General features: G+C 40.0%; 1 protein-coding gene across 1 annotated transcript in view; it reads left to right on the forward strand.

Moving 5' to 3' along the window:
- Positions 1–71,113: 71,113 nt before the first annotated feature.
- LOC104223246 (defensin-like protein 1) overlaps positions 71,114–72,089 on the forward strand; it is a 986-nt gene continuing 10 nt past the window's right edge. Inside the window, exons 1-2 of the mRNA XM_009774644.2 lie at positions 71,114–71,236; positions 71,679–72,089. The exon at positions 71,679–72,089 is cut by the window's right edge and continues 10 nt beyond it. Of these exons, the coding sequence (XP_009772946.1) occupies positions 71,164–71,236; positions 71,679–71,857 (252 nt within the window). The 5' untranslated portion in view covers positions 71,114–71,163 and the 3' untranslated portion in view covers positions 71,858–72,089. The remainder of the gene's footprint in view (positions 71,237–71,678) is intronic.

Genomic DNA, 72,089 nt, shown 5'->3' on the forward strand with positions numbered 1-72,089 from the left:
CATTGTGTTATCGGACCTATATGAGATAGGGTGACGTGGGATCATCCCCGGGTATATGCATGGTAAGGTTACACAATGATTTGATGGTTTTCGGAACAACTCTGGGAACATTCGAGGACGAACATGTGTTCAAGTGGGGGAGGATGTAACGACACTACCGGTCATATTGAGATTTTGCATTTTGCTCTCCAGTTCTTGGGCATGACTAGCCCTGTGTGCTGTATTATGACTTATGTAAATAGTCAGTTTTGGTTTTCAGGATAATCGGAATAGATTTGGAAGAACAATTCTATGTTTGATGATTTAAATTTGAAAGGTTTGGCCAAATTTTGACTTTTTAGTATTCAATCTCGGATTTGGATTTTTATGATTTGGTTAGATCCTATAGGTTATTTTGGACTTGGGAGCGGGTCTAGAATGTATTTTGGAGGTCCGTGGTAGATTTAGGCTTGAATTAGCAAAATTGGAAATTTGGCATTTTCCGGTCGGCAGTGGAAATTTTGATATCGGGGCTGGAATAGAATTTCGGAAATTGGAGTAGGTCCATTGTGTCATTTATGATGTGCGTGCAAAATTTTAGGTCATTTGGATGAGGTTTGATAGACTTTTTGATCGAAAGCGGAATTTGATGTTTTTGGAATTCTTAGGCTTGAATCCGATGTCAATTTGATATTTTGATGTTGTTTTGAGCGTTCCGAGGGTTGGAACAAGTTTGAATGATGTTATGGGATATGTTGGCATGTTTGGTTGAGGTCCCGAGGGCCTCGGGTGAGTTTCAGGTGGTTGAACGTATCATTTCATGTTGGAAAAAGTTGCAGAAAAACTGTTGTTGGTGTTGCAGGCTTTTGGCCTTAGCAAACACGGTGGATGTCCCGTGTTCGTGAAGGGTTAGGATGTGAGGCAGTAGAGTTGGCCTTCATGTTCGCGAAGGTGGTCCCGCATTCCCGAAGGGCTGAGGTCATTGGTCATCGTGTTCGCGAGAGCTTTTCCGCATTCTCATAAAGGAAAGGTGAGCAACTGGGTTCCTGGAGAATTGTTCTCGTGTTCGCGAGCTGGTAGTCGCGTTCGCTATAGGTTGAGAAGCTAAGGCTTCGCATTCGCATGCATGGTGTCATGTTAACGATGAAGGAAAAAGTAATAAGTTTGTGCTTTGCGAACGTGAGGCATTGATCGCGTTCGCGAAGAAGGATCGTGAATAGCTGGGGCAGAATGTTTAAAAGGCCATTTCCACGATTTTGGGTCTACGTTTCACCATTGTTGAGCGATTTTGGAGCTTCCTGATGAGGATTGAAGACAGAATCAAGGGGAAACACTTGGAGGTAAGATTTAAGGACTTAATACTCGATCTTAATGTGATTTCTACCTAATTAAACATAGAATTTGTGGAATTTAAAGCCTAAAATTGGAAGTTAGGGCTTGGAAACTGAAGACCTAAATCTAGGGATTTGAGGGGTCATTTGTTGTCGTATATTGGTATTCTTGATATGTATGAACTCGTGAGAGTGTAAAGATTCTAATTTTGTAAATTTTGTCGGAATCCGAGAAATGGGCCCGGAGGACGTTTTTGGCCAATTTCGGAATTTTTGATGTTAATTGGTTATTTTAGAGTGTGGTTTGTTCCCTTAGCATATTTTGATGGTATAAATTTATTTTTGGATAGATTTGGAGCATCCGGAGGCAGATTCGAGGGGCAAAGGCATCGCCGGCTAGATTTTGGACTGGATAGAGGTAAGTATTGATTGTAAATGTTGTCCTGAGGGTATGAAACATCGGATTTCACATTGGTGTGTTGCTTTGAGGTGACGCAAACGCTAGATGACGAGCGTGGGATCATGCACTATTTGGGATTGTGACTTATTCCATCCCATATGATTGTTAAGTCGCATACGTGATTGAAAACTGTTTGATATCATTGTGTTTTGGAAAGTATTATCGTGTTTTGGGTTGAATGCCATATTTGGGCCTCGTGCCAACTATTTTGGACCCTTAGGGGATTTTTACTACTATTCCTCACTGTTTTAACTTCATATTTTTACTTAGTCATGATGTATTCTACTATTTTCATAAATTAGCCATATTTACTCCGGTTTGATATTTTAAATGATATTTTGGGTTGAGCATCATGTTTACTATTTCCCAAGTAGCTTGAGATATTTCTGACTGAGTGAGGCCGAGGGAATGTGTTGTGAGGATATTATGGGATTGGGCTACACGTCGCAGCAGTGTTGTACTGATTCATGATTATAAGGTCGAGGGCCTGATTTGTTATGCCACGAGGTGGTTTGTTATGAGGCTGAGCGCCAGTTTGATTATGCCACGAGATGGCATGTTATAGCGCTTGGACTATAGGAACCACTCCGGAGTCTGCACACCCCAGTGAGTGTGGGTACCAAGTGTGTGTGATGTGATGTAGCCCGAGGGGCAACATGTTGTTGTTTCATGTTGTTGCCCAAGGGGCTGTTCTTGATCCATGTTTTGCCCGAGGGGCTATTATTGATCCATGTTTTGCCCAAGGGGCGATTCTTGTTCATGTTATGCCCGAGGGGCTGTTTACGTTTCTATCATTTTTACTCACTGTTTTTATCACTCGTTTGAAACTATTGGAAGATGTTTTAAAAAGGAAAGGGTTTTTACTATAACTGAGTTTGATTTATGAAATAAATGATTTTTGTACTATTTTGGAAACGTACTATATTTGTTGTAGCGTTATGACGTGGTTTATGTGTTTTCTTACTACTCAGCTTTCATTTACTTTTATTGCTTACTGAGTTGGCATACTCACATTACTCCCTACATCTTATGTGCAGATTCAGGTATTTCTGAACCTAGTAGCTGGTGTGGATTACTCAGTGGTAGAGTCATCAGAGTTAGCAAGGTAGCTGCCCGATGTTCGCAACCCTCCTCTTCTCCTTCTTGTCTTCCTTAGACTGTTTTAGTATATTTTCAAACTCTTTGTTGTATTCAAACCTTAGTAGATGCTCGTGACTTGTGACACCTCGATGTCGGGCTTGTATATTTATTATGCCCTGTTCATTTAGACTTACATTATGAGGCTTTTGGTTAATTAAAGGCTTAAAATGACTTTTATTGAATAATGGCTAATTCGGGAAATATGTCGGGTAGCCTAGTTTCACGATAGGTGCCATCACGACCGGGTTGATTTTAGGGTCGTGACAAGTTGGTATCAGAGCCTAGGTTACATAGGTCTCACGAGTCATGAGCAGGTTTAGTAGAGTCTCACGGATCGATATAGAGACGTCTGTACTTATCCTCGGGAGGATGTAGAACCTTTAGGAAAAACTTCACATTATTGAATTCTTATTGTACGTCCTTGATTCATCTTGAAATGTAACTCTTTGAATTTCTTCCACGCGTTAGTATGGACGCATGAGCGTTCGGTATCAGTTGTGCGTCCACGACTTGTGATTCCCTAATAGAGGGGCAAGATCTGATCTCTTTGTGTTGATGTTGGGCCAGTCTAGAGGACTTGAGGCCGAGCCTTGCCAGTAGCTTGAGCTCTGAGTTGTTGATTGTGAGAGCGTATGTTTCTGGATTTATATGTTCGATAGTATCCCTATTAAGGGAAGTGATGACTCGATAGTTATGTGATGAGTGTGATGTGACTGCGAGGTGTGTTCATATAAATTGAATGAGACAAGAAGGGTCTGCTTGGGGGTAGCAAGAACTATCTGGTGCTTGATTTTCATCGTGATTTGATGTATAGCCCCGAGTTGTGGGGGTGTTTAATGATCTTTTCATGTTGCCTAATTGGGAAGTGAAGTAGATTTCATGTTGTGTTATGAGTTCAGACTCAGGAAGATTAAGTAACTGCGTAATGTTTATTATGGTGGAATGGTATAAAGAGATGTTAGTTTGAGGCAAAGCAGATGGGTTATCTCCTGCGGAATGTTCTAAAGTTTGTGTGATCCTTATGTTGTTTGTTGGAAGATCTCTTTTACCAGTGAAATATATGTGTTGCACTTTGAATTTGGGTCGCTTAAGAGAGTGGGTTTGACTGTTACTAGGGTGAATGCGAGATTTGTAGAAGATTTAAAGTACTAGATGGTCTGTGCTGCATGAGCTTATGAAGGGATTTTTTTGACTCTCATTATGGTATTATGGTAGTGATAGAGTATGGGCATTGTGAGTTATTGTATGTTTTGATCTATGGCTTTGAGCCAAGTGGGGGAGTCTGCTATTGATCAATTGATTGCATGGTTACGTGTTTTGTTAGTTCCAATTTGAGGAATACTAGTGAATCAGTTATGGCTTACAGAGGTTGAGATCGAAGATAACTTGAGTAGAGAAAATTTTGGGTGAGGGTTGTGTTAGGCTTTATGGGTATATGAGAAACATTGGATGATTTAGTTGTTGTTTGTAAGGAATGTAACGTGATGAAATAGGAAAAATCGCTCGTCGGCTTAGAAAAATAGGTTACTTCCTTAGGTGTTGGAGTGTTAATGGGGCACAGGCCATTCGATCCGTTTGGCCAGTCTAATTAAGATCTGAGCAGAGTTGATAACTCTCGAGAATGGTTCAATGAATTCAAGATTTATACGTGGAAATTGGGAATCTTTAGGATGTGCGTTGGCCAGAAAGTGAGATTTATATGGGAGGATGTCAGGACTTGTGGCATTTCTATATCATTACGGATTATACATATCACTATCAGGAAGGCGAAGGTAATGGCTTTAGATTTATAGAGGGTCTTTTCAGAGCGGGCATCTCAGTTGTGGTACCTTTGGGAGTGCTTCAGAAGAATATAACGGTTTATCAGCCTTTGGGCGGTGTGGTTTTATACTAAAGTTCATGGGGCAAGTTTTAGTAAAGGATAGTGGTGTACTATTTGAAGGTAATTTGGAAGGAACTCCGAGAATTAGGACAGCTTGGTAGTAGGCTGGATCGGCATGGTAATGGATATGATCAGTTCGTGGGCAATTATGATGCGGTGGGTTTTTACAGGTGTTTCGTGGCAATGCTCTTAGGTTTTGATGGTTTGTGTAGCTTGGTTGAGTTAGAAGGAGTCAATCCTGACAGTTTGGTTTTGTGCAAATAGAATTTGGAGAGTTCTTGATGGTTTCTACCACGGTTGGAGATGTATATTTTCTACGAGCGTGAGGAGCATGGGATGTATAGTAATTTTCTTCTAGATGGGATTAATGGAAATTTCGTGGCTAGTTGAGTACGTAGTTGCTTATTGCTAAGAATGGATATGAAGTTCTCATGTTTATCTTAGGATGGTATGGTATATGCGGTATGTTGTGTAGGATTGATATTTGCATGTGTAAGGTCATGGTCGAGTTTTGAAAGGAAGGTCACAAATTCTTAGTGTGATGATCCGGCCCGTCGTATTAAGAATTAATGCCCCGATCCCCTATTAACTTCTTCCCCCGAGTTCGTTTCTGCTATTTTGATTTGCCGGGATTTTAAGTTTTAAGTTTCGGAGAGTTTTGGGACACTTAGTCCCTAAATGAGAGCTTAAGTATTGGAAATTTGACCGTAGTTGGAACATTGTAAAGACGGCCTTCGAATGGAAATCTGATGATTTCGTTAGCTCCGCTGGGTGATTTCGGAGTTAGGAGCGTGTTCGGATTGTGTTGAGGTCCGTAGCTAATTTAGGCTTGGAATGCAGAAAAGTTTGAATTTTGGAAGTTTTCGATTTGATAGTGAGATTTTCATCCGAGGGTCGGAATTCCTGCAGTAGTTCCGTTATGGCATTTGGAATGTGCGTGTAAAATGTCAGGTCATATTTGGTAGACTTTTTGATCGAAAATGTGTTTTTAGAGTTTTTCGAATTTTTAAGCTTGAATCCGATGAAAAGTAGGTGTTTTGATGTTGTTTTGAGCGTTCCAAAGGTTGGAACAAGTTTGAATGATGTTTTAGGATTGGTTGGCCGATTTGGTTAATGTCCCGGGGGCCTCGGGTGTGTTTCGGATGCTCAACGGGTCATTTTGGAACTTGTAAAATTGCAGAAAAATCTGGTATCTGGTTTCCTTCATCGCATTCGCGACCTTTCTTCTGCGTTCGCATAGTGTATTGTTGGAGGGGGGTCTAATTTGTTTTTCGAGATCGCATGACTTGGCTAGTGATCGCGGAATCTTGTCCCTTCCTCCTTCGCGTTCGCATAGTAGAAATATGAGCCGGTGGCTCAGTGGTCTTTTCCCTTCGCGTTCGCATGGCCTTGTCCGCGAACGCATAAGCCCCGCCCTTTTACCTTTTTCGCGATCGCGTGACCCATCTCGCGTTCGTGTAGCCCAGTTCAGGAGCCATCAAATTTTACTCTTCGCGATCGCGATGTACAAAATATCTGGGCAGATTTCTTAAAATCTAAATTCGAGGGTTTAAGCCTATTTTCACATTTTCGAATTTGAGAGCTCAAGAGGGGCGATTTTTGAAGATGTTTGCACTTGGATAACTTGGGTAAGTGATATCTACCTAACCTAGACCAATTTCCATGTTTCCTAACTTAAATCTAGCCTTTAAATTTCGAATATTGGCGGAAAATGTGGGAAACATTGGATAAACTTCAAAGGCCGAATTATTGAGTTTTGATTGGGGTTTTGGCATCCGATTTGAGAGATTCTTATATGGTTAGACTTGTGAGTGAATGAGTGTCCGGAATATATAATTTTTACCCGATTTTGAGACGTGGGCCCGAGGGGCATTTTGGTCATTTTACACAATTTCGCGTATTAGCTTAGAATTTAATTGTAGAATCAGTTACTTGAAGTGTTATTTACATTATGCAAATGAATTGAATAGATTTGGGCCATTTGGAGTCGAGTACTCGTGGCAAAGACGTGGTGTCAGGTTGATTTTGAGTTGGTTCGACGTAAGTGGCTTGTCTAACCTTGTGTGGGGGACCTTCCCCTTAGGATTTGGCATAATTGGTGATTGAATTGCCTTGTACGTGAGGTGACGATTGTGTACTTGTGAAAATTGTTGGAAATCCAGTTTTCTCTAAGTGCTTATTAGTATGTTTCCTTTCCTGTTTCTATTACTTGTACTATTAAGTCTGTTGTTAGCTTAGGAAAGCATGTCTAAGTGGCTTAATTGCTTCATTTGATTTAATTTGCCTTACTTGAATTTTGTGCAGCATGTTAGGCTAGATTCACTTATTACCTTAATATGAATTTTGCTATTTCTGCTTATCTTCTTGCTACTGCTATGTGTTTATTTTGGGACTACGGATGTGGGATTCCGGTAGCTCCCCCTTGTCTGTTTACTTTGGGACTACGGGTTAGATTCCTAGTAGATCCCCCTGCACCTTTACTTTGGGACTACGGGTTAGATTCCCGGTTGATCCCCTGCACAGTTATATGGAACTACCGGAATACACCCAGTAGATTCCCCAGTAATAGTATTTACATTTGTGACCACGAAACGGGATTCCGGTAGATCCCTTTGCACTATGAGTTGGACTACGGGACGGGATCCTGGGAGATCCTTCGGACATATATATGATGGACTATAGGACGGTATCCCGAGAGATCCACTGGATATGTAAAGATGGGACTACAGGACGGTATCCTTGGAGATCCCCGATTGTTACTATTAGTGCTGAGCTGTATTTCCATTCCATGTTCACCTTGTTTCTGTATAGTTTTTGTTGTCCTGTACATCCTGTGTTATTTTACTACCGTACTTATTGATACTGTTATGTTCTCTACTGTTGATCTTTATATTTTATTTAACCTCAGTACGGTCCTGACCTTCCTCGTCACTACCCAACCAAGGTTAGGCTTGGCACTTACTGTATACCGCTGTGGTGTACTCATACCCCTTCTACGCATGTTTTTCATATGCAGATCCAGGTACTGCTACTCAGGCCTACTATCATTGAGGGAGGCAACTACTTAGAGACTTCGAGGTACATCTGCCGCGTCCGCAGACCGAGAAGTCCATTTCTATTCATGCTTTTAGTATTTAGCCCTTCTGTACTTCTATTCTTATTAGACAAAAATTCCAGAGTCAGAGCTATATAGTATTTCTTTTTCCAAGCTTGTGATTCGTGGGTTTCCGGGTCTTGGATTTAGATATTGGTTTTTGAGATCTATATAAATATGGTGTATGTCGAGCTGCACATTTAACATTGTTATTGCCTTATTTCTGTTTATAAATTATTTTACTTCCGTAAGTTTAGGCTTACCTAGTCGTAGAGACTAGGTGCCGTCACGATGGTTCATGGAGGGAGAACCGGGGTTGTGACACTTAGGTAGCATGGATAGTTTCAGATGACTAGATAAATGAGATTACTGATTGGTGTGGCTTGAGGAGGGTACACATTTTAGAAAGGGCGATGTGTTTGAGTTGATTATACTTCATTAGTATTGCGACACTCATCTAATTAATCGACTGCTGATACTCAAATTTTGTGATGTGGTGCGGAAGAATCAGAGAAGCATTTCTCGTGGGATGATCATGTATTAGAGATGTGTTAGATATCCAGTCGGTGGAGTTTGGACCAGATATGGAGATTCGCGTGCTGTATGGATATGGAGGCTGGGAGTTCTCATAAACAGGTTAGGTCGTGGTTTTGGACCGCGTATATCGGTCTTGTGTGGTAACTATTGGAGGTTTGGAGACCCGAGTGGATCCTAGATTTTGGTGTGATATTGGGTAGGGACTAGTTATCTCCGTGTCGTGTTATTCCGGGCTGTTGCACTAGGAAGGCGATGTTGGCTATGTCAGGAATGCCACGGATTGAGTGACGAGGCTAGAAGGATTATGTTCCTAGTAGGGTGGTGTCATTTTTGAAGACCCAGCGGATGGCTAGGAAGGGTTGTCTTTCTTATTTGGCCTTCGTGATGGATGTCAGTGCAAAGACTCCTACCATTGATTCAGTTCCGGTGGTAAGGGATTTTTTTCGGATATGTTTCCTGCTGTCGGGCATGTCGCCGGACAAGGGTGTTGATTTCAGTATTGATTTGGTGTCGGGAATCGTATCATAGGGCACTAGCAATGTTAAAAGAGTTGAAGGAGCGGCTTTAGGAACTCCTTGATAAGGGGTTCATTCGTAGTCCAATATGGATGTGTGTTCTACATTGAGTCGGCTTGGTTGACTCCGAGTTGTATTGTTAAGGGATGTGCTGATTTGATTGTTATTAAGCTCATTAGTGATCTGAGGAGATTTGTGAGTTACATTTCCGTGTTGCGAGGCGTAAGGATTTATTGGTTATAGGCACATGTGGTGCGGTTGTTATTGAGGTGTCTCAGTAGAATTCAAGCACGAAGGGTATTGGGTATTGCTTGGCGGATGACGTATCGGTTGTGTCCCTTCGGGTTTGTGTAATGTTATGTCAATTGCTTCACCGTGGTTATGATATTTTGCTTTGGTTCTAGACATCAAATTGCGCGTGGTTGTCGATTTTGAGCATAATGTCTTAAGGTGCTTTATGTAGTCTAATGTTTGGATAGGGTCGCGCATTGCAGTGGAGTTATGTGGAGGTATGATCCTTCGGGTTAGATTCGTGTGATCTATTTCTATGATATGTGATGGGTTCTCAGCATTGTGTATGGTGGTACTGGTGAGCTTGCAGTACATCTCTCTCATTTGAGTCATTTTTCATGATTTGAGTACGTTCGGATTGTTGCTTATTGGTGCGCGAATTGCACAAGTTGTGGCTGATGTGTCATGTCACCAGAGTAGTTGTGTTGGATTAGATGAGATCGTTGGGATCTAGAATGAATACAAACGGATTCGATTTCAGCGTGTTGGAAGGATAATATCGATATTCAGCTCAAGAATTTGCTATGGTCCATGCCAAAGGAGAAGTGGCTTCACGAATGGTTGATCTGAGGAATGGTTATGACTTTCTACGTGTTTCATTTATCATTGGCAGTATACGAAAGTGATGGAATGAGTCTTTATTTGATAAGAGGTTTATTATCAATATTCGGTTGTTCTAAGCAACTACTGTTATTAGAAGTTATCGCTGCGAGAGTTTGAGCTATATGGTATATCATGTAATTGCATCTGAGGCTACAGGTATGGTTTGTTACAGCTTGTTCAGGCTTATTCAGAGTATAGATGCAAGATTCTGAACTTGTAGATGATTTCAGAAGTGAAAATGTGGTTCTAAGGTTTATGGACTAGGTTGGATTGCGAAATTTCAGTTACATTGTATTATCAGACCTATATGAGATAGGGTGACATGGGATCATCCCCGGGTATATGCATGGTAAGGTTACACAACGATTTGATGGTTTTCGGAACAACTCTAGGCACGTTCGAGGACGAACATATGTTCAAGTGGGGGAGGATGTCATGACCCGACCGGTCATATTGAGCTTTTGCATTTCGCTCGCCAGTTCTCGAGCATGACTAGCCCCGTGTACTGTATTATGACTTATGTAAATCGTCAGTTTTGGTTTTCAGGATAATCAGAATAGATTTTGAAGAACAATTCTCAGTTTGAAGATTTAAATTTGAAAGGTTTGGCCATGTTTTGACTTTTTAGTATTCAATCTCGTATTTGGATTTTTATGATTTCGTTAGCTCTGTTAGGTGATTTTGTACTTGGGAGCGGGTCTAGAATGTATTTTGGAGGTCCGTGGTAGATTTATGTTTGAATTGGCGAAATTGGAAATTTGGCATTTTCTAGTTGGCAGTGGAAATTTTGATATCGTGGTCGGAATGGAATTTCGGATGTTGGAGTAGGTCCATTGTGTAATTTTTGATGAGTGTGCAAAATTTCAGGTCATTCGGACGAGGTTTGATAGACTTTTTGATCGAAAGCGGAATTTGTTTGTTTTTGGAATTCTTAGGCTTGAATCCGATGTCAATTTGATGTTTTGATGTTGTTTTGAGCGTTCTGAGGGTTGGAACAAGTTTTAATGATGTTATGGGATATGTTGACATGTTTGGTTGAGGTCCCTAGGGCCTCGGGTGAGTTTCAGGTGGTTGAATGGATTATTTTATGTTGGAAAAATTTGCAGAAAAACTGTTGTTGGTGTTGCAGGCTTTTGGCCTTAACGTTCGCGATGGATGTCCCACGTTCGCGAAGGGGTAGGATGTGAGGCAGTAGAGTTGTCCTTCACGTTCGCGAAGGTGGTCCAGCATTCGCGAAGGGCTAAAGTTAGTGGTCATCGCGTTCGCGAGAGCTTTGCCGCATTCGCATAGAGGAAAGGTGAGAAGCTGGGGTCTTGGAGAATTGTTCTTCGCGTTCGCGAGCTGGTAGTCGCATTCGCGATGGGTTGAGAAGCTAAGGCTTCACATTCGCGTGCATGGTATCGTGTTCGCAATGAAGGAAAAAGTAGTCAACATAAGTTTGTGCTTCGCGAACGCGAGGCATTGACCGCGTTCGCGAAGAAGGATCGTGAATAGATGCGCAAAATGTTTAAAAGACCATTTCCGCGATTTTGGGTCTAAGTTTCACCATTGTTGAGCGATTTTGGAGCTTTTTGATGAGGATTGAAGAGGGAATCAAGGGGAAACACTTGGAGGTAAGATTTATGGACTTAATACTCGATCCTAATGTGATTTCTACCAAATTAAACATAGAATTTGTGGAATTTAAAGCCTAAAATTGGAAGTTAGGGCTTGAAAATTGGAGACCTAAATCTAGGGATTTGATGGGTCATTTGTGGTCGTATTTTGGTATTCTTGATATGTATGAACTCGTGAGAGTTAAGGATTCTAATTTTGTAAATTTTTGTCAGAATCCGAGACATTGGCCCGGGGGTTGGGTTTGGCCAATTTCGGAATTTTTGATGTTAATTGGTTATTTTCAAGTGGGCTTTGTTCCCTTAGCATATTTTGATGGTAGAAATCTATTTTTGGATAGATTTGGATCATTCGAAGGCAGATTCGAGGGGCAAAGGCATCGCGGGCTAGATTTTGGACCGGATAGAGGTAAGTAATGATTGTAAATGTTGTCCTGGGGGTATGAAACACCGGATTTCACATTGTTGTGCTGCTTTGAGGTGACGCACATGCTAGATGACGAGCGTGGGATCGTGAACCGTTGGGAATTGTGACTTAGTCCGTCCCGTATGACTGTTAAGTCGCGTATGTGATTGAAAAATATTTGATATCATTGTATTTTGGAAAGTATTATCGTGTTTTGGGATGAATGCCATATTTGGGTTTCATGCCAAGTTTTGGACCCTTAGGAGATTTTTACTACTATTCTTCATTGTTTTGACTTTATATTTATGCTCAGTCATGTTGTATTCTACTGTTTTTATAACTCAGCCATATTTACTCTGTTTTGATATTTTAAATGATATTTTGGGTTGAGCATCATGTTTTCTTGTTGCCCGAGTGGCTTGATAGATTTTTAACTGAGTGAGGCCGAGGGCCTATGTTGTGAGGATATTATGGGATCGGGTTGCACGTCGTAGCAGTGTTGTGCTGATTCATGATTATTAGGCCGAGGGCCTGATTTGCTACGCCACGAGGTGGCTTGTTATGAGACTGAGGGCCAGTTTGATTATGTCATGAGATGGCTTGTTATAGCGCTTGGGCTGTAGGATCCCCTCCGTAGTCTGCACACCCCCAGTAAGCGCGGGTACCTAGTCTAAGTGATGTGATGTAGCCCGAGGTGATGTTGTTGTTTCATGTTGTTGCCTGAGGGGCAGTTCTTGATCATGTTTTGCCTGAGGGGCTGTTCTTGATCCATGTTTTGCCGGAGGGGTGGTTCTTGATTCATGTTATGCTCGGAGGGCTGATTACGAGTGATTGTGAGGTAGCCCGAGGGGCTGATTCTGTTGATATTTTGCCCGAGGGGCTGATTCTGTTGATATTTTGCCCGAGGGGCGGTGTATGGTACATGTTTTGCCCGAGGGGCTGTTTATGTTTCTATCATTTTTACTAACTGTTTTTATCACTCGTTTGAAACTATTGGAAGATGTTTTAAAAAGGAAAGGGTTTTTACTGAAACTGAGTTTGATTTACGAAAAAAATAATTTCTGTACTGTTTTGGAAACTTACTGTATTTACTGTAGCATTATGTCGTGGTTTACGTGTTTTATTACTACTCAGCTTTCATTTACTTTTATTACTTATTGAGTTGACGTACTTACATTACTCTTTGCACCTTGTGTGCAAATTCAGGTATTTCTGAACCCGGTAGCGGGTGTTGATTGCTCAGTGGTATAGCCATCGGAGTTAGCAAGGTAGCTGCCCTACGTTCGCAGCCCTGCTCTTCTCCCTATTGTCTTCCTTAGACTATTTTTAGAATATTTTCAGACTCTTTGTTGTATCCATACCTTAGTAGATGCCCATGACTTGTGATACCCCGATGCCGGAATTGTGTATTTATTCTACACTGTTCATTTAGACATACATTATGAGACATTTGGTTAATTAAAGGCTTAAAATAACTTTTATTGAATAATGGTTAATTCGGAAAATGTGTCTGCTGGCCTAGTTTCACGATAGGCGTCATCACGACCCGGTCTATTTTAGGGTCGAGACAACGAACGATAGTGAAATTTGGGTCGTGAGATGCCTCCCTTTTGTACTTTATTTATTTAACTGAACTGTACCTATGAAGACTGTCACTACTTTAAGCCCAATAATTAGACTTGTTACTTACCAAGTTTGTTGTACTCACGCTACACCCTATATTTCGTGTGCATCTCCAGGTGCTTCCGGATATAGTGGTTGCTGATTCTCAGAGGTTTCAGTCAATCAAAGGTTATCGAGGTAGCTACACTAGCGTCCGCGAACCTTGACTCTCCTCTCCTATCCTTCAGTTTACTTATTCAGTGTCTGTTCTTCTTAGATAGTGTAGACTTTGTATTTGTATAGATGCTCATGTACTTAGTGGCACACGGATTTTGGGAAATTTCTGTATTGAGTTATGACGCTTTTCATTCAGTTTTTATGAGATTTTTATTTATTTAAATATGTTTTAGTATATTTTGAATTTGAATGGGGCGGTAATTATGAGATGTCGGCTTGCCTAGTATTATGCTAGGCGCCATCACGACAGGTTGAATTTTGAGTCGTGACAAATGATTACCGTAAATATTCCATAACAATTTTAACAGGTTAATCATAATTCAACCTCTCTTGTCGAAAGTTACAATTTATAAGTGATATATGACAATGCAAACTGATCAGTTCAGTTGTGCAATGAGGAAATATACTCCTTCTCCATAATCCCTTCTATTTTAATCCAAATGTCCATCTTATAATAAAAAGAAATAAAAGGAGGATTGATTTAGTCAAAATTTAGCCAAATATTTAACTTGTATAAAATACCCTTTGCTTCATTCCTTAGACTACTCGTTTCTTCTTTGAATAGGTAACCAAGTTTCATTGGACAAATTGACTAACCATTAAATAAATTTCCAGGCCTTGCTATAAATACATGTCTTCGCATAATAGTTTTCATACACAAAAACCTTCATAGAAAATAGAAAGATTGTATTATATCAAAAGTATAGGAATATGGCAAAGACACTAGTGAGCTACACAACCTTCCTTGCTCTCCTCTTGTGCTTCCTCCTCATTTCATCCAATGGTTGGTACTTCTTTCATTGTCATTTCATTTGTGAATATTGTATGCGTATATTTTAATTCCAAAAGATTAGTGTTTTTACAACAAAATAACGGTATATATACCCGAATTCCAAGCTAGTTCTAGGTGGCCTCTCTACAAAGATTTGGACCCAAAACTACAATCTAATATTACATAAAATTGCAAAAGTTCATTATAATTTATTAGTTTTACGCTAGTTGTTAACTTGCTATAATGCTTTCGTAGTGCAGGCAGCTAGCACCTAGGTATGCCTTTGCACAATCATATACGAACTCGTTAATATGAAATGATTATCATTACTGTTATAACTTATAACAAAAAAAAAACATATATTTCAACATTTTTAGAAGAAATTCATATATTTCAATTCAAATAAATAATTTTCACCAAAAAAAACAAACTTATGATAAGTTTTTGTTCCTTACAGAGATGCAAGCGGCCGAGGGCAAACTTTGCCGAAGGAAGAGCAAGACATTTTCTGGCTATTGTTTTATTAGTGAACACTGCGACGAAGAATGCAAAGAAAAAGAGGGGGCAAAGAGGGGTATGTGCATTAAGAAGAGCATCTTTAGACGTTATTGCTACTGCTATCACAAGTGCAAATAAACATCAACTGCTCTAACAATTCTCGTTTTTTGTGTATGCAGTATGATAAATAAACAAATAAATAATGGTGTGGTGTCTTGTGTGTAAAAAAATAAAAATACTACCAATTCACTAGAATTGTCGTAATTGTCAGAAAATAGTACTAAAGTATATTTGTATTATCATATTGTGCGATTTTTTTCTTGGTATCCGTACTATAATTTTTGGTGTCAAGTGAAATAATCCAAGTAATTTCAAGAAATTATTTGTGGTTATACTGATTGAGTTTCTTTGGCTAGTTGGTTATTATGTTTAGTGTTGGCAAAATGGTAAAAATAATATAATTATCCACCCATATTGTTTATTTAAAAATGGATTGGATGATAAACTTTTTAAAAACGGAACAAATATGAATAAAAACGATATTATCCACATAGAAAGTAGATAGCTGATGAATAATCAATAGGTTTACCTTTTACATTTGTAAAGCCTCAAATGAGGGGTTCTTCAAGTTTGAGAGACTAGAAATTCTCCCAAAAGTGATCATATTCAAAAAGTCATGGATAATATGAATATTCATATTATCTATTGATTAACTCATTTTTATCCGTATTAAATATGGGTCAGGTCAGATTATTCATCCATTTTTGTATTAGCTGTTTTGACCCGCCCATCTCCGATCTGACCCGCCCATCTCCGATCTGATCCGCCCATTTGCTACCTCTAATTATGATTAATATTATCATGTCGAAGAATTTTCATTTCATTTACTATTGAGAAAAAAAAGACTCGGTTAAGGTCTCATTTGTTTTTTTAAATATTAACATGTTTGAATCTGAATACACATGTAAATATCAAGATGTGTATTAAGATTAAGACATCTAAATACACATCTAAATATTAAGATGTGTATTAAGATTAAGACATCTGAATCTGAATACACATCTGAATATATTAAGATGTGTATTAAGATCTGAATACTAAAAATTAAGATGTTTGATTTTTAACATCTAAATGTATAAAATTTATCTTCATTTGAAAAATAATAAATATAAAATTCAAATAAAATACTAACTAATCTAATATTCTATCAATAAAATATATAGTTTTTTAAATGTAGTAGTTATTGGTGGTGATGGCTAACGGTTGAATGCCGACTAGAGGCTGTGGTTGGTGGTAGTTTTGGTTGATGATGGTGGTTCATGCTAGTAGCTAGTAGTGATTGGTAGTGGTGGCGATTATGATTGATGATGCTGGCGGTGGGTGGTGATAGTTAATAATGACGTCTGGTGGTTTATGATTGAGGAAGGTGGTGGTAGGTTATAATGATGGGCGATGCCGACTGTGGTTTTTTATGGTGATGGGATGGTTAGTTGTGGTAGTTGAGGTGGTAAGTATTGATTGTGGGTGAGAATGGTGGTGGTCGGAGTGGTGGTGATGGTGGATGGTGATGGTCGATAATAGTGGCGGCTATGAATGAGGATGATGGTGGCGTGGCGGTAGCGGTGGTTGAGTATGGTGGTGGTGGTGGCATGGTGGTAGTTGATAATAGTTGGCGATGGCGGCAGTTAATAATGAATATGTAATAGCATCTTAATGAAATTAAGTCTCTGTTATAGATCTTAATTATACAAACCTATTCAGACCCATTAAGTGGTTGTAAAGTATAAAAAAAATACACTTAATGATTAAGATCTGAATAATTAAGATTCAGACTTTAAAAATAAATGCACTTAATGTCTGAAATCTGAATAATTAAGATTCATATCTCCATTAAGTACAAACAAATGAGGCCTAAGTACTACATTAATCTAATTACTTATAGGATCAAACAATTTATATACATTCATCTTCCAAAATATCAGCTAATCATAAACATACTCCGTTTGAGAAATTTGACTATTCGCATTATTATAATTTTAACTATAACATTTACAATGTTTCCCACTAATGTTTCTTGTGATTGAAAGAGTGTTCTGGTTTCAATCGATTAGTTACTGTATAGCCCCATAAAATACTATGCATGGTAAGGACTAATACGGCTTAAAAAATTAAAAAGGCAGAAGGAGAAAGGTACGAAATGTTAGGATTTTATCGTGATTTTCTTACCATACGTGGATTTTACCTTTTCTTGAATGAAGAGCAAAGTATCATAATTGACTCTATTTTTCCTATAAGGAAAATATAGTTCTCTTTCATAGTTAAAAAATCCTTTTTTTTTGGAGGAAAAGATAGTGACCTCTATAAATTGAGGATCTCTCCTCCACATAAAAGTACAATAGCATCCACAATATTGTAACGATTCAGCAGGTCGTTTTGAGAATATTAGCCCCGATCCCCTTTTATTGCTTCCTCGGTTCCATTTTGTGGTTACTTAACTTGCTGGGTGCTTGGTGTGGGGTTCGGAAGAGTTTCAGAGTGAAATGGGACACATAGCCCTTAAGTTTGAAGTTTAAGTTGTAGAAGCTGACAGTAATTTGACTTGTGTGAAGACGACTCCGGAATGGAGTTTCATCAGTTCCAATAGCTCTGTATAGTGATTTTGGTAAAGTCCGACGGGGTCTCAGGGGCCCTAGGTGTGATTCAGATTGGATCCGAAACAAAAATTGGACTTGGTGCATTGATGAAGCACTGATACTTCTGGTGCAATCGCACTTGCGCATTTTGGGTCGCAGTTGTGGCGCCACAAGAGCGGCCCTCAAGCCGCAGAAGCGAGTTTGGGCAAGACCATCTGGAACCGCATGTGCAATCCATGTGCCGCAGAAGCGGACACGCCGATGCGGAGAAGGTATCACAGAAGCGGATATGGCCAGGGAGGCTTGGAATCGCATAACTGGACACCGTCGCAGAAGTGCCTATTGGGCCGCAGATGCAGTTTAACTGGGCAAAAAAGGCCTAAGTTGGGTTTGATTTCATTATCCATTTTTGGACCTAGAGAGCTCGGATTGAGGCTAGATTTTGGGGGATTTTAGAGAAAATATTTGGGTAAGGATTCTTGATTCGTTTTTTGATTATATTCCACTAATCTATCATTAATTCCTTCATTTAATTAAGGATTTGGGTTAAGAAATTTGGGAAAAAAGGCGTAAAGTTTTTAGACCGAATTTGAGGTTTTGATCGAGGTTTTGGTATCGGAATTGAGTAATTTTGGTATGGGTAGACTCGTAGTTGAACAGGTGTCTGAATTTTATGAATTTTATTCAATTCCGAGATGTGGACACGGGTCGATCTTTTGGCTAGATTTGGGCCATTCAGAGTTGGAAAATCGAGGGAAAGGCATTCTTATTGATTGATTGAGCGAGGTTTGAGGTAAGTGACTTGTCTAATCTTATGTGGGGGGAGGGGAATCCCTTTAGGATTTGGTATTGTTGTAACAATTTGTGATATGTGAGTGCCATATACGTGAGGTGTCGAGTGCGTATACGGGCTAAATGTTGAAATCCGGTCTTTGCTAAGTAGTTTTCTTTTTATGCTTTAATTGAGTTATTCTAGCACGTGTAGTCATCATATTTAGCCTAATTTCATATATCTATGTGGTCTCATCTCTTAATTGCAAATTTGTACAACATGCTTCGTTGAATTACTTGCTTCCACGATTTTTTTCGTATTTATTCTTAAATTATAGGATTCCTTGCTTGTAATATCATTGTTTCATTTACTATGTGTTGACATTCGTGATTCTTGTTGAGATGACTATTTAGTTGTGGCACGAGGTTCCTTCCGTGCGGAGTGTTATTGGCACGAGATTTCTTCTGTGCGGAGTGTTATCGACACGAGGTTTCTTTCATGCGGAGTGTTGTTAGAACGAGGTTTCTTCCGTGAAAAGTGTGATTGGCACAAGGTTTCATCCATGTGAAGTGTTATTGGCATGATATTTCTTCCGTGTAGAGTGTTATTGGCACGAGGTTTCTTCCCTGCGAAGGGTTATTCTGGCACGAGATTTCTATCGTGCGGATTGTTATTGGCACGAGGTTTCTTCTGTGTGGAGTATTATTGGCATGAGGTTTCTTTCGTGCGGAGGTTTATTGGCATGAAGTTTCTTCTATGCAAAGTGTTATTGGAACGAGGTTTCTTTCGTGCAAAGCATTATTATGGCACGAGGTTTCTGCCGTGTGGACTATGATATCACCATTCTATGTCATCCTGGGAATGCCAATGTGGTGGCTAGCGCCTTGAGTTGTAGGGCGGGGAGTTTGGGCAGTTTATCATATCTACCAGTAGCAGAGAGGCCTTAGCATTGGATGTTCAGGCTTTGGCCAACCATTTTGTTAGATTTGATGTTTCTAAGATGAGCCGAGTTTTGGCTTGTGTTGTTTCTCAGTCTTCTCTTTATGGTCGTATTAGAGAGCGTCAGTATAACGACCCCCATTTGCTTGTCCTTAAGGACATGATTCAGCATGGTGATGCCCAGGAAGTCACTATTGGGGATGACAGTGCATTGAGGATGCAACACAGGCTATGTGTGCCTAATGTAGATGGTTTGCATGAGTTGATTCTGCAGGAGGCTCACAGTTTGCGGTAGTCTATTCATCCAGGTGCCACGAAGATGTATTAGGACTTGAGGCAACATTATTGGTGGAGGAGAATGAAGAAGGACATAGTGGAGTATGTAGCTCAGTGCCTAAATTGTCAGTATGTGAAATATGAGCATCAACGGCCAAGTAGATTACTTTAGAAGCTAGAAATTCCGGAGTGGGAATGGAAGCCGATCACTATGGATTTTGTGGTTGGGCTCTCACAGACTTAGAGAAAGTTCGATATAGTTTGGGTGATTGTGGATAGGTTGACAAAGTCAGCTCATTTCATTCTAGTGGTGACTGCTTATTCTTCTTAGTAGCTGGCTCGAGTTTATATCTGCGAGATTGTCAAGCTTCATGGCTTGCCGGTATCCATCATCTCTGACCGAGGTACGCAGTTTATATCGCAGTTCTGGAGGGTCGTACAACATGAGTTAGGTACTTGAGTGGAGTTGAGCATAGCATTTCACCCTCAGACGGACAGATAGTCTGAGCGCACTATTGAGATATTGGAGGATATGCTCCGTGCATATGTGATAGCCTTTAGGGGTCATTAGGATCAGTTCTTACCACTTGTGAAATTTCCCTACAACAACAGTTATCAGTCGAGCATTCAGATGGCCCCGTATGAGTCTTTGTATTGTAGACAATGTTGGTCTCCAGTAGGTTGGTTCGAGCCGGGTGAGGCTAGTCTATTGGGTACAGACTTGGTTCAGGATGCTTTGGAAAAGATTAAGTTGATTCAGGATCGACTTCGTATAGCCCAATCCAGACAGAAGAGTTATGCGGATCGGAAGGTTCATGATGTTGCATTCATGGTTGGGGAGCGGATCTTGCTTCAGGTATCACCCATTAAGGGTGTTGTGTGGTTCAGAAAGAAGAGGAAGTTAAGCCCTAGGAATATCAAGTCTTTTGAGATCCTCGAGAGGGTTGGAAAGGTGACTTATAGACTTGCACTACCACCTAGTCTAGCTGCAATTCATCCAGTATTCCAAGTTTCCATGCTCTGAAAGTATCACGGCGATCTGTCTCATGTGTTAGATTTCAACTGAGTCCAGTTCGACAAGGATTTGTCTTATGTTGAGAAATCGGTGGCCATAATGGGCAGGTAGGTTCAAAAGTTGAGGTCGAAGAAAATTGCTTCAGTTTCAGTGGAGGGGTCATCTAATCAAGGAGGCGACTTGGGAGACCGAGCATGGTATGCGCAGCCGTTACCCTCATCTTTTCACCACTTCAGGTATGTCTTTATACTCGTTCGAGGATGAATGTTTGTTTTAAGGGGGGGGGGGGATGTAACGACCCAGCCAGTCATTTATTGCTTTTTCAGTTCCTTTTTGTTGTTACTTGACTTCTCGGGGTGCTTGGTGTCAGGTTCGGGAGAGTTTCGGAGTGAACTGGGACACATAGTCCCTAAGTTTGAAGTTTAAGTTGTAAGAGTTAACCATAGTTTGACTTGTGTTATAATGACTCCGAAATGGAGTTTCACTAGTTCCAATAGCTCCATATGGTGATTTTGGTCTTAGGATTGTGTTTGGATATTGATTTGGAGGTACGTAGGTCATTTCTGTGTTAATTGACAAAAGTTGGAAATTGTTGGAATATTGGGAAAGTTTGACTGGGGTGGACTTTCTAATATCGGGGTCGGATTCTGATTCCGAAAGTTGGAGTAGGTCCGTAATGTCAAATGTGACTTATGTGCGAAATTTGGGGTCAATCGGATGTGATTTGATAGGTTTCGACATCGAATGTAGAACTTCGATGTTCAAAAGTTCATTAGGCTTGAATCGATATGCAATTTGTGTTTTTAGCGATGTTTGATGTTATTTGAAGGCTCGAATAAGTCCGTATGATGTTTGGGACTTGTTGGTATATTCAGACGGGGTCCCCGGGGCCCCGGGTGCGATTCGGATGGGATCCGGAACAAAAATTGGACTTGGTGCATAGCTGAAGCACTGCTACTTCTAGTGCAATCACACTGCGCATTTTGGGTCGCAGGTGCAGCACAGCAAGAGTGGACCTCGAGCCGCAGAGCCAATTTGGACAGGACCAACTAGGACTGCAGTTGCGGTCCATGTGCCACAGAAGAGGACACGCCGATGCGGAGAATGCATCGCAGAAGAGGGTATGGCCAGGGAGTCCTGGAACCACAAAAGCCGACATCGTCCACAGAAGCACACCTTTGGTCCGCAGAAGTGGAATGTTGGGACTAAAATGCTTTACGTACCGATTTTTCCGCAAAAGCGCCTATTGGGCCGCAGATGCGGTTTAACTGGGCAAAAAAGGCCTAAGTTTGTGGGTTTGATTTCACTATCCATATTTGGACTTAGAGAGCTCGGATTGAGAAGAGATTTTAGGGGATTTTCAGAGAAAACATTTGGGTAAGGATTCTTCACTCATTTTTGATTATATTCCACTGATCTATCATTAATTTCTTTATTTAATTAATGATTTGGGTTGAGAAATTGGGGGGAAAAGGTGTAAAGTTCTTAGACCGAATTTTGAGATTTTGATCGATGTTTTGGCCTTGGAATTGAGTAATTTTGTTATGGGTGGACTCTTGATTGAACGGATGTTCGGATTTTGTGACTTTTACTCGATTTCGAACAGATTTTGGGGAGATTTTTTAGTTTTTCGTTAAGGTCATGATTTCATTATTTAGATTAGTTCCTTATAGTTATATTTATAGTATGTAATTGCTTTTGGCGAGATTTGGGCTGTTCGGAGTCGGAATGTCAAAGGAAGGCATTCTTATTGATTGATTGAGCAAAATTTGAGGTAAGTGACTTATCTAACCTTGTGTGGGGAAAATCCCCTTAGGATTTATAATGTAACAATTTGTGATATGTAAGTGCCGTATATGCGAGGTGACGAGTGCGTGCATAGGCTAAATGTTGAAATTCCGGTTTTTGCTAAGTAGTTTCCTCTTTATTTTTTAATTGAGTTATTCTAGCACATGTAGTCATCATGTTTAGCCTAATTTCTCATGTCTACATGGTCTCATCTCTTAATTGCAAATTTGTACAACATGCTTAGTTGAATACCTGCTTCCTTGATTTTTTCCGTGTTCGTTCTTTAACTGTAGGATTCCTTGCTTGTAATATCATTGTTTTGTTTATTACGTATTGAATTTCGTGATTCAAAAGCTTAACTTGACTGCAATTTCACAAAGAATCCACTGAAGGCATCAAAAGCGAGTTTTGGAATTGTTTGGCACAGAAAAAAGATGCATAATAGCTGGGCAAAAATACCTAATGTCAAAGATTTGTTCATTTGGTCATATTTTCAGTTGGGGAGCTCGGACTTGGACAATATTTGGAGGCGAGTTTTACCATATGGATTGGAGTAAGTGTTCTATATTTGATTTTTGTTATATTTCATGAATAAATCTTCATTTTTTGTATTTGATTGATGATTTCAAAATGAAATTTGGGGGTTTTGTCTAAAATTATATAAAGTGAGTTTTTGAGTTTTGAACATCAATTCAGAGTCGGATTTGAGTGAAACTAGTATGGTTGGACTCGTAAGTGAATGGGTTATCAGATTTTATGAGTTTTGTCGGGTTTTGAGGTGCGGGCTCGGTTTTGATTTTTTGGTCGATTTTTTAATTTTGATTAAAGATTCAACCTTTATAGATTGGGTTTTTTTTTTTGCATTATTTGATGTATTTGAGTTGCTTTTGGCTAGTTTCGAGCCATTCGGAGGTTGGTACATAAGGGATGGCATTTTTGGAGCATTATTTGGTTTGCTGGGTATTGGATTTGGCTTGTTTGAAGTAAGTAACACTTCTAAACTTGGTGTAACCCCCAATTACGTGTTATGTATTTGGTGTTGAGGTGACACACATGCTAGGTAACGGGCATGTGGGTGTGCACCGTGTGAATTGTGACTTCGTTATTCCTGTGGTACGCGTAGTTACCTGATCTTATCTGTAACCATGAAATCTCTACGTAATAGAGCTATTGAGCTGTGATCCATGTTAGAAACCATGTCTAGGCTTCATGCTTATTAGTTGGGGCCCACTGGGGTCATATTGCTGTTGAATTATTTGTTTAAATTGCAATTTTATACTCAGTCATGTTCATTCAATTCATATCATATCTCAGCCTCTATTGCTATTTATTGACATATCATATCATCATTTTGGGCTAATTTCATGGTATTGTGAGCCTGAGAGACTGGAGATTGATCATTGAGTGAGGCCAAGGGACTGAGTGTGAGTGATATTATGGAATCAAGATGCACGCCCCAATGTAATATTGACTTATGTCTGGATCTGGCCTGGGCTGAAGGAGCCCCTTCGGAGTCTGCACACACCCCTAGTGAGAACGATTGATTTATATTGAGGGATGGATCTTCCCTGGGCATGGATCTTGCCCGAGGCATTTATATCTGGTGATGGATCTTACCCGAAGCATTTATATTTGAAGATAGTGAGATTGAGTATTCTGAGAGTGTGAGTACATGAGTTCATTTCTGAGATATGTTGCATTGACATGCACACATGACATACAGGCATAGAGATTCATTTTTCTCATATTGTACTGTATCACATCGTTCATGACTTCTCACAGATATTGACATATAGGCATAGAGATGTATTTTCCTCATGCCATTTGAAAATAAAACATTTACCTGTGAAAAGCTTTTTGGAAAAAATTACAGCTTTCAAACTTACTCATATTTTCGCAATTTCGGCAAAGATTTGGGTTTTCACTGATATACTTGAAAAGCAGATCTATTTTCTAGAACTGTGAATGAGCTGAGCATTTTATCTCTGAGTTACTTCTTTTATTACGTCCATTATGTTGTGATGAACTATTGTTGGTTATTGGTGCTTGGCTCTGACCTATGTTCTAGCTTGTCACTACTTTCAACCAAAGGTTAGATTTGTTACTTATTGAGTATATGGGATCAGTTGTACTCATACTAGACTTCTGCGCCTTGCATACAGATGTTGCCTGTTATTTTTTACTATGATCGAGGGGAGCTATATTTGAAGATGTACATGCATTTTGGTTATAACTATCTCTTGTTCATGGTAGCCTTAGATCTATTAAAATCTGTTTATGTCAGATGATGTGTTTATTTCTTATTGGCTTTGTAAGTTCTAATCTTAGAAGCTCATGATTTGTACTACTAGTCTTTGGAAAATGTATAAAGTTCAGATATTTTTCTTTTATTATTTGTCTCATTAAATTTCATTGGAATTGGATAGTTGTTAATAGGCTTACCTAGCGGGTTGGATTAGGTGCCATCAGGATTAGTTGGATTTTGGGTCGTGACATCTTGCCCCTATTCTGTTGTTTCATTTGACTCTTTAGTTGTTATTTTATTATACACATATTTATTTGTACAGGTTTATTATAGGTTTCTTGTCTTAGCTTCATCACAAGTTAGTTGAGATTAGGCTCGACCCGTACTGAGTAAATTGAGTCGGTTGTACTCATACAATACTTTTGCACTTCTTGTGGAGATCCCAGTGTTGGTCCTAGCAGTGCATAGAGGAGATTGCTCGGATCAAATCTATCTAGGAGACTTGAGGTAGAGCTACACGATGTTTGCAGTCCTTGAAGTCCCATTCTATATTGTTTTACTGTTTATCTTATTTCGAACAATTGCATCTTATTTCATACTATATATTTAGTGTTATAGCCGCTCATGTACATGTGACTCAAGATTTTTGGGATTAGTTTAGACCGTGTTATTTACAAATTCACTATATGTATTTTAGAGTATCTCAGTCGTTAATTATTAATATTCTACCTTTAAACTGTTAAAATTAGTTAATTCTTTAGCTAATGTTGGCTTGCGTAGCAAGTGATTTTAGGCGCCGTCGCGGTCCTGTGTTTGGGATTTCTGATCATGAAAAGTTGGTATCAGATTCCTAGGTTGCCTAGGTCTCACGGGCCATGAGCAAGCCTAGTAAAGTCTTGAGGATTGATGTGGAGATGTTTGTACTGATCTTCTAGAGGCTATAAGGTTTTAGGAAATTTCACTTTCTTTCTTTCTCTAACGTGCGATTTTATTCTATCTTTGAGTTTATATTGTTCTTCTTATTCTCTCACAGATGGTGAGGACACGTACATCATCCATAGCTGATCAAAAGCCGAAGTCCCGGGCTGCAGTCACTATTAGGGGTGCAGGCCGAGGTAGAGCTCATCCTAGAACGCGTGCAACAACACCTATTCTAGAGCCTTAGATCGAGCAGGAGGAGGAGATCCTTGTTCTGGTCGTTCCAGTTGGACCAGCTCAGGTCCCAAAGGGGTTCATTACAACCCTAGTACTTCAGAATGTCATAGTCTGCCTTGTTGGCCTTAAGGAGAGTGTGGCCCATGCCGGCATGTTCCCTATGGTACTAGCAGTCTCTCATGTTGGGGGAAGAGCCGAGACTACAGCTACTTACACTCTAGAGCAGATGGTACAAGGATATCAGACTCCAGCAGTTCCACTAGTTGGAGCAGTTCAGCTTGTTATTGCTACATAGTCCATCGAAGGACCATGATGTCGTCCGAGGTGCTAAAGAGGTTGGACAAGTTCAGCAAGTAGTTTCCTATTCGTTTTGGTGGTACTCCTTATAAGGCACCCCAGGATTTCATGGACTTTTGCCATGAGGTATTATGCAACATGGGTATAATGGAGTCCAATTGTCACGATACGAAATCCCAACTTCAGTATTGTAATGGCGCCTAACATGCACTTGCTAGGCAAGCCAACGTGAAATAAATAATTAACCAATTTTGACAATTAAAACAAAATAATGATATTCATCGAGTAATAAATTTCATACCTAACATAGTGCTAATATAAATAACGTGATAACAACTACTCCTAGAAATCCGGAGTCACGAGTACACGAGCAACTAGAAGTCTACAAGCATAGTTTGAAGTAAATATGTGATGACCTTCACTCATTTTGAAAGAAAATTCTGTATTTTAAGGCCTTAAAACCCTCTTTTTATCTCACCTCGATTTGTATGCGTAGTCCGGGCGCGTTTCGGAAAAGCTTTTATGTGAAAACTAAGTAAAATAAAGAAATTGGCTTTTAAGATTAAATAAAGTTGACATTGGTCAACATTCTTGGTAAACGGACCCAGACCTGTGATCTGACGGTCTTGTAGGGTCCGTAGTAATGTTTGTAACTTGGGCATATTCCCGGAATATAATTTCGAGATCCCAAGCCCGAGAAATGAATTTTTGAAAGAAATTGTTTAGCTGAAATTATAAGAGCTTTTGGAAATGAAAAGAGGTTTAAAATGGATGGTACTGGGCCCAAATTTTGGTTCCGGAGCCCAGTACAGGTCTTATATAATAATTAAGTTGAATCTGCAAAGTTTGGTAATAATCGAAGTTCGTATAGTATAAATCGGAGCTTTATTTGAGAAATTAGAAATTTTGATGTTCTTGAGTTATTTCATGAATTTGAGGTTTAATTCATAGTTATTGATGTTATTTTGATGATTAGAATGCACGAGCAAGTTCGTATGATATTTTTAGACTTGCATGCATGTTTGGTTTGGAGCCCCGAGGACTCGGGTGTGTTTTGGATAAGCCATAGAGTGAAATAGAACATAGGAAAACTGCTGTTGTGTTGCAGGTCTGCAGGCTTCGCAATTGAGAAGCCTGACTCCCAAATGTGAGCTCGCTTTTGTGAAGAAACATCGCAATTGAGATTATGGTCTGGGACAGGGAATCTTCGCATTTGCGAGGCTAATGTCGCAAATGCGGCCTTAGCAGGCACCGCAATTGCGAACAGTTGTTCGCATTTGCGCAGAAAACAGAGGCAGGCCTTCCTTCGTAATTGCGAAGCTTTGGCCACATTTGCGAGTTCGCATTTGCGAACATGTCATCGCAAATACGATATCTACGCCTGTGTAAATCATAACTTAGCCGAAAATTCTTTATTTTTCAAACTATCTCAAATCCTAAGCTCTCTTGGCCGATATTGTAAAGAAACGTTCTTCTCCAAATCAATAGTTAGTCATTTCTAACTCATTTTCTCCAATCTTAAACATCTTTTCACATGATTTCAATTCAAAATCAAAGGTTTTCATGGGGGAATTAGGTGTTTTGGGTAGAACTTAGGATTTTCGAATTTTGGGGATTTGGACCTCGAATTGAGGTCTGATTTCAAAATAAATTATATATTTGAGTTCGTGGGTGAATGAGTAATCGGGTTTTGGTTTGAACCTCGGGTTTTGACCATGTGGGCCCGGGGTTGATTTTTGAGTTTTTGGGAAAATCTTTAGAAAACTTATTTTCATGCATTAAAATTGATTCATTTAGAAATTTATTGATATCGTTAAGTAAATTATGGCTAGATACTAAGGCTGTATTGTGGTCCGGGCCCAGTCCAAAACTGGCCCGGGACCGCGAGTGCACATGGGCTTTGGGATAAATGGGCTGGCCCTTATGGTCCGGTCCCAAGCGGTCCTAGGAGCCCACTGTGGGCCGGTCCTGCATGTAGAGACCGCGAGCCAAGGACCGTTTAGACCGGGATCGGCTGACTGGTGTTGATACCCAATTTTTTCCTATATGTTTTCAATAAGCAAAATACATTCAAAATAGCATATATATATATATATATATATATATATATATATATATATATATATATATATATATATATATATATATATATATAAGCATGTCCAAGGGTTTTATTATTTATTCCATAATTTTAAGGTTTTAAATTGATTTATTTTCTCCATTTTTATCCATAAAATCCTCAATAATTATTTCTAAAATTATTGTTTTGATAATTAATCTATTGGATATCTATACTTATGCCAAAATATGGCTAATATAATTTTTATACATTTTTATAATTACATTTAGTATTTTAAAAGCTAAATTGCACCTAATTGCAATATTAGCCCTTTCAAGATTTAATTATGTTTTATACGCATAAAATGGGATCCTATATTTTTAAATTGCTAATTATGTATTCTAAATCATTTTAGCACTTTAAGTTATTTTTCAGAAAGTATTTACTATTTTTTATAAATTAAAAAACGAAACAACTGGCTATTAAAATAATAGCCCCATTTGTATTTCAATTATTACCAAATACACCCCTGGCCCAATTAAACCCCGACCAAATTAACCTAACCCACTTTTATAACCCGCCCAGCCTGGAACCAATCTTGGTCGTTGATCTCAAGAGATCAACGGTCCAAAACAAACCTTCCTTTTTCATCTAACCTAACCCCCGAAACCCTAAACCATTTTCACCAAACAGTCGCCCTAAAAACCCCTTTCCTTTCCAATTCCCTCTAAGACCTAAACCTAACCCTATCCGTCACCACCCAAAACCAGCCATAATCCCTTCGATCCATGGATTCCCATGGCTGTTTAAGACGTATACTTGCCTCCTTGTTGCTCATTTTTGTGATTTCATGGAAGGATCTCGAAGAGATCTAATCCAGATATTTTTCAAAACTCTCTGAGAGTCTATCCATGGTCTTTCATGCCATTTTCCAGCCATCCATGGCTGTTCGAGTAGGATCCATGACTTTTTCGGCTAAAACCGCTAACGTTCTAAGGTTTTCTCATATTCTTTGGGTTCTCTAAAACCCTAACTCTCAAGATTTTTCACTTTTCTTTAGATCTGTCTCAGATCTAGGTATATCCATGAGTTTTTAACCGATGTTTTCTTCATATTTACTATTTTCCGAAACCCTAGAGTCGCTATTGTTCGATTCTTCTCAGATCTTTCTAGATCTGAGGTGATTCGAGTATTATTAAGCGTTTTCCTTCAAAAACATCCTGTTTAACTAACTATTTTGAATATTTAAACAAGGGTTCATCCCAAGTTGGTTTTCAATGGGTTTTTCTGACTTCTAAGTGTTTGATTAATTATCCTTTTGTCTTCGTGATTGATTTGTTCAAGAATATGGAATCTAAGTTGATTCTATGTGTTTCCTTCAATCTTTGCTTCAATTTTGGGTATTTTTGTGGTACCAGTCGTGTTAGTTTACTCTATCTTTTGACCTAAACATTTTCCTTATTAAATACAGTACTTTTGTGGTTTTGCCTTAATTAATCTCTATTAGGGTTCGAATCTATGTCTCCGGCTAATTTCTTTATCTTTGTGATATTTTACTTGGCTTAATTTTTGTCTATGGAAGTTGAGCATTTCTTTCTGGAAATCAGTGTTATTTTAAAAGAAGTTTTGGCTGATTGATTTACCCTGTTAGAGATCCACATGCATAAATCTTGTGTGTTTCCTTGTTTATAACCATAATTGGTCATACTGTCCTTATTTGATTGCCCATATAATTGTGGATTCTTACTGATTCCTTTGCTGGTATGATTGGGATTCTTTCCTTAATTAGATCCTTGCTATTACCGTTAATCAATTACCCGAATTAAGGGGGTATATTCCGAACCCCTTTAGGTGATTTGATTCTGTAATTTTTGTGATTGTCCCTAATTGACTGGCTTCTTATTCTTTACCTTATTAGTTCTACTCCTAAAGTGCTATATATACACTCTTATTTTACCTCTCAAGACATGAACAATTAGTTCAAAAACACACACACACCTAAAAACTCTCTCTTCTCTCTTTGCTACTTGTGCTAACTACTTCTCTAGCCGGCTGAAAGCCAGGGCTAGACTGTGGAACTCTACTTGCTTTACTTTCTGCATTTTGCTTCTTTAACTGGTATGTTCCTAGTTCAATTCTGAAACTCAACTCTATGTGCTCTTTGTCTGTTAATCCATGTCTCCTTCTGCACCAGCTTAATGGATCATGTATTTAATTGCCCTTCTTGTTTACTGCTTTATTCAACATGCTTAAGATTTGCCCTCTCTTGTTCAAGTGTAATCAGCATGTCTACTTGAGTTCTTGTTTATTTCCCTCAACTAGTATGACATGTTAGTATCATAGACCTCTAATGTACTTGACTAACACTAAGCAGCATGACTAATTATGTGTAATAGACCCCATTTCTCAGCATGACTACTCCCCCCACCTTGTCTCTATGTCTTATTGCCTATTACTATTCTAATTTCAAGCATGACTTCCTTGTTAACACTTTGAAGTAATTATTTGTGTTCTGAAGGCCAATCAGTTCCTACTTGTTCTTTGTACTTGCTCGCTATATGCATCTCTTACCATCCATGTTTATGTGTTTCCGATTTGGGCCCTCTATGTCCCCAACCCCTTATTTCCCTGCTTGTGAATGTTGGAATGATACTATTCTTTGAGTTTGTTCTGTGTGTGCTGGTTTGTTCCAAGTTGTTGTTGCTCCTATCCCCTTATCCTTTCAAAACTGTTTTTCCCTAAGCAACTCTTCTGTTGTTTTGCAAACTTATTTCAAACATGCTTTGTCAAGGTTATTTCCAACTCAACTCTTTTAAATCTATGTCAAGCACCCTCATATGTACTCTTAGACCACTAGGTTCTGCCCTTTTTGTGTGAGCCTTGCCTTGGGACCTTGGAGCTCCCTCTGAACTTGGACACATAAAATTTGACCTTTCCACACTGCACTTACTCTGTCTTGACTATGAAATCCGGGTGTGAGCACTACCCGGGATCCCTTGAGGTCTTTAGGGAACTCTGACACACCCGGATTTGAGAAAGACTATGGAACAACCTTGGCACTTAAAGTGATTTATTGCATAACTCGGGGAGGAAGTCCTAATCATGCTCCCTATAGTGTAACTTCTTATTTTTCATTTCTACTTATGTATTTCATTTCAATGTTGGTCTGTAATAACTTGTTATAAACAAGTATTGGGGTTGGCTAGTGAAAAGGGATGGGGTAAATATGCATGCTATAGTCGTTAAAGGTAAAAAAACATGTTATTAGGTTTATTTTCCTAATTGCGCAATAGAAACCATGTTTCATTCATGTCGTGCATTTAGAAATCCTGCTCTTAGAAAATTCTGCATTCATGTTGCGCATTTAGAAATCCTGCTCTTAGAAAATTCTGCAATCATGCTGTGCATTTAGAAATCCTGCACTTAGGAAATTCTGTATACAAATCATTAGATACCATAATTAGGTTCTCGTTCATACTCACTCAGCTACACTTAGTTAAATTACTAATGCATAAAAAGGAGTATCAACAGTCTCATCCTGCTTTAAACAAGCTGGTAATAATCCCTGCAAGCCTTTGCAATATTTAGAACATCATGTTTTAGGTAAAAACAATCTCCAAACTGTTTTTAATAATTCTGAATAACTGCTGCATATTATTTTACGCTTAGGCAAGCCTTATGCAATCAACTTTAAATAAAACTAGAACCGTCTCTGTGATTAGTGTTTAACTGTCAACCTGTTAAAATCAGTAGGCAAGCCTGATTCAGACTTTTTTTCTGAGTCATGTAATAAATCTGGTTCTGTTGTTATCACTTAGATACTATGTTAGGGTCTGGATTGAGACCTTAATTGTGTATGAGTCATGTTGTGTAAGTGCACTGTATGTGGAGGTATATTTGAGCCTTTTCATTTGTCTTCAATGCTCTCCTTAATTGAAGTCCTACTTGTTATTATATATTGCCCTAGTATTTTGCCTTTAAACTTAAGGGTCCGCCTAGAACCCCCTTTATAGGATAGGAGTCCTAAAATCCTCCGGGACTGATAGGAAGGGACGGGTAACAGCATGCAATAGAGGTCGAGACCAACCTTCGCTTTAATTACCTTCACGGGGCGGGAAAGGGTAGATGTGGATATGATGACCGGTGTGTTAATACCACGTGTAACCCCTCTTTGAGGAGTGTCATACCGGGTATTGCGTTGATGTGATCCATATTATAAGAAAATCTAGGACACCTCCCTTTACATTCCCAAGTATGTTTGGATTGCAATTCTTTTAAAAATCTTGCCCTTTTACTTGTCCTTTTTTAAACACTTGTGTGTCTAAACTTAAATCCACTACTATTTGAGCCATACTTGTTTGTTTGCTACTTGTAAAAATTCACAAAAATTGTTTGGCCGGGACCACACTAGTGGATCCTGAGGGGTGCCTAACACCTTCCCCTAAGGATAATTTCAAGCCCTTACCCTATCTCTGGTTACCAAATATAGTTACAAATGAACCCTATAGGTGCCCTAACGCACCTTAAATCGTTAGGTGGCGACTCTTCAAATTGCAAACCCCCTTTCCCAAAAGTAGTGAGTTGTCCCATGCCAAAATGTCAAAAACCCGATTCCGTGAAGGAAAAAGGGGGCGCGACAGCGGGCCTGGGTCGGTTCAACCGGGCCTAACGGGACCAACGACTATTTTTCAATTTTTTTTTAAAAGAAATTGGCCAACGGTTGGAAGTTTAAAAACTAGTCGTTGGCCTGCCAATTTAGCCGTTTGGCTTTTTAAAAAGTAGCCATTTGCCCCCCAAACTTTGGTTTAACCCCAAACTTTTTATAATTGTATTTTTTTCCTATTCTCAACTATAAATACCCCCTCATTCTTTCACTTTTACTCACAAAATCATCAATCTCTCTCAATCTCTATCTAATTTTCTTCTATAATTGCTTACTTTATTATTGCAACTTGTGAAGTAGATGAATTGAAGTATTCAAGTCTTCAACGATATACAATTTTCAAGAAGTTGTTCGTCAATTCGGTAAATTCGCTCTAACTCTTAAGTTTTAATATTATAGTTTTGTTTGATTTAGTTTGTATAATTATAATTAATATGGCCTTTTCTTTGAAAAAATATTTGGTGGTAAGGGAAAATCTAAAATTGGTGAATCTAGTCGCCAAGCTACTACTCCTCCCCCGACTCCCCGATCCAGACTTGTTATTCGTCCTCCTCCACCTATTATTTTTGATAGTGATAACCCTTGTTTTCAATTTATCGATAGTCAATTTTTCCATGATATTGCACCAGGTCAACAAATAAATGATGAATATATGAATGCTCTGTATGGTAATCAAACTATCGATGAAAATGATGAGGAAAATGATGATTTAGATGAAATGCAATGGCATTTAGATGATACACCTACTAGTCATGCTGTTAACCCAACTGATAATAATCCAATGATGCCCCGCCTGACCTTGTTGTAGTAACCCCTACTTTTAATAGATAACCTTCTAGACGGTGCGAAACATCTCTTGTTTGGCACTTTTTTATTTAACTAAGAGATCAAAATAAGGCTAAGTGTAAAACTTGTGGGACTTTGATGACTCATAAATTTATGGGAGACCGTAGTGGTACAGGTACTGTGACTAGACACACTAAAGATAAAGCTAGATTTCTTCAAATGAAAGTTGTGCAAGAGGGGGAAAGTGTAGGTACTCATGTTAACCCTAGTACCGGGTCAAATCTAGTTCAACCAGGAATTAACACTGTTACCAATGGCATTTTGTATTATGATCCAAATAAAGATCGTGAAGAATTGACAAAAATGGTTATTGTTATGTGCTTACCCTATAGTTTTCCTTCTTACCCTCACTTTATGCATTATATTAGAAGAGTTTTTAATCCTACTTATAAAGGATGGCCTCGCGCAACCGTAAAGAGCGATATTTATAAATATAAACATAAATATGAATAATATTTGCGGTATTTATTTACTCATACAAAATGTCGCGTTGCTATTACTACTGATATTGGTAGAAGTGGTAATGACTATGATTATCTTACTATTACCACTCATTGGATTGATGAGGAATGAAAATGCAAAAGCGCATTATTGCTTATAGAATAATTAATTCACGTCACACAGGTAAGTTTATTACTAACACAGTTGCAGAAATTTGTAGATATATTTGCATTAGAGATAAAATAATGTCAGTTTAATGAATAATACAACTATAAAATTATAAGGCATTCCCTTGAATATTTTCTTTGCAATTTTCTTGTGTTTAAATTTGAATTAGAAGATTTAAGTCACAAATATATAATATAATTTACGAAAAATTACCTTAGATAAAAAAATTCAAAACAAAATAGCCCGGAATACTTAGGCCCGTGGGCCCGACCCATTTAGCCCCGGACCATGTGGGATTAGGCCCACAGTGGGTCGGTTCCACCCTCCAGGACCCTTAAGCCTGGGACCGCTTGAGCCTGGCCCGCCAGAGCCCAGGACCGTTTGACCCAGCCCGTTTAGCCCATTTAGGCCCGGGACCGTACCACAATACAACCTTACTAGATACAAGCAAATTGGTGGCGGAAACAAGAGGTAAAGCGGTAGTTGAGGCTTGAATTGTGTTCGTGGCATCGAGGTAAGTATTTGGTCTAACCTTAGCTTGAGGGATTAGGAGTTGTCTCTTATTTGCTATATGTTAATTATTGAGTACGACATAAAGGTGTGGTGACGAGTCTCTATACGTTGGTGTCAAGCATACTTGTGAGTCTTATATTATGGCTGATGTGACACTGTTTGTATTGTTCATGCTTAATTTTATGATTTCTAATGTTGAACAAAGTTTATGGAAGTATTCTAGGTAATTGAACGTTGTAGAGCATTGGCTCAAGTTGAGAATTGAGTTGTGAAGTAATTGTGGAAAAGAGAAGAGGTTCATGATATAGTCTCCCTTTCCGAGATGTTATTTCTTTTGATATTGCCTCCCTTGTCGGGATATTATTGTTCATGATATTGTTCCCTTGCCGGGATTCTATTGTGATATTATTGATTGCCTTTCCCAAATTGCTTTGTGATTGTTGCTTGGGTGAGGAAGAGTGTAAAATACGAAGGGTGATGCGTTGCGTGATTTTGAGAGTGTTAATGCACGAAGGGTGATGCCGTGCCACATTATTGAGAGTAAAAGCACGAATGGTGATGTCGTGCTGCAGGATGTACAATGTCGTGCCACGATATAAGTGATAATGCATGAAGGATAATTCCGTGCCATGATTATGTGAGGTAAAAGCACGAAGGGTGATACCGTGCCGATTATATAGATTTTTATGGTGAGGACAAGAGTAAAAGCGCGAAGGGTGATGTCGTGCACTTGTCATTGATTCCCTTGTTCTGTTTATGGTTGAATTTTGGTGTTCCATATGTTTCTTTACTTAATGTTCTGTGGTTACCTGAAATTCCCTGCAACATGTTTTCCCCTCCTATCTTTAACTCTAAAATTTTTGCCTTTATTTTTCTGTTGTATATGATTTAACTGCACAGGTTTATTTGATAGTCTTGTCCTAGCCTCGTCACTACTTCACTGTGGTTAGGCTAGGCACTTACTAGCACATGGGGTCGGTTGTACTGATACTACACTCTGCACTCTGTGCAAATCCCGGTGCTGCGGCTTTTGGACCATAGTGAGGTTGTTGCCTTCGGTCCATCAGGCGACCCGAAGTAGTCCTGCGGGCGTCCGCAGGCCTTGACAATTCCTTCTATCTTTCAATTTTGTTTCTTTTATGAATTTTAGAGACATCTTTGTATTTATATTTCATACCACTATTTTTAGTATTCTTAGACAGTCCGTGACATTGTGACACCAAATTATGGGTAGAGTAGTATGGATTCTGCACTAGTATATGATCAAACTATTAGTTTTTGTCTTCCGCACTTCTGTTTATTATAATTATTCTGTTGTTGTTCACCTGTTATATTGACCTGTTAAAAAGGTTAAGTAAAACGGTTAATGAATTTATATTACTCGGCTTTCCTAGCTTTCATGAGTAGGCGCCATCACGACTCTCGAGGGTGGGAAATTCGGGTTGAGACAAATTGGTATCAGAGCTCTAGTTTTCTTAGGTCTCACAATTCATGGACAAGATTAGTAGAGTTTGAGGGATTGATACGGAGACGTTTGTATTTATTCCCCAGAGGCTACAGAGTTAGGAAAAATTTCACATCTATTTTTTCCTGTCATGCGACTTGATTTATCAATGCTAATTGAACTTCCACTCTGTTCTTACGCAGATGGTGAGAACACGTACCACTTCATCAGCTAAACAGTAGCCCGAGCCCCCAGTAGCAGCTCCTACGAGTGGTAGAGGTCGAGGCCGTGATAGGGTCCGAGGTAGAGGCAGGGTTCAGCCTAGAGCTCAAACAGCAGCACCAGCGGCGGAGCGTCAGGTTGAGTTTGACTATGAGGTTCCAGCCCAGATAGTTCTAGCAGGACCAGCTCAGGTCCCAGAGGGGTTCATCTCCAACCCGGTACTTCAGGATGCTCTGAACCGTCTAGTGGGCCTTATGGAGAGTGTCGCCCAGGCAAGCTTGCTTCCTGTGTCACCAGTTGTCTCCCAGGTTGGAGGAGGAGTCTAGACTCCTACTACTCGCACTCCGGAGTAGATGGATCCCCAGTTTCAAACTCCAGCAACTCAGCCAGTTGGGGTAGTTCAGCCTGGTATTGTGGCACAGACCAGAGAGGGGTCAGCTATGTCTGTTGATGCCTTGTGGAGATTGGACAAGTTCACCAAGCTATTCACTACTACTTTTGGTGGTACATCTTCTGAGGATCCCCGGGATTATTTGGACAGCTGTCATGAGGTTCTTCGGAACATAGGGATAGTGGAGACCAATGGGGTTGACTTTGTTGCTTTTTATTTGTCTGGATCTGCCAAGACTTGGTGGAGAGTTTATTGCTTGGCGAGACTAGTTGGGTCACCAGCACTTGGGATCAGTTCTCTCAGCTATTTCTGGAGAAGTTTCTTCCTATCACTCAGAGGGAGAACTATCGGAGGCAGTTTGAGCTTCTCCAGCAGGGTTCTATGACTGTTACTCAGTATGAGACCAGATTCATTGACTTGGCCTGTCATGCTCTTGTTATACTTCTCACTGAGAGAGAGAGAGAGTGAGGAGGTTCATTTAGGGACTCATAGCGAGATTTCTTTTCAAGATGCGGCCAATGTGGCCAGGAGAGTTGAGATGGTTCTATCACATGGGAGTGGTCAGGGGTCTCACAAGAGGCCTCGTCATTCGAGCAGGTTCGGTTTTACCTCATCTGGAGGTAGGGATTCTTTTGGGAGGGGCCATCCTTCCAGGCCATTTTATTCAGCACTTCAGGCTTCTTACAGTGCTCCTGGTGGCCGTGGTTCTCATATACAGTATTTTGATCAATTGCCTTACAGCACCGCCAGCTCCTATAAGTGCACCTCCGCTCCAGAGTTTTCAGAGTGGTTATTCAGGCTGTCAGGGTCAGCAGTCTCAATAGACGAGGGCTTGTTATACTTGTTGCGATACGAGGCATATTGCTAGATTTTGCCCTCGAGCACCGAGAAGCTCTCAGCATCAGGGTTCCCGTGCTATGGTTCAGGCATCGAGTGTTCCATCGCCCGCTCAACCAGCTAGAGGTGGAGGTAAAGGTGTTAGAGGTGGAGGTAGAGGTACTAGAGGTGGAGGTCAGGCCACTAGAGGCCGTCTTAGAGATGTAGTTCAAAGTGGTCGGGCCCAGCCCTGATGTTATGCTCTTCCAGCCAGGCCTGAGGCTGAGGCTTCCGATGCAGTTATCATAGGTAATGTTCTAGTTTGTAGTAGATATTCTTCAGTTCTATTTGATCCAGGATCTATATACTCCTATGTGTCATCTTATTTTGCACTATATCTGGTCATGCCTAATGATTCCTTGAGTGCTCCTGTTTATGTGTCTACACCGGTGGGTGATTCTATTGTGGTAGATCGTGTCCATCATTCATGTATAGTGTTATTGGGGGTCTTGAGACTCGAGTAGATTTATTACTTTTGGACATGGTTGATTTTGATGTCATATTGGGGATGGATTGGTTATCACCTTACCACGCTATCTTGGACTATCATGCCAAGACTGTGACCTTAGCATTGCCGGGTTTACCTCGTTTAGAGTGGAGAGGGACTCCTGGTCATTCTATCCATAGGGTTATCTCATATATTAAGGCTCGGCGTATGGTTGATAAGGGGTGTTTGGCCTATTTGGCATATGTTCATGATTCTATTACTGAGGTTCCTTCTATAGATTCTATGCGTATTGTTTGTGAGTTTCGTGAGGTATTTCCTTCAGACCTGCCGAGTATGCCACCCGATAGGGATATTGACTTCTGCATTGGTTTGGCTCTAGGCACTCAGCCCATTTCTATTCTGACGTATCATATGGCCCCGCCTGAGTTGAAAGAATTGAAAGAGCAGTTGCAAGATGTTCTTAATAAAGGCTTTATTAGACCTAGTGTAACGCCTTGGGGTGTGCCGATGTTGTGTGTCAAGAAGAAGGACGGATCAATAAGGAAGTGTATAGATTATCGACAGTTGAACAAGGTCACAATAAAGAATAAGTATTCATTGCCAATGATTGATAATTTGTTTGATCAGCTTCAGGGTGCCAAAGTGTTTTTGAAGATTGATTTGAGATCTGGCTACCATCAGTTGAGGATTAGGGCATCCGATGTCCCTAAGACAGCTTTCCTCACTTGGTATGGGCACTATGAGTTCTTAGTGATGTCATTCGGATTGACCAATGCCCTAGCAGCTTTCATGGATTTGATGAACCGAGTATTCAAGCCTTACTTGGATTCATTCGTGATTATCTTCATTGATGATATTTTGATCTATTCCCGCAGCCAGGAGGAGCATGAGCAGCATTTGAGAGTTGTTCTTCAGACTTTGAGAGATAGTCAATTGTATGCTAAGTTTTTGAAGTGTGAGTTCTGGTTGAGTTCAGTTGCATTCTTGGGTCACATTGTTTCAGCAGAGGGTATTCAGGTGGATCTGAAGAAGATAGAGGCAGTCAAGAACTGGCCTAGACCTTCGTCAGCTACAGATATCCGGAGTTTCTTGGGTTTGGCAGGCTATTACCATCGGTTTATGGAGGATTTTTCATCTATTGTAGCCCCGATGACCAGGTTGACCTAGAAAGGTGCCCAATTCAGGTGGTCAAACGAGTGTGAGGCGAGCTTTCAAAAGCTCAATACAGCTTTGACTATGACACCGGTATTGGTTTTGCCCACAGGTTCAAGGCCATATACAATTTATTGTGACGCATCTCGTATTGGACTTGGTGCAGTGTTGATGCAAGATAGCAAGGTCATTGCTTATGCTTCACGACAGTTGAAGATTCATGAGAAGAATTATCCAGTTCATGATTTGGAGTTAGCACCCATTATTGATGCGCGGAAGATTTGGAGGCACTATTTATATGGCGTGTCATGTGAAGTGTCCACGAATCACAAGAGTCTACAGTATTTGTTCAAGCAGAAGGAGGTAAATTTGAGGCAGAGAAGGTGGTTGAACCTATTGAAAGACTATGATATCACCATCTTATATCATCCGGGAAAGGCCAATGTGGTGGCCGATGCTTTGAGTAGAAAGTAAGCCAGTATAGGTAGTCTTGCGCATATTCCGGTCGGTGAGAAACCGCTTGCTTTGGATGTTCAAGCTTTTGGCATATCAGTTCGTGAGGTTGGATGTTTTTGAGCCTAGCTGTGTGTTAGCTTGCACAGTCACTCGTTCTTCATTATTTGAGCGTATCCGAGATTAGTGGTATGCTGATCCTCATTTGCTTGTCCTTAGGGACACGATGCGGCACGATGGTGCCAAGTAGGTTACAGTGGGGGATGATGGAGTTTTGAGGATGCAGGGTCGAGTTTGTGTGCCTAATGTAGATAGACTTTAAGAGTTGATTTTAGAGGAGGCCTATAGTTCCTGGTACTCTATTCATCCAGACGGCATTAAGATGTATCAGGACTTGCGCTAGCATTATTGGTGGATGAGGATGAGGCAGGATATTGTTACATATGTGGCTCGGTATTTGAATTGTCAGCAGGTAAAGTACGAGCATCAGAGATCTGGTAGTTTGTTCCAGAAGATTGAGATTCTTGAGTTGAAGTGAGATCGTATCACTATGGACTTCATTGTTGAACTCCCACAGACTTAGATGAAGTTCGATTCAGTGTGGGTTAATTTTGATAGGCTGACCAAGTCAACACATTTCATTCCTATTGTAGTTTCCTATTCTTTTGAGAGATTAGCTGAGATATATATCCGGGAGATTGTTCGTCTTCATGGTGTGCCCGTGTCTATCATTTTGGACCGAGGTATGCAGTTTACCTCACATTTTTGGAGGGTGGTTCAGCATAACTTTGGCACACGGGTCGAGTTGAGCACAACATTCCATCCATAGACGGACGGGCAATCCGAGCGTACTATTCAAATTTTGGAGGATATGCTCCGAGCTTGTGTCATTGACTTTGGAGGGTCGTGGGATCAATTCTTGCCTTTAGCGGAGTTTGCCTACAACAACAACTACTAGTCGAGCATCCAGATGGCTCCTTATGAGGCTTTATATAGTAGGCGGTGTCAGTCGCCGATTGAGTGGTTTAACCCGGAGTGGCTCGGTTGTTGGGTACGGATCTAGTACAGGATGCCTTGAACAAGGTTAAGATTATTCAGGATAGCCTTCATACAGCTCAGTACATGCAAAAGAGTTATGCTGACCGTAAGGTTCGCGATGTAGCATTCATGGTCGGCGAGTGGGTGTTGCTTCGGGTGTCGTCTATGAAGGGTGTGATGAGGTTTGGAAAGAAGGGCAAGCTAAGCCCAAGATTCATTGGCCCATTTGAGATTCTTGATCAAGTGGGAGAGGTGGCTTACAGGCTTGCGTTGCCGTCGAGTTTATCAGTGCATCTGGTGTTCCATGTGTCCATACTTCGGAAGTATCACGGCAATCCATCCCACGTATTAGACTTCAGCACTGTCCAGTTGGACAAGGACTTGTCCTATGAGAAGGAGCTGGTAGCTATTCTAGACCGCCAGATTCATCAGTTGAGATCTAAAAGTTTCCCTTCTGTTCGTGTTCAGTGGAGAGGTCAGCCTGTTGAGGCAGCGACCTGGGAGTCTGAGTCCGATATGCGGAGCTGATATCCCTATCTTTTCTCCGACACATGTACTTTCTTATGTCCGTTCAAGGATGAACGGTTGTTTTAGAGATGGATAATGTGATGACCCGAAAGGTCATCACTTGTTTTGAAAGAAAATTCTATGTTCCGAGGCCTGAAAAACCTCCTTTTGTCTCACCTCAATTTCCGTGTGCAGTCCGGGCTAATTTCTGGAAAGATTTTATGTGAAAACTAAGTAAAATAAGGAAATTAGCTTTTAAAATTGAATAAAGTTGACTTTGGTCAACATTCTTGGTAAACGGACCCGAACCCATGATCTGACGGTCTTGTAGGGTCCGTAGTAAAATTTGGGACTTGGGCATATGCCCGAAATCGAATTCCGAGGTCCCAAGCCCGAGAAATAAATTTTTGAAAGAAATTATTTAAATGAAATTATAAGAGCTTTTGGAAATGAAAAGAGGTTTGAAATGGATGGTACCAGGCCCTATTTTGGTTACGGAGCCCGGTATAGGTCTTATATAACAATTAACTTGAATCTGTATAGTTTGATAAGAATCAGAGTCCGTTTAGTATAAATCGGACCTTTATTTGAGAAATTGGAAATTTTGATGTTCTTGAGTGATTTCATGAATTTGAGGTTTAATTCATAGTTATTGATATTATTTTGATGATTAGATCGCATGAGCAAGTCCGTATGATGTTTTTATACTTGAGTGCATGTTTGGTTTGGAGACCCGAGAGCTCAGGTGAGTTTTGGATAGGCCATGGAGTGAAATTGGACTTCGGAAAACTGCTATTGTATTGCAGGTCTGATTGCGAAGCCTAGCTCGCAAATGCGAGCTTGCATTTGCGAAGAAACATCGCAATTGCGATGATGGGCTGGGGCAGGGAACCTTCGCATTTGCGAGGCTTATGTCGCAAATGCGACCTTAGCAGGCATCGCAATTGCGAACAGTTGTTCGCATTTGCGAAGAAAATGGAGGTAGGCTTTCCTTCGCAATTGCGAAGCTTTGGCCGCAATTGCGAGTTCGCATTTGCGAACATGTCATCGCAAATGCGATATCTGTGCCTATGCAAATCATAATTAAGCCGAAAAGTCTTCATTTTTCAAACTCTCTCAAACCCTAAGCTCTCTTGGGAGATTTTGTAAAGAAAAGTTCTTCTCCAAATCAATTGTAAGTCATTTCTAACTCATTTTCTCCAATCTATAACATCTTTTCATATGATTTCAATTCAAAATAAAGGGTTTTCATGAGGGGAAATTGGGTGTTTTGGGTAGAACTTAGGATTTTTAAATTTTGGGGATTTGGACCTCGATTTGAGGTTTGATTTTAAAATAAATTATACATTTGAGTTCGTGGGTGAATGGGTAATCAGGTTTTGGTTCGAACCTCGGGTTTTAACCATGTGGGTCCGGGGTCGATTTTTGACTTTTTGGAGAATTCTTTAGAAACCCTATTTTCATGCATTAGAATTGATTTATTTAGCATTTATTGATACCGTTAAGTAAATTGTGGCTAGATACAAGCGAATTGGTGGCGGAAACAAGAGGTAAAACAGTAGTTGAGGCTTAAATTGTGTTCGTGGCATCGATGTAAGTGTTTGGTCTAACCTTAGCTTGAGGTATTAAGAGTTGTGTCTTATTTGCTATGTGTTAATTGTTGAGTACGACGTATAGGTGTGGTGATGAGTCTCTATACGTCGGTATCAAGCATACTTGTGAGTCTTATATTATGATTGATGTGACTCTGTTTGTATTGTCCATGCTTAATATTATGATTCTAATGTTGAACAAAGTTTATGGATGTATTCTTGGTAATTGACGTTGTAGAGCATTGACTCAAGTTGAGAATTGAATTGTGAAGTAATTGTGTAAAAGAGAAGAGGTTTATGATATTGTCTCCCCTTGCCGGTGTGAGCACGTGATTTTTGTTTTACACGACAATCGCTCCAAAAGAATTAAAAAATAATAACAAATGGTCCTGCTGTACGAATTGGATTTTTACATGGCACTTTGTTAATTATTTATGATTTTTGCCCATTTTTATTAAAACAAAAATACAAAAAATGTGTGTGTCATGTGCTGTTTGAACCGAAATCCGGTTGTTAAATAAAAAAATCATAAATATGCATCTTTGTTCCGTGATTGTTGTTTTGTTCGATCTTGCCTGCTTTAAATATTTTGATATATGTGTGCAAATAATTGTATTAAGTGTTTATGAAATTTTATTTTTATTTACTTAGGTTTTGTTTTAAAAATAAAATAAAAAATATATATATAAAAATAATAAAAAAAGGAGATGCAGAATTGGGTTTAAAACTCGGTTGGGCCTATTTTTATTTTTAATTCAAAGCCCAAACTCAAACCCAAAACCCCATGTGTAACCCGGTCCACACCAGCTGACACCCAGAACGTCCAAACGACGCCGTTTTAATCCAATCTGATCTGGGCCATTGATCTCAGATTGATCAACGGCCGAGATCACTTCCCCATAACCCATAAACAAAACCCGACCCACTCCACCCGGACCGACCCAAACCCCTTCAGGTTGAAACGACACCGTTCCCCATCAGCCAAAAGATCTTGACCCTTCATCTCACCCCATCCAACGGCCAAAAATCGATCCCTCACTAACTATATAAGCCTAGAACCTTTACCCTGCCCCCCTATCCAATACCCCGGCCTTCGCCTTCACAGACCCTTCCCCATCAAACCCTAGCCGCCCCCATCTCCCTTCACTAGAAACCCGGCGGCATGAACGCCGGTGACCTTCACCTTAACACCCTAGAATCCCCTTGCCATCCTGAACATGGATCTGTTAACTACTTAACTCGAATCCCTTCCCACCTTCTCGAATCTTCGTTTGAAGATTTGAGTCGGAACTTGACTTACACCGATTAACCCCAGTTTCACACCAGACACTACCCAGACCCCCATCGTGACCAAACCATGCTTGTTTTGGTCCGAATCTGACCAGGGAAGCATGAATCCCAGATCTGATTTTTGGAACCTTAGGGTTCCTCGTCAATGGTCCGTGTCTTATTCAAGCCGAAGAGATTAAGGTCTAATGGACCTTAATCGAAGTGTTTCTCATTTGAGAAACACTTCGATTAAAGTCCGTTCAGCCTTAAGAAAGGTCTGTTCGAGTCCAAGCTAGGGTCTTTTGATTTTTCGAGTTTTAAGGTGAGTTTTGCTTTCTTTTCTTTATTTGTTTTAGTCCATGAGATTGTTATAAAGTTTGTTCATGTTTCGTGAAATCTGTATTTCGAGTTTTATCAACTGTGTCCTGCCCACTTTGTTTGAACCTACGTGTTTGATTAGGTCTCTTTTCTGTTCACTGATAATGGCATGTGTAAGCTGTACAATCAAATGAATATTGAATTGGTTCGTTCATTTAGTTCCTAGGGCCTTTCTGTGTTAACATTGAAATATGAACCCCTTGTGTGATTCTGTTAAATGTCTGATATTTGGTTACGATTGTACATGTTATGACTAATATAGTTGAGTCGACATGTGTCGTCAATTAGTTTCAGCTGCCTGAACAATAACAAATCGATTTGCTTTTGGACACATTTGTTTGAACCAATTAGGAACTGAGTTTGTTTACTTATAGTTGTTAATTTGAATCAGAAATGTAAAAGGAATGTTTGTTTAACTTCTGAATTGGAGGGCATGTGCACTTGTGCACAACATGTGCATTTGTGCACCACAGGTGCATTTGTGCACAGCCTGTGCCCTGCATAAGGGCTTTTGAATAAAATAATTGACAGCACATGCTGTCAGATATATTCTGCTGCCCATTACCCTGCTTTAGTTTAAGAAGTATTAAACCTCTTTCAAAAGAGTAAGTCTGCCAGGGAATGTGATGGGGTTCTAATACTTAAATAGCTAAGTGGAACTGAAAAGAAGAGAGCACATGGGAGGGTGTTTGGTGATTGATGAACAGGCTGTTAAAGGGCAGACCTTAGGCTTATAAAAGGAAGAACTTCCATCAGAGAGAGGGAGACAGACATGGAAATTGTTAGATAGAGAGAGAGAGACTGAACATTTTGAGAACTAAGTTCTGAAAGACAGAAAACTGGAAAAGAATTCTCTTTGATAACACAGACAGGCAGAATTAGAAATTACATTTTTTTTGATTTGCTGTCTTGATTCCACTAAGTCTTGACCGGTTTGTGCAACACTGATTTCTCCCAAATCCCAACTAAGTCTGCTTGGTTGTTGTTGTTTTACTCGGGGACTTGGTCTAGTTGGGGTCTTTATCCCACTCCAATTGTTTCGTGTGTTGTTGCTGCTGTTATTCTGTGTCCTGCTGCTACTGCTAATTCTGTTTCTTGCTGCTGCTGATTTCCCTATCTTCTTCCTCTTCTCCTTTGCATTTTCAGTATTCCCAGGTACACATCTCGAGTCTCACATTGGTGTAGCTGATTGTAACATTGAAAAGCATGAATAGAAAGATTTGAAGGAGTTACAATCACCTGTTATTTACTGACTGCCTCTTCATAAATGTTGTTAAGTTGTGTAAATTTTAGTTTATAGCTAATAGAGAATACATTAGTAAGTTTGTACTTAAGTAAAGTTTATGTTAATCTGAAACTGCGGTATTTGATTCGTTTAGTTAGCATACAGGATGTAAATACGATCCATGGAATGTGACATTATTTATACAATTGTTAAACTTAAACTCATTCTTTTAGCATGTTTGAATAGGTAGGGGCAAATGGCTGTTAAATCTAGCCAAATATAATACAGTTTTGAATCATCCAGTTTCAATTTCTTTAGGCAGTTTATAGGACTAGTTTTGAACATCATCAGTAACATCTTTTAATAAGGAACTCTGTTAATCCTGTTTAAGCAATTTGATTTAAATTCGACTTAAGGATGTTGTCGGATTAAGTATTGCATTTCATCAATCTCATATGTAATTTCTTTGTTCAACCAAAGCATTTTCGTAAGGTATGACATCTTTTCACTTTATAAGTAATTAATCAGAAATTGATAGGAGTCCAGTTTAGGCCAAAGCATATACTATCAATTAGCATACATCTTTCTTTCTTCTATTTCTGGAAACAAAAATAATAGAAATGTAGTCACTTTAGGATATCCTCTTCTAAAAATAATGAGACGAGCCTCGCTAAATAAAAAATGCAAATTGCGGGGCCCTCAACAACTAATCATAATATTTAGAATTCAGGCTAGGTCGTTTAGTGAATCTCATGGCCTTTTCAAAAAATAATAACGTGTTAGACTCTTTAGGCGCGACTTAATTAAATCATATTCTTAAATTCGGGTGCACATTGATGTGACCCAAATCCAAATCTCAACGAAGTCAAAATGTGTTGACGATCACGGGCGCATTGATTGTGACGTGGTTCGAGATGCATTTTCACGACGTTGCAATTCTATAAAAATAAGTGATAATGATAAAAGCGGTTTAAACTTAATAAAAGCACGTAAGTCATAACATGTATTTAAATCAGATATTTAGCCATTATAACAATTTAAGCGACCGTGCTAGAACCACGGGATTCGAGGGTGCCTAACACCTTCCCTCGGGTCAACAGAATTCCTTACTTAGAATTTCTGGTTCGCAGACTTCATTTGGAAAAGTCGAAAATTTCCTCGATTTGGGATTCAAGATAAACCGGTGACTTGGGACACCAAAAGCCAAACCTTTCCCAAGTGGCGACTCTGAATTAAATAAATAATCCCATTTCGAATATTGTCACTTAAATTGGTAAAACTCCCCTCGCGCATTCTACCCTTCGGGGCGGGGCGCGCAAAAAGGAGGTGTGATAGCTCTGGCGACTCTTCTGGGGATTTAACCCAGAACCACTGGTTCAGGGTTCAAGAATTCGAGCTTAGAATAATTGTTATAGCTTTATTATCTGATCTTTATTACATGTTTTTGCATAACGTGCTAAATGTTGTCTTTTACCGCTTTGATATTATCTGAACTGTATATAAACTGTGCCGAAACCCTTCTCTTCTTACCTCCGGGGAGAAGCTCGCTGGTCGAGACTCCCTATTCTGTTAGTGTCAATACCTGAAATAAGAAAGAGGTCGGACAAGTTACAAAGCCGGACGATCTCGCGGGTCCCCGGTACGTAGCCCCCTCCTCGACTCGAGTTGTCCGCTCGGGTACACAGTCTAGAACAAATACCCAGGTTACGAACCTAGAATAACTTGACTTCATGCCGGATCCCTAGTAGGAACGCTTATTTGCATCATGTTGCATTTGACTTAGGGGACTCAACACAGGGGTTGGGTCCGTCTAGGACTAGCAACCTGAAATGAAAAGACCATCATGCTGCATTCCTATCTGTGTTGCGCATTTATTTGCTTCGGTTCCGCATGCCGACCGGTTTCTAAAAAAGAAAAATAGCAGCGTAAGGAGATAATTACTTATTTTGGAAAAATAAAACCAATGTCCAAGTAGTGTCAAAACCTCGCCGGAATTTTTCTAAAAAAAAGAGAATAAAAACAAAATTTGTCTTCTTAGTTTGAGTTATTAAAAAAAAATATAAAAATTTTTCTTTTTTTTTATCACTTCCAAAATCAAAAAAAAAAGAGAAGGTATTTATCTAAAAGTAAAAAAAACGGAAATTCATAATTCAAAAAAAAAATGTTGTCTCTTTCGTAGTACCCCTTTTATAAATTCAGACTAATAGTCCAAATATTTCCTAAAAAAAATAATATTTTATTTAGTCTTTATCTCTTTGCAAAAGAAAAAATATAATAAAAATATGTATTCTTGATTTCTAGGTTTATTTGATTTTTTCTATTTACGATATTCGAGAACTACGCCGGTTTGATTCTCACCGGATGTGAGATACGTAGGCAACCCTCATCGGGTCCAACCCCACCTTTTGCTAAAATAGCCAAAAATCAATAAATAAATAAAAACGTGTCAAATTTTAAATTTTGCCATAAATAAGTGGGGTGGTGTCCAACCTTCCCTTTTGCTAAAAATAGCCAAAAATATATGTCAAATTTTAAATCTGTCATAAATAAGTCGGGTGATGTTGTTTTGTCGTAAATAGCCGAATGTTCCCAAAAGGGACGCCGGAAGGCTGACTTTGCATAAACAGCCACCTTTGGGTCATTTTTTAAGGTTTGGTCCAGTTGACCCACACAACCTTAAAATCATCGTCACTGAGGCGTTGAAAGGTCGTGTTGGCAATATTGAGTTTTCTAATTTGAAAAAAAAAACGATAAAAAGAGTCATAAATAAGTCAGGTGATGATGTTTTGTCATAAATAGCTGAATGTTTCCGAAAGGGACGCCGGAAGGCTGACTTTGCATAAACAGCCACCTTTGGGTCTTATTTAGTATTTTTGTCCAGTTGACCCACACGGCCTTAAAATCTTCGTCCTCAAAGTGTTTAAAGCCGTGTTCAAAACTTGATCCCCTTTGTAAAGTATTTTTGAGTCAAAGTCATTTTTGTTGAAATCACCTTAATAAATGTGCAGGATGAGCACGATGCAAAATGAACATTTTTCAATAATGACCAAAATCCCTGTCAAGTTACGGCTATGGTGGAATGATCTAGGTGCTGAAGGACAAAATGAGGTCAAGAAATATCTGAAAGGTCTTGTGGGTTTGTTGGAAATCCAGCCTCGGGGAGATATCATAAGAGCTTTGGTTACCTATTGGGACCCGGCGCACAATGTTTTCCATTTCTCTGATTTTGAACTCACCCCGACTTTGGAAGAAATGGCCGGATACATCGGGAATACTGAACTTCCCTTGAGGCAAAAATACTTGGTCGCCCCAAGAGTTGTCACGGTACATAGGTTCCTAGATTCATTGAAGATACCTAGAACAGTCCACAACCCGGATCTGGCAGCCGGATTTTGTACTCCATGCTTCATATATGATAGGTACGGTCATGAGGGGGGATTCAATAATCCAATCAACAAACTGTGCAGCAAAGGAGTTCGTCAGAAGTGGGACAAGCACAGACGGGTAGCGTTCATGATGATGTTCCTGGGCCTTCTGGTATTTCCAAGGAAAGACGGAAACATTGATTTGAAGATATCCGGGGTCGTCAGCACTTTACTCACGCAAAGTGACAGTACTCTCGCGCCTATGGTGGTATCTGACATCTTTCGAGCTCTTACAGCTTGTAAAGCTGGGGGAAATTTCTTCGAAGGTTGTAACTTGCTCCTACAGATATGGATGACCGAGCACCTCTGCCATCATTCCGAGATTTTGAGCCATAGTTCCCCGGAAAAGACTTGCATAGAAGAATCTTACACGAGAACCAAAGAGATCAGTTTGCCCAAAGGAGTCCTGGCATGGACCTCGTTCTTTCAAGCTCTTACTGCCAGCCAAATACAATGGACGCTAGGATGGTTGCCTGTTGATGAGATCCTATATATGTCGGCAGCTAAAACTTATTTCTTACTGATGGGGCTTAAGAGCATTCAACCTTACGCACCCTGCCGAGTTTTGAGACAGTTCGGAAGATGCCAGACAGTACCTCATGAGGAAGATCTTAGCACTCAAGCAATTGAGATAAGTCCTAACGGACAATTCCCAGAAGCAAAGATTCGCCAAATCTGGAGTGAGTGTCAATATTTGAAATCAGATACTTGCGTGCGGGATCGAGCCAAAGGAGAGACAGCGCCAGGTTACCTTGCATGGTATAGAAGGGAATTTGAGCATGAAAGGCCGGCTAAGAGACCCCACATCCGGAATTTCACCGAATCATCGCAAAGGCAGTGGGATTGGTTAGCAAAGGAAAGAGGCTATTGCGCCGAAATCAGCAGGTTAAAGCAACAAGTAGAAGGCTTGAAATATGAGCACAACGTGCAAGCTGCTACCAATCTGGGAGAGCGGAACAGGTTAATTCAGGAAAACGAAATGCTCAGAGCCCAGATCAAACAGATAAGGGTGGATGCAGATAAACAGCCAAGGCGTCGATCAGACGAGCAGCTGATAAAAAGGTTAAAAAGTGAAATCAGGGAATGGCAAGATGGTTTGGAGAAATCTGAAAACGTCATAGCGGAGCTCAGGGCACAGTGGGATACAAGAATAGATAAGCATCGCCGATATTTGAATCAATTGGAAGGCGACCACGAGAAAACAGTTGCTAAAATAAAGAGAAAGATGGCTGCACTTGAGATCAAAGCAGCTAATCAGGCCAAGGATTTCCAAATTGAGAGCAGATACTGGTACGACTCAATAGCCCAGATGAAGTTGGAAGTACGGCGACTGAAGCATCAGCATATACAGGATACTCAAGTATTCAAGATATGTAGCGATCAGATAAAACGCCTACTCGTAGAGAAGAAGCAAACCAGAGATAGGATCAAGGCCATTGCCCATGCCATCACCAGACGATGTCTACGATGTGAGAACATGTCCAGCGTTACCGTCCTCTCGGCAGTGATGGGTTATGTCAAGCAGACTATGCATGAGCTGGAGCAACTTGAGAGGGATATCACGCCTAGGACCGCGGCGAGGCCGAACGATGCCCCGCGGACACCAATTTTCAAAACCATAATGCACTCATAAGTCAAGCCTGTATCTTAGCATCTTCTGCCTGTTTTTCCATCAGGGTGATTTTTAGTCTATTTTGAGTCTAGGTTTATTTTCAAAGTTTGCTCTTTCTTTTGCAAAATGTAGTTTGTAATAGACCATTTCAACAATAAAGAGGTTGCTTCTTTTACGCTCATTTGTGTTTTTCGAACTACGTAATGATCTGATTCACGTAGGCATCGTGATACGTAGGCAATCCTCATCGGATCCGGTCGCATTTCTTTTACTGCAAAATAAAAAAAACATAAAAGAAAAACAAAAAAAAGAAGAAAAAGAAAAATATAATAAAAAGGGGAAAAACTAATAAAGAGGAAAAATGCCGGAATGACGCATGCTCTCGTAGCAAACATGTAGTAATCCACTTAACTGTATAGGTGCATCATGACCAACGTGAGATTAACTACCTGTTATTCGCTGCAAATTAACCGTGCGTTTGTCGTTGAGTATCCAGGGTTTTGAAAAGACGGTTGGTTTGGTGAAAGTCTGGCCTCGCACTCATACTTCACGAGGTCAAGGAGAAGTGTTCAACTACCTGTTGTTAGGACCAGAAGCAGTACTCACACTTACTTCACCAGGTCAAAAGGAAGTGTGGAAATGTCTTCAGAAATTCCATTGCAAACAATCCCTGTTTCTGAGGAGAGCTCAATCTCAGCCGTCCTCACACCTGAATCCGCAACTGCGGAGGAAAATAGAATCCTACGGCTCCGCATGTTGGAAATGTTGGACGACTGGAATAATGGGAAAGAACCGCCAAGTGTCGTCCCTGGATTCCCTGAATTATTCTCCAGGTCAAGTGGGACTTCTAATGTCCCCATAAATTATCCTGCTACCCCATTCGGGTACCCAGCCACCTCAGCCTTCTCTGCTGGATCGCCTTCTGAGCCTCATCCCCGAATGTCATCCACTGATGCAAGCATGAACATCTTTACTGCATCGCCTTGCCCGATTACGGCACAGCCTACCACGTACAAGCCAAGCTTTGACTCATCCTCTTTTACATTCCAAGCACCATCGTTCTCAATGGAACCAACTAGGTTCGCTACCAGCACTAATCCTCTACCGCCTCAGTGCGAGCTTGCACCCGGGCAGGATCAGAACCCCAGAATTGCAGAACAAAATGAGATTGCCAAGAGAATGAGAAGCCTTGAACAAAGTTTGAAGAATATGCAAGGATTGAGCGGACAGAAGAGCGTCTCTTACGCCGACCTGTGCATGTTCCCTCACGTGCACCTGCCAACGGGTTTCAAGACCCCAAAGTTCGAGAAATACGATGGGCACGGTGACCCCATTGCACATCTTAAGAAATACTGCAACCAATTGCGAGGAGCCGGCGGAAAAGAAGAACTGCTAATGGCATATTTTGGGGAAAGTCTAGTAGGGATAGCCTCGGAATGGTATATGGACCAGGAAATGTCCCGATGGCATATATGGGATGATCTCGCCAGAGATTTTGTGAAACAATTCCAGTATAACATCGACATTGCGCCAGACCGAAATTCTCTGTCGAATTTGAAGAAGAAACCTTCAGAAAGCTTCAGAGAATATGCTATTAAGTGGCGTGAACAGGCGTCAAGAGTAAAGCCTCCCATGGATGAAGTGGAAATGGTCACTACCTTTCTCCAGGCTCAAGAGTCTGACTATTTCCAAAACATGATGTCAGCCATGGGTAAGCCATTCGCGGAAGCGATCAAGATTGGAGAGATGGTGGAAAATGGTTTGAAAACAGGTAGGATTCTGAGTCAAGCAGCCATAAGGGCGACCTCCCAGGCCGTCCAAAGCGGGTCCGGAGGAGCGACAAGAGGGAAAAAGAAGGAAGAAACGACTATGGCAGCCTCAGAAACAAGGGAGTATCGTCATCCCAGGCCCCGTTTTCCGGAAAGAACCCCACAACACTACTACCCCCACTCAAATTTGGCATATGCTCATCAACCTTATATGGTCATGAATGCCCAACCTTATACCCATCCACCACAACAAGCCAACCGAGGCCCAGCTCCACCTCCCAGAAATCAGCTTCCTTACCGCAACCACTATAACCCACAACCCCTGCAGAATAACTTCCGCCCTCAGGAGCCACCCAGAAGGCGGACTTTCACGCCCATCGGTGAAACATACTCAACTTTGTTCCCAAAGCTGGTCCGGTTGGGTTTCTTGCAACCAATCCCTCAAACAAGGCAAAACCCGACATCACCTTCTTACAAAGCTGGAGTCAGATGCGCCTATCATTCAGGGGCCGAGGGACATGATACAAATGACTGCTGGTCGTTGAAAAGAGTGGTCGAAAATTTGATAGAGCAAGGGAAAATAGTGCTAAGGGACGAGGAGATCCCGAATGTAACTAACAATCCATTACCTGCTCACAATAATGGGCCGCTGATCGGAATGATTTGTGAAGATAAAGAGTTCGACCCCACTCTGAAAGCCATAATTGCCATTGTCGACACGGGGAAGAGGCCCGAAGTAGACCAGAAACCAGAAAAGGGGGAGGAGGCCAAAGCTATAAAGAAAGTGCCTGAGAAGAAGGTGGAGAAGAAAGTGGTACCGGTAAAGGGAGGGGTTCTTTACATACCACGAGGTCGAGCTGAGAAGACGCAGAACTTCGGAATCAAAAAGACAAAACCTATGTACGTGCCGAAAGGGGCCTATGTGGTCCGGGGGACGATTCAACCACCTCGGCTGAATGAGCCAGTGGTTATCGGACGCGTGCCACAAAAGCCAATGACCAACCCGTCCACAGTGCCGTGGAATTATCAAAAGACTTTGGTAATGTACAAAGGTAAAGAGGTCATGGGAGAACTTCCAGAAAATACTTTCATTGGAAGGTATTCAAATACCCAAGAACTGAACAACGCCACACAAAGGCGCTTCCCGCCAAAGAAGCCCGTAAGTGTTGAAGAAGCGGAAGTGTTCTTCCAACAAATGAAAATGCCGGATTACGAAGTGATAGATCAACTGCGCAAGTACCCCGAGCAAGTGTCCATGCTGTCATTGTTAATGAGGTCGACCGAGCATCAAAAGATCTTACTGAAGACTCTGAATGAAGCATATGTGCCAGTTTAAACCTCGGTAGAACAATTAGAGTGGATGACAGAAAGATTCTTCGTCGTCAACCAAATCTCTTTCAGCAAGAACGATCTACCCCCGGAAGGAGCGGCACACAACAAGGCTTTGCATCTAACAGTTAAATGCGAAGACTATTATGTCAAGCAGGTAATGTTGGATGGGGGCTCAGGCGTTGACATTTGCCCGCTCTCCACGCTACAAAGAATGGAAATTGGGACCGGAAGAATCCGACCCAACAATGTCTGCGTAAGGGCTTTCGACGGCATCAAGAGAGATACCATGGGAGAAATAGACCTGTTGTTGGTCATAGGACCAGTCGAATTTCAAGTAACCTTCCAGGTGCTCGACATGGATACATCCTACAATTTTCTCCTTGGCAGACCTTGGATCCATGCGGCAGGAGCCGTGCCTTCCACTCTTCACCAGATGGTGAAGTTCGAGTACGAAGACCGAGAGATCGTGGTCCATGGGGAAGATGAGCATGCCATTTATCGGGACCCATCCATTCCATATCTGGAACCGAGAGAAGGGAGCGAACATACGGTCTATCAAGCTTTTGAGATTGTACTGGCAGAGCAGCACGAAGAGGGAATACCCTGCCCCCAGCCTTTCTTGTCTAACGCTTCGGTTATGGTGGCCAAAGAGATGATCCGGCACGGATTTAGGCCAGGGAAGGGGCTTGGACGAACCCTTCAGGGAATAACAGAACCCATTACCTTGCCAGTCACCAAGAAACTTTTTGGACTAGGTTTCAAACCTACTCCAGCAGACGAAGAGTGGGCAAAGAATAGGAAAAATGAGGGTTGGAAGTTACCTCGACCACTACCGGATTTATATGCAACTTTCATCAGGCCAAGGTACGCCGAAGAAGAAGATTATGAGGTCTTCACAGTTGAGGAAATCGAGGAGATATGTGGAGCGATGAGAGAGATGCTCTACGAGATCCACATGGTTCAACCAGGTGAAGGCACAAGCACTGCTGAGATGATGTACGTAGGGCCGAACGCCAAACTTCAAAACTGGGAGGCCACGCCATTCCCGACTAGACGGAAGTCCGGGTAGACCTGTCCTGCCACCTTTCCTGTGTCACAAGTTATCTCCAGGACATAACTTGAACGTTTTCTTCTTTTCAATTGTTGTTTTGAATTCCTAAGTTGTAAACATTGTTGTCTTCCAACTTTCCAAAGAAAAATAAAAAAAAATCATCATTGCTTTCCCATTCTTTCTTTTGTTCTGATTTTTGTTATTTTTCCTTTTATCTTTCTTTTCAGTCATAATAATGCGGCTTTAAATATGACATGCTTGCGGACTTCACGCCCAGATCACAATGAGCTATTTAACTGCGAATTAATGAACCCAGAACCAGAATATGATGCGGAAGAAGCTTTTAGGGAGATAAACCGAGAGTTGGAATATTTCGAGAATAAACCTAAGCCAAATCTGAATGACACTGAACCGGTAAATTTAGGAACCCCGGAAGAAATCCGGGAGACCAAGATAAGCATTCACACGGACAAGAAAACGCGAGAGGCGATAATTCAACTTCTTTTTGAATTTAAAGACGTGTTTGCTTGGTCATATGATGACATGCCGGGACTAGGTGTTGATCTAGTGGTTCATAAATTGCCGATTCATCCTGATTGTCCTCCAGTTCAACAAAAGCAACGAAAGTTCAAAACTGAGGTCAGTGACAAGATTAAAGAGGAGATCACCAAACAACTGAAAACGGGAGTGATTCGGGTAGTCCAATATACAACATGGTTGGCGAATGTGGTTCCAGTACCAAAAAAGGACGGGAAAACTCGGGTATGTGTAGATTACCGAGATCTGAACAGAGCAAGTCCTAAAGATAATTTCCCGCTGCCCAACATCCACATCCTCGTTGATAATTGCGCCAAACACGAGATACAGTCTTTCGTAGATTGTTACGCTGGGTATCATCACGTACTGATGGATGAAGAGGATGCCGAGAAAACTGCCTTCACCACGCCTTGGGGCACTTACTGTTATCGGGTTATGCCATTCGGTTTGAAGAATGCTGGGGATACTTACATGAGGGCCATGACTGCCATTTTTCATGACATGATGCATCAGGAAATAGAGGTGTACGTGGATGACGTGATAGTCAAGTCCAGGACGCAGGATAATCACATCCAAGACTTGAGGAAATTCTTCGAGAGACTAAGGAAGTATGACTTGAAGCTAAACCCAGCCAAATGTGCTTTCGGAGTTCCGTCGGGCAAACTTTTGGGCTTCGTCGTAAGCAGGAGAGGTATCGAGCTAGATCCAACTAAGATAAAATCCATCAGAGATCTGCCTCCCCCGAGAACAAAGAAAGACGTGATGAGTCTTTTGGGCAGGTTGAACTACATCAGTCGGTTTATTGCCCAGCTGACAAGCACGTGTGAGCCCATATTCAAGCTGTTAAGGAAAGATGCGGCGATTAAATGGACAACTGAGTGTCAAGAAGCCTTTGATAAAGTCAAAGAATACCTTTCGAATCCCCCAGTCTTGGTCCCTCCAGAACCAGGGAGGCCACTTTTCTTGTATCTGACAGTCTTGGAGAACTCTTTCGGTTGCGTCCTCGGGCAACACGACATAACCGGAAAGAAGGAGCAAGCAATCTACTACTTGAGCAAGAAATTCACCGGCTACGAGGCCAAATACACTCTGCTGGAAAGGACATGTTGCGCTCTGACGTGGGTTGCTCAAAAGCTGAGACATTATCTCCAAGGCCACACTACGTTCCTCATAAGCAGGTTGGATCCTTTGAAGTATATATTTCAGAAACCAATGCCTACTGGGAGACTGGCTAAATGGAAAATCATGCTTACGGAATTCGACATAGTCTATGTCACTCGCACAGCAATGAAAGCCCAGGCGCTAGCAGATCATTTGGCCGAAAATCCGGTCGATGAGGAATACCAGCCATTGGATACCTACTTTCCAGATGAAGAGGTAAATACTGTAGAAGTAATCTCGGAGGACGCTCATGTTTGGAAGATGTTCTTTGATGGAGCCGTGAATGCCAAAGGTGTAGGAATTGGGGCAATTTTGATCTCGCCCTCCGGTCAGCATTATCCCGCCACAGCTAGACTGCGTTTCTTTTGCACGAATAATACAGCTGAGTATGAAGCCTGCATCATGGGCATGCATATGGCAATCGATCAGGATGTCGAAGACTTATTGATTATGGGAGATTCTGACCTGATTATCCGACAAGTCCAAGGTGAATGGGAAACTCGGGATGTCAAACTTATCCCATACCGACAGCATGTAGAGGACCTCAGCAAGCGCTTTACATCAATAGAGTTCAGGTATATCCCGAGGTGTCACAATGAACTGGCAGATGCACTTGCTACTTTGGCTTCAATGCTACCCTACCCGGGCAACGCCCACGTCGATCCTTTGGAAATCCAAATCAAGGAAAGACACGGTTACTGCAATGTAATCGAGGCGGGATCAAATACGCAGCCTTGGTACCATGACATCAAGAGGTTCCTGAAGACACAAGAATACCCCGAGCACGCTACTGGAGATCAAAAGAGGACCATTAGGCGACATGCAAGTGGTTTCTTTCTGAGCGGTGAATTGTTATATAAGAGGACCCCGGACCTCAATCTCCTAAGATGTGTCGATATCGAGGAAGCGAGGAAAATCATGCACGAAGTACACGCAGGTGTGTGCGGACCTCACATGAACGGGTATGTCTTAGCAAAGAAAATCCTTCGAGCAGGTTATTACTGGATAACCATGGAAAAGGATTGCTTTAGCTTCGTTCGGAAGTGTCATCAGTGTCAGGTGCACGGTGATCTGATTCATGCACCTCCCACAGAACTGCATCCCATGTCTGCGCCTTGGCCATTTGTCGCCTGGGGCATGGACGTCATTGGACCAATCGAACCAAAGGCTTCGAATGGACACAGGTTTATACTGGTTGCCATAGACTACTTCACAAAATGGGTAGAGGCTGTCACTCTCAAGTCGGTCACTAAGAAAGCTGTGGTGGATTTTGTACACTCAAATCTTATTTGTCGTTTCGGTATTCCTGCGACTATCATTACAGATAACGCAGCAAACTTGAACAGTCACTTGATGGGAGATGTATGCGAGCAATTCAAAATAACGCATAGGAATTCTACGCCTTATCGGCCAAAGGCCAACGGCGCTGTAGAAGCGGCAAACAAAAACATCAAGAAGATTTTGAGGAAAACCATCCAAAGTTCCCGACAGTGGCATGAGCAGTTACCATTTGCACTGTTGGGGTATCGCACTACGGTACGCACATCAGTAGGAGCGACTCCTTATCTTCTGGTTTATGGGACCGAGGCTGTAATACCGGCAGAGGTAGAAATTCCTTCGCTTCGAACCATTGTCGAAGCAGAAATCGAAGACAGCGAGTGGGTCAAGACTCGGTTAGAGCAATTGACTTTGATTGATGAAAAGCGAATGGCCGCGGTTTGTCACGGACAGTTGTACCAACGAAGAATGGCCCGTGCTTACAACAAGAAAGTCCGACCCAGGAATTTCGAAGTAGGTCAGCTGGTACTGAGGCGTATTCTGCCGCATCATGAGGAAGCAAAAGGGAAGTTTGCTCCAAATTGGAAAGGCCCATACATCATAAGGAAGATATTGCCGAGAGGAGCATTGTATTTAGGTGATATCGAAGGAAACGACCCCGACACAGCAGTAAATGCGGATGCAGTCAAGAGATACTACGTCTGAATTATACTCTAGTAGTCTTGACGCATTTGAAACGACGAAGGATTTATTCCCCGCTACTCCCCAAACACTACCCAATTCTCTCTACCATCCTTTGAGCCGCTTACAAAAAAAAAAGAAAAAAAAACCAACAATTGATTGAGCCTGAACTACGTTTGACTTGATTCCGAAAGGATACGTAGGCAGCCTCTCCCTGAGGTTCAGTCACACCAACAATAAAATCCCATTCGCCCTGAAATGGAAATCGGGGCACGTCGAGCAGTTGAGAAGTTAGTATTATCTACCTCTCTTTACCAAACACAAGCCTTCAAATCAATTACCAAAGATAGTGGGAAACCAATAAGCGTCACAAATGGAGACCGGCACACTCTGAATTGAGAGAGATAAAATGAGAGAGTCTCGTCGGTGAAAACCTTCGGGCACCACGAGGCGACGGGAGTAGAGAAACCAAAATGAGAGAGCTTGTTTAGTAAAAACTCACAAAGAGTGCTATCAAGCGATGACAGGAAGAGAAATGAGAGAGGTCAGCCGGCGAAAACCCGCAAAGGGCGCTGTTGGCCGAAAAGAATGACTCCACCCCAAGGAGGTCTCGGCAAAGCTCCACCGGTTTGGAATCACAGATCCGTTCTGGTTCAGGGAAACGCAAGTTCATGGAAGGTCAGGCGTCCAGTCCAAAGAGCATGTCATGTCATTTAAAGCCAGCGTTATCTTCCTCAGATAAGTCTTTCTCGTCCCAAAAGGGACACTCCCTTCCTGAAATTTGTTTTCTCCTTTCTTTGTTTCTTTTCGAATCCCTTTTATGTTTTAACCCCAAGTTCAGGATACACCGGAGAGGGCAGGTGGCAGGTTTGTTTTCACGGAGTTCCGTTTCATGAAGGAAAACACCCCATTTCGTTGGTACGTCTGTCCAAACTTGATGAATCATGACGTTTGATGGCGTTCGAAGTAAAGAGTAAAAAGAGAAATTTCCCCCAGCAAGTCCGCCTTCGGACGAATCCCCACAGAGTCTCTCCTTGTACAATCCTCCCACAGAGTCTCCCCAATATAAAAAAAAAAAAGAAGAAAAAAAATCCTGTTGGAATTTCCCCAGCACATCCCCAGCGAGTCCCTTTGTAAAAATTCCCCAACAAGCTTACCCCAACAAATCCTAGAAAGCCCGTTTTGAAACAAATACCCAGCATGCCCCATTGTACAAAATCCGCACAAAGAATCTACTTTGTAAATATTCCCCCTCAGAGCTTCCTTTTGTACAAATCCCCACCATATACCTCCAATAAAACCCCCGTTGAGAACCTCCAAGCAAAACGGGGAAAAAAAAAGAGAAAGAGAGAAAAGAAAAAGAGCCTTGTGAGGCGAATCATCACGGAATCTGGAAATACAAGCCTGAGCAGTCTAAAAGGTTCCGACATATGAATCAAATCAATGGCGGGACTTCGCAACAGAAATGAAGACGCAACAAAGCAACCGGGAACGATCAAGGTCACCAAACCGACCGTCATTTCTGAACTAACAAATGTTCTTTGTCTAAAAGTTGAAATAGGTTTAATCCAAGACAACCGTGCAAGAAGCAGGTGTCGCCCAAAGAAGAAGGTACATGGGTACAAGAAACATTTCGGCAATAAGGAATTCACTCGAAAGGTAAGTTTCCACGAAACTCCCTTTTATCTTCTACTAAAACAAGAAAATTCAAAAAAAAAGAAAAGAGGTCAGTTGTTGTTCTGAGCTTTTTCCTTTCAGCCAGCATTAGGATTTTAAACCCTAAACTGAGCTTTTCCATGCAATCAGCGTTAGGGTTTTAAACCCTAAACTGAATTTTCCCTTTAGTCAGCATTAGGGTTTTAAACCCTAAACTGAAATTTTTTCCCATTCAGTCAGCATTAGGGTTTTAAACCCTAAACTGAACTTTTTCCATTCAGCCAACATTGGGGTTTTAAACCCTAAACTGAGCTTCTCCTTTCAGCCAGCATTAGGGTTTTAAACCCTAAATTGAGATTTTTCCTTTCAGCCAGCATTAGGATTTTAAACCCTAAACTGAGCTTTTCCTTTCAGCCAGCATTAAGGTTTTAAACCCTAAACTGAGTTTTTCCATGCAATTAGCGTTAGGGTTTTAAACCCTAAACTGAATTTTTCCTTTAGTCAGCATTAGGGTTTTAAACCCTAAACTGAACTTTTTCCCATTCAGCCAGCATTAGGGTTTTAAACCCTAAACTGAGCTTTTCCATGCAATCAGCATTAGGGTTTTAAACCCTACACTGAATTTTCCCTTTAGTCAGCATTAGGGTTTTAAACCCTAAACTGAACTTTTTTCCCATTCAGTCAGCATTAGGGTTTTAAACCCTAAACTAAACTTTTTCCATTCAGCTAGCATTAAGGTTTTAAACCCTAAACTGAGCTTTTCCATGCAATCAGCATTAGGGTTTTAAACCTTAAACTGAATTTTTCCCTTTAATCAGCATTAGGGTTTTAAACCCTAAACTGAACTCTTTTCCTGTCAGCCAGCATTAGGGTTTTAAACCCTAAACTGAGCTTTTCCATGCAATCAGCGTTAGGGTTTTAAACCCTAAACTAAATTTTTCCTTTAGTTAGCATTAGGGTTTTAAACCCTAAACTGAACTTTTTTCCCATTCAGCCAGCATTACGGTTTTAAACCCTAAACTGAGCTTTTTCATGCAATCAGCATTAGGGTTTTAAACCCTAAACTGAATTTTTCCTTTAGTCAGCATTAGGATTTTAAACCCTAAATTGAAATTTTTTCCCATTCAGCCAGCATTAGGGTTTTAAACCCTAAACTGAGCTTTTCCATGCAATCAGCATTAGGGTTTTAAACCCCAAACTGAATTTTTCCTTTAGTCAGTATTAGGGTTTTAAACCCTAAACTGAACTTCTCCCCAGCTAGTCGGTATTAGGGCTCCAGCCCTGAACTGAGCATTTTTATCTTCCTTCATCAATTTTATGAACTTCCTGGCGAATAATTCACGAAATTTTCCTAGTGAAACTGGGGCAGAAAATTTCGTTCGTTTGTTTGTTTTCTCCCGTAGGTCTAACCTCGAGCCACCCGATTCGAAATGACCCACGAGATGAGTCTCAACTCAGAATCAAAGAATAAAAAAGACAAAAAGTAGATGTCCCGAGAATATCAAAGTAAGTGGAAGGCGGATCGACTCCAACATTTGACTAAGGTCCTGAACTCTGCCAGTCGCGTTTCACTCAGTATCCCAAAGATTGAACAAGTCGCCGCAACTCGCAAGCATCAAGATTCGGATCAAAGTCTCCAAGCACAATCAGCTAAGACCCAAGATCAAGTCGCAAAAGAATCATAGATAGGAATCTTGTAACTCGCAGTTGACATGCATATAAGTAGTTAGTTCAGTTCCAATTTTCCTTTGGTTGTAATAAGGCGGTCAGTGACGCAGCAGTGGCAATAACAACAGCAGTAACAGCAAGCATTGCAATCCCATGGTAGTCCCAGCTACCAAAATTTTCCCGAACTACATTGACCTGATTCCTGTTTAGCCCAGGATATGTAGGAAATCTTTGAAGCAAGATTCGGTCAGATCTTTCAAAAACATGCTTCACACGGAGTAGTCCATAGGCAAAAATCGCTCATACACGCTCACTTTATCTTTGCACGAAAACTCTTCGTGTTTCCGAACAAAGAGGGGCAGCTGTGAGCACGTGATTTTTGTTTCGCGCGACAATCACTCCAAAAGAATTAAAAAATAATAACAAATGGTCCTGCTGTACGAATTGGATTTTTACATGGCACTTTGTTAATTATTTATGATTTTTGCCCATTTTTATTAAAACAAAATACAAAAAATGTGTGTGTCATGTGCTGTTTGAACCGAAATCCGGTTGTTAAATAAAAAAATCATAAATATGCATCTTTGTTCCGTGATTGTTGTTTTGTTCGATCTTGCCTGCTTTAAATATTTTGATATATGTGTGCAAATAATTGTATTAAGTGTTTATGAAATTTTATTTTTATTTACTTAGGTTTTGTTTTAAAAATAAAATAAAAAATATATATATAAAAATAATTAAAAAAAAAGGAGATGCAGAATTGGGTTTAAAACTAGGTTGGGCCTATTTTTATTTTTAATTCAAAGCCCAAACTCAAACCCAAAACCCCATGTGTAACCCGGTCCACACCAGCTGACACCCAGAACGTCCAAACGACGTCGTTTTAATCCAATCTGATCTGGGCCGTTGATCTCAGATTGATCAACGGCCGAGATCACTTCCCCATAACCCATAAACAAAACCTGACCCATTCCACCCGGACCAACCCAAACCCCTTCAGGTTGAAACGACACCGTTCCCCATCAGCCAAAAGATCTTGACCCTTCATCTCACCCCATCCAACGGCCAAAAATCGATCCCTCACTAACTATATAAGCCTAGAACCTTTACCCTGCCCCCCCTATCCAATACCCCGGCCTTCGTCTTCACAGACCCTTCCCCATCAAACCCTAGCCGCCCCCATCTCCCTTCACCAGAAACCCGGCGGCATGAATGCCGGTGACCTTCACCTTAACACCCTAGAATCCCCTTGCCATCCTGAACATGGATCTGTTAACTACTTAACTCGAATCCCTTCCCACCTTCTCGAATCTTCGTTTGAAGATTTGAGTCGGAACTTGACTTACACCGTTTAACCCCAGTTTCACACCAGACACTCCCCAGACCCCCTCGTGACCAAACCATGCTTGGTTTGGTCCGAATCTGACCAGGGAAGCATGAATCCCAGATCTGATTTTTGGAACCATAGGGTTCCTCGTCGATGGTCCGTGTCTTGTTCAAGCCGAAGAGATTAAGGTCTAATGGACCTTAATCGAAGTGTTTCTCATCTGAGAAACACTTCGATTAAAGTCCGTTCAGCCTTAAGAAAGGTCTGTTCGAGTCCAAGCTAGGGTCTTTTGATTTTTCGGGTTTTAAGGTGAGTTTTGCTTTCTTTTCTTTATTTGTTTTAGTCCATGAGATTGTTCTAAAGTTTGTTCATGTTTCGTGAAATCTGTGTTTTGAGTTTTATCAACTGTGTCCTGCCCACTTTGTTTGAACCTACGTGTTTGATTAGGTCCCTTTTCTGTTCACTGATAATGGCATGTGTAAGCTGTACAATCAAATGAATATTGAATTGGTTCATTCATTTAGTTCCTAGGGCCTTACTGTGTTAACATTGCAATATGAACCCCTTGTGTGATACTGTTAAATGTCTGATTTTTGGTTACGATTGTACATGTTATGACTAATATAGTCGAGTCGACATGTGTCGTCAATTAGTTTCAGCTGCCTGAATAATAACAAATCGATTTGCTTCTGGACACATTTGTTTGAACCAATTAGGAACTGAGTTTGTTTACTTATAGTTGTTAATTTGAATCAGAAATGTAAAAGGAATGTTTGTTTAACTTCTGAATTGGAGGGCATGTGCACTTGTGCACAACATGTGCATTTGTGCACCACAGGTGCATTTGTGCACAGCCTGTGCCCTGCATAAGGGCTTTTGAATAAAATAATTGACAGCACATGCTGTCAGATATATTCTGCTGCCCATTACCCTGCTTTAGTTTAAGAAGTATTAAACCTCTTTCAAAAGAGTAAGTCTGCCAGGGAATGTGATGGGGTTCTAATACTTAAATAGCTAAGTGGAACTGAAAAGAAGAGAGCACATGGGAGGGTGTTTGGTGATTGATGAACAGGCTGTTAAAGGGCAGACCTTAGGCTTATAAAAGGAAGAACTTCCATCAGAGAGAGGGAGACAGACAGGGAAATTGTTAGATAGAGAGAGAGAGACTGAACATTTTGAGAACTAAGTTCTAAAAGACAGAAAACTGGAAAAGAATTCTCTTTGATAACACAGACAGGCAAAATTAGAAATTACATTTTTTTTGATTTGCTGTCTTGATTTCACTAAGTCTTGACCGGTTTGTGTAACACTGATTTCTCCCAAATCCCAACTGAGTCTGCTTGGTTGTTGTTGTTTTACTCGGGGACTTGGTCTAGTTGGGGTCTTGATCCCGCTCCAATTGTTTCGTGTGTTGTTGCTGCTGCTATTCTGTGTCCTGCTGCTGCTATTCTGTGTCCTGCTGCTACTGCTAATTCTGTTTCTTGCTGCTGCTGATTTCCCTATCTTCTTCCTCTTCTCCTTTGCATTTTCAGTATTCCCAGGTACACATCTCGAGTCTCACATTGGTGTAGCTGATTGTAACATTGAAAAGCATGAATAGAAAGATTTGAAGGAGTTACAATCACCTGTTATTTACTGACTGCCTCTTCATAAATGTTGTTAAGTTGTGTAAATTTTAGTTTATAGCTAATAGAGAATACATTAGTAAGTTTGTACTTAAGTAAAGTTTATGTTAATCTGAAACTGCGGTATTTGATTCGTTTAGTTAGCATACAGGATGTAAATACGATCCATGGAATGTGACATTATTTATACAATTGTTAAACTTAAACTCATTCTTTTAGCATGTTTGAATAGGTAGGGGCAAATGGCTGTTAAATCTAGCCAAATATAATACAGTTTTGAATCATCCAGTTTCGATTTCTTTAGGCAGTTTATAGGACTAGTTTTGAACATCATCAGTAACATCTTTTAATAAGGAACTCTATTAATCCTGTTTAAGCAATTTGATTTAGATTCAACTTAAGGATGTTGTCGGATTAAGTATTGCATTTCATCAATCTCATATGTAATTTCTTTGTTCAACCAAAGCATTTTCGTAAGGTATGACATCTTTTCACTTTATAAGTAATTAATCAGAAATTGATAGGAGTCCGGTTTAGGCCAAAGCATATACTATCAATTAGCATACATCTTTCTTTCTTCTATTTCTGGAAACAAAAATAATAGAAATGTAGTCACTTTAGGATATCCTCTTCTAAAAATAATGAGACGAGCCTCGCTAAATAAAAAATGCAAATTGCGGGGCCCTCAACAACTAATCATAATATTTAGAATTCAGGCTAGGCCGTTTAGTGAATCTCATGGCCTTCTCAAAAAATAATAACGCGTTAGACTCTTTAGGCGCGACTTAATTAAATCATATTCTTAAATTCGGGTGCACATTGATGTGACCCAAATCCAAATCTCAACGAAGTCAAAATGTGTTGACGATCACGGGCGCATTGATTGTGACGTGGTTCGAGATGCATTTTCACGACGTTGCAATTCTATAAAAATAAGTGATAATGATAAAAGCGGTTTAAACTTAATAAAAGCACGTAAGTCATAACATGTATTTAAATCAGATATTTAGCCATTATAACAATTTAAGCGACCGTGCTAGAACCACGGGATTCGAGGGTGCCTAACACCTTCCCTCGGGTCAACAGAATTCCTTACTTAGAATTTCTGGTTCGCAGACTTCATTTGGAAAAGTCGAAAATTTCCTCGATTTGGGATTCAAGATAAACCGGTGACTTGGGACACCAAAAGCCAAACCTTTCCCAAGTGGCGACTCTGAATTAAATAAATAATCCCATTTCGAATATTGTCACTTAAATTGGAAAAACTCCCCTCGCGCATTCTACCCTTCGGGGCGGGGCGCCCAAAAAGGAGGTGTGACAGCCGGGATGTTATTGCTTTTGATATTGTCTCCCTTGCCGGGGATATTATTGCTCATGATATTGTTCCTTTGCCGGAATATTATTGATATGCTATTGTTCCCTTGCCGGGATTCTATTGTCATATTATTGATTCTCTTGCCCAAATTGCTTTGTGTTTGTTGCTTGGGTAAGGAAGTGTGTCAAGAACAAAGGGTGATGCCGTGCGTGATTTTGAGAGTGTTAATGCACGAAGGGTGATGCCGTGCCATATTATTGAGAGTAAAAGCACAAAGGGTGATGTCATGACGTACGATGTACAATGTCGTGCCATGATATGAGTGATAATATACGAAGAATAATTACGTGCCTTGATTATGTGAGGTAAAAGAATGAAGGGTGATGGCGTGCCGATTATATTAATTTTTATGGTGAGGACGAGAGTAAAAGCATGAAGGGCGATGCCGTGCACTTGTGATTGATTCCTTTGTTCTGTTTATGGTTTAATTTTGGTGTTCCGTATGTTTCTTTACTGAATTTTCTGTGGTTACCTGATATTTCCCGCAACATGTTTCCCCATCCTATCTTTAACTGTAAAATTCTGCCTTTATTTTCTGCCGTATATGATTTAACTGTACAGGTTTATTTTGTAGTCTTGTCCTAGCCTCGTCACTACTTCACCGAGGTTAGGCTAGGTATTTACCAGCACATGGGGTCGGTTGTGCTGATACTACACTCTGAACTGTGTGCAGATCCTGGTGCTGCAGCTTTTGGACCACAGTGAGGTTGCTGCCTTCAGTCCATCAAGAGACCCAAGGTAGTCCTGCAGGCGTCCGCAGGCCTTGACATCTCTTTCTATCTTTCAATTCTTTTTCTTTTATGAATTTCAGAGACCTCTTTGTATTTATCTTTCAGACCACTATTTGTAGTATCGTAGATAGTCTGTAACATTGTGACATCAAATTCTGGGTAGAGTTGTATGTTGGATTCTGCTAGTATATGATCAAACTATTAGCTTTCGTCTTTTGCGCTTCTATTTATTATAATTATTCCATTGGTGTTCACCTATTATATTGAACTGTTAAAAAGGCTAAGTAAAAATGTTAATGATTTATAATACTCGGCTTGCCTAGCTTTCATGAGTAGGCGTCATCACGACTCCCGAAGGTGGAAAATCCGGGTCGTGACAAAATACAGCTGTTTGAAAGAGATAAACAGTAAAAGTAGGAAATGGAAGGGGACTGTAAGGTCTGCGAATGTCAGAAGATCTATCTCGAGTCTCCATATGAAAGTAATCCGAGCCGACACACCTCAAGCACCGCTGGGACCAATTCCAGTATCTGCACAAGAAGTACATAAGTATAGTATGAATACAACTAACCCAATGTACAAAGTAAATGTCGACCCTAACCTCGACGAGGTAGTGACAAGACTATGAGACGACACCTATATAAATAAACATGTACAAGTGTATATAAAGTAGCAAAATAACAAGAAGAATGATAAAATACTAACTGTAAGGGAACATGCGAAAAGGGGAAGATATAATAAATAGGGCAAGTATGAAGTCATGAAATTACATCTTCCGAGTTAAGCAACAATATAACCAAGTAAATTACCAAAATCGAAAATCAATTAAATCAATGATATGATAATAGCACGGCATCACCCGTCGTGCTTTTACTCTCCTCCTCACCATGCAATATCATGAATCTAATGGCACGACATCACCCTTCGTGCTTTTACTCTTGTCCTCACCATGCGATAATATGAATGTAATGGCACGGTATCACCCTTCGTGCTTTTATTCTCGTCCTCACCATGTAATATCATGAATGTAATGGCACGACATCACCTTAAGCATTTCCTACCTGAAATTAGCCTATAAAATAACATTAGACCCATAGCCATATATATATTTTTGAGTTTCTTCTCAACCTCCTAGTCGATTCTAACTTTCAATTTCTCCCATGAAAAATAGCCCTTAGAAAAGGAAAAAAAAAAGAGAGGAGAAGAATGTAATGGATGACAAATATTAGTGCTTTGATTTTTTGAAAATAGCGAGGAAGCAAGGGGTTCGGAAAATTGAGCAATTTCCCTCTTATTAGAGTTCGAAAAAAGTTTGAAATTCTATACGACGTACAAATTTCTAGCACAATTTGTGGAATCACTCGAATAATTTAGTCTTTTTGTTTCATAATCTTTGTCTGTTTTGCCCTCTTAAGAAAAATGGGCTATTTAATAAAAGTTTCTTTCATTACAGTTACTCTAAATTTTCTATATGCGTTATGATTCTTTTTTACTTCAGTTTGATGAATATGTTGGAAAATGGCGGAAGAATTCATGCTTAGGAGCTGGTCTCTCGTCCAGCATTTGGATGATTTTAGCATAGTTTTCAGGTGCACGCGTACTAGCCTGCACAATAAAGTTACCGAAAAAAGGGTCCAAGGGCTCTGGAAATATTTTAACATGCAGTTAATATATTTCTCAAATGTAACCAGTTAGCTTCTGTTTGACAACTATACCGGCGACAACCTTAATTTTTTGTTAAAAATATGGGATATTATTTTCTCATTACCCTCTTCAGTCCATATTAATTGTCATGTTTTCTTTTTAGATGCCCTTACAAAAATCTTACACACAAGGATAAGTTGACTAAATTGACCCTATTTATCTTTTGATCTCAATTTAATATTACCCCTAATTTAACTATATTAATCTCTCTCCACATTTATTAAAATAAGGGTAATGGTGAAAAATAATAATTAAAATTATCTTGATTTTTTACAATGACATATTTTGAACCAAATATTTTTGATAAACTGGGCAAGTAAAATGGACTGAGGGAATACTAAATTAGAAGTTAATTAAATATCGTCACTGATTCCTAAGGAAAACTAAGTGTTTTTATTAATGCGGAGAAAGTTGACTTCAAGATTTGTTGTTGATAACGACGATTATACTATACTCCCTCCGGTCCAAAATAAGTGATTTTTTGGATGTTTTCAGATTAAGAAATTCACATTTTAGCATTAATTAACAATGAAATAAACTATATTAACCTTTATTATCTCACATAAACACTCCTAACACATATTCCAATATTATTTACTCCAAGGACAAAATAGAAAAAAAATAATTAATTTATTCTTGAATTCTGAAAAAATCACTTATTTTAGACCACAAAAAAGGCCAAAAAATCACTTATTTTGGACCGGAAGGATTAATGATTTTGCATTAAAAATCAAACTTGATTATATTTCTTAATTGCTTGATTAAGTAATGAACCTGAGTCATTTGACTTCATTCAAACTTTCGCAAAATAAAATGTTGATTTGCATATTATTCAAAATATCACCATTTTATTAATAAATATTCTTTCTTGATAGAGACTTTTATATTCCCTTTCTCTTTCCCTAATCTCTTTTTGAGAGGGAGACTTGGTAAATAAGGGAATGTTTCAATTTAAATGAGTCTATTTTCCTCTTCTAACGAGGAAAGGAAATCGAAAAGCTCTTTAAGGATGGACATACAAAGTGGCAAAACTAATAAATAGAAAAGAAAAACAAAAAACTGCAATCTTATTGGATGAACGTGTTCGACCTAAATAAATAAATAATTCTTCGTATCATTACCTTTTTTTTACTCCAATCTGATTGGATGAACGTGTTCATAGGTATTATACTCTGTGTTTTACTATTTGAACCTTCAAATTAGAAAAAGAAAAAAAAACTATATCATTCTTATCCCCAATTTGGAGATCAAGGCTTCTTTGGATAAGGACTATCTTTAATTGTTTATATTTATCGTTTGGGTACATTGAATTTTTTGACTTCTTCTAATTAGTCGTAGGATCAAACAATTTAAATACGTTTTTCTCCCAAATATCAGCTAGTCCTTCACATGCTCCATTTGAAAAATTTGACTAATCGCACTATTATAATGTTGTTTCACAATATTTATAATGTTTCCTATAAAGAGGTATATAATATAGACAGCATACCCGAATACGAGAGTTACCGACTAATTTTACAATTCGAACTTGTGACCTACGTCCTAGGAAAATAACTTTATTATTGCTCCAGGTTTCCGTTCAATATTTCTTCCAAAAAAATTATCTACAGTGCTTATATTCAAGTTATTGTCTTAATAAGTAAACTTTCTTGATATGAACCTTTATATTCCAAAAGAATGACTTTCTGTTTCCTAATTCACCTTATGAGGGGAGGGACTTGGTCAATGAGGGAATGTTATAGATAGTTGATTACGATTCCACGTGTATTTATTAGTTTTTTCAGACTCTAACAAAATATTTATAACTAATTATTTGATTGGAACATAGTTACTATTATAGTATTAACACCGTATGGGGCGATTATAGATGTAACATACCTTGTATAATGAACTAATTAAATTTATATATTAATTTGAACATGCCTAAAGTTTAAAACTATGAGTTGAAAGTTGATTTAATTAACAAGGCGAGGTGTTAAACAGAAGAAGGAACCAGCAATAGAATTCCTAGTTCAATTTATTACTTGTTATACCAATCATTTTCATTATTTTATTATATTACTGTTGTTATTGTTTGTTGCTTTATTTTTATCGTTTCTTAAGCCTAGGGTCTATCGAAAACAGTCTCTCTACCTTTATAGGTAAGACTGCATACACATTATCCTCCTCCAGATATGTGATTAAGCTGGATTTGTTGTTGTTGTTGTTGGTTAGAGTGCAAACTCAGTTTTGTGCGATGAGGAATGTTAAACTACTCATTTCTTCTTTCAATAGCCAACTACTTGCGTAAAACAGTTTCATTGAATATTTTGACTAAATCATTAATACTTCATTGGAATTTTTGACTAAACCATTAAAAAAATTGCCTGGCCTTTGCTATAAGTACCTATCTTACCTTAGTAGTTTCCACACATAAATCACTTTAAAGAAAATAGAAAGATCGTATTATATCCAAAGTATAGGAATATGGCAAAGTCGCTCGTGAGCTACACAACCTTCCTTGCTCTCCTCTTATGCTTCCTCCTCATTTCATCCAATGGTTGGTACCTCTTTCATTGTCATTTTCATTTTTCAATATTGTATGCGCATATTTTAATTCCAAGGGATTAGTGTTTTCACAACAAAATAATAGCATATATACCCGAATTCCAAGCTAGTTGTAGTTGGTGTCTCTATAAAGATTTGGACCCAAAACTACAATCCAATATTACATAAAATTGCAAAAATTCATTATAAATTGATTAATTTTACGCTAGTAGTTAACTTGCTATAATCCTTTCTTAGTACAGGCAGCTAGCACCTAGGTATGCCTTTGAACAATCATGTACGAACTCGCTAATATGAAATGATTATCATTATTGTTATAACTTATAACAACAAAAAAACATATATTTCAACATTTTTAGAAGAAATTCATATATTTTAATTCAAATAAATGATTTTAACCAAAAATACTTATGATAAGTTGTTGTTCCATGCAGAGATGCAAGCGGCAGAGGGCAAACTTTGCCGAAGGAAGAGCAAGACATTTTCTGGCTATTGCTTTATTAGTGAACACTGCGACGAAGAATGCAAAGAGAAAGAGGGGGCAAAGAGGGGTATGTGCATTAAGAAGAGCATCTTCAGACGTTATTGCTACTGCTACCACAAGTGCAAATAAGCATCAAATGCTCTCAGAATGCTCCTTTTTATGTATAATAAATAAATAAATAATGGTGTGTTGTCTTGTGTTTAAAAGAATAAAAATACTACAAATTCACTAGAATTGTAGTTATTATGAGAAAATAGTATCAAACTATGTTTGTATTATCATATTGTACGGTCTTTTCCTTGGGATCCATATTGTAATTTTTTATGTCAAGTGAAATAATCTAAATAATTTCAAGAAATTA

This window comes from Nicotiana sylvestris, chromosome 11 (assembly GCF_000393655.2).
Source record: "Nicotiana sylvestris chromosome 11, ASM39365v2, whole genome shotgun sequence".
NCBI classification, from domain to species: Eukaryota; Viridiplantae; Streptophyta; class Magnoliopsida; order Solanales; family Solanaceae; genus Nicotiana; species Nicotiana sylvestris.